Source organism: Muntiacus reevesi, chromosome 13, assembly GCF_963930625.1.
Source record: "Muntiacus reevesi chromosome 13, mMunRee1.1, whole genome shotgun sequence".
Classification (NCBI taxonomy): Eukaryota; Metazoa; Chordata; class Mammalia; order Artiodactyla; family Cervidae; genus Muntiacus; species Muntiacus reevesi.
The window spans coordinates 70,008,213-70,080,301 of record NC_089261.1 but is presented as its reverse complement, the minus strand read 5'-3'; the positions used below and the strand labels follow the sequence as shown (position 1 = coordinate 70,080,301).

The following is a 72,089-nucleotide window of genomic DNA, read 5'->3' as shown; positions in this document are numbered from 1 at the left end:
GGCTCCCAGGCGCGGGCTAGGGTGCTGCGGACCCCAGGTCCCCAGGCTCCCAGGCTCCCAGGCGCGGGCTCGGGAGCTGAGGGCCCCAGGCTCCCAGGCTCCCAGGCTCCTAGGCGCGGGGTAGGGTGGTGCGGACCCCAGGCTCCCAGGCTCCCAGGCGCCGGCTCAGGTGCTGCGGACCTCAGGCTCCCAGGCTCCCAGGCTCCCAGGCGCGGGCTCAGGTCCTGCGGACCCCAGGCTCCCAAGCTCCCAGGCTCCCAGGCTCCCAGGCGCTGCTAGGGTGCTGCGCACCCCAGGCTCCCAGGCTCCCAGGCGCGGGCTAGGGTGCTGCGGACCCCAGGCCCCCAGCCTCCCAGGCTCCCAGGCTCCCAGGCGCGGGATAGAGTGCTGCGGACCCCAGGCTCCCAGGCTCCCAGGCTCCCAGGTGCGGGCTCGTGTGCTGCGGACCACAGGCTCCCAAGCGCGGGCTCGGGAGCTGAGGGCCCCAGGCTCCCAGGCTCCCAGGCTCCCAGGCGCGGGCTCGTGTGCTGCGGACCCCAGGCTCCCAAGCGCGGGCTCGGGAGCTGAGGGGCCCAGGCCCCCAGCCTCCCAGGCTCCCAGGCTCCCAGGCGCGGGATAGGGTGCTGCGGACCCCAGGTCCCCAGGCTCCCAGGCTCCCAGGTGCGGGCTCGTGTGCTGCGGACCCCAGGCTTCCAAGCGCGGGCTCGGGAGATGAGGGCCCCAGGCCCCCAGCCTCCCAGGCTCCCAGGCTCCCAGGCGCGGTCTATGGTGCTGCAGACCCCAGACTCCCAGGCTCCCAGGATCCCAGGCGGGGGCTCGTGTGCTGCGGACCCCAGGCTCCCAAGCGCGGCCTCGGGAGCTGAGGGCCCCAGGCCCCCAGGCTCCCAGGCTCCCAAGCTCCCAAGCTCCCAGGCGCTGCTAGGGTGCTGCGGACCCCAGGCTCCCAGGCTCCCAGGCGCGGGCTAGGGTGCTGCGGACCCCAGGCCCCAAGCCTCCCAGGCTCCCAGGCTCCCAGGCGCGGTCTATGTTGCTGCGGACCCCAGGCCCCCAGCCTCCCAGGCTCCCAGGCGCGGGCTCGTGTGCTGCGGACCCCAGGGTCCCAAGCGCGGGCTCGGGAGCTGAGGGCCCCAGGCCCCCAGCCTCCCAGGCTCCCAGGCTCCCAGGCGCGGGATAGGGTGCTGCGGACCCCAGGTCCCCAGGCTCCCAGGCTCCCAGGTGCGGGCTCGTGTGCTGCGGACCCCAGGCTCCCAAGCGCGGGCTCGGGAGCTGAGGGTCTCAGGATCCCAGGCTCCCAGGCTCCCAGGCTCCCATGCCCTGCTAGGGTGCTGCGGACCCCAGGCTCCCAGGCTTCCAGGCGCGTGCTAGGGTGCTGCGGAACCCAGGCCCCCAGCCTCCCAGGCTCCGAGGCTCCCAGGCGCGGTCTATGGTGCTGCGGACCCCAGACTCCCAGGCTCCCAGGCTCCCAGGCGCTGCTAGGGTGCTGCGGACCCCAGGCTCCCAGGCTCCCAGGCTCCCAGGCTCCCAGGCGCGGGCTCGTGTGCTGCGGACCCCAGGCTCCCAAGCGCGGGCTCGGGAGCTGAGAGCCCCAGGCTCCCAGGCTCCTAGGCGCGGGCTCAGGTCCTGCGGACCCCAGGCTCCCAATCTCCCATGCTCCCAGGCTCCCAGGCGCTGCTAGGGTGCTGCGGACCCCAGGCTCCCAGGCTCCCAGGCGCGGGCTAGGGTGCTGCGGACCCCAGGCCCCCAGCCTCCCAGGCTCCCAGGCTCCCAGGCGCGGTCTATTGTGCTGCGGACCCCAGACTCCCAGGCTCCCAGGCTCCCAGGCGCGGGATAGGGTGCTGCGGACCCCAGGCCCCCAGGCTCCCAGGCTCCCAGGCTCCCAGGCGCGGGCTCGGGAGCTGAGGGGCCCAGGCTCCCAGGCTCCCAGGCGCGGGCTCGGGTGCTGCGGACCCCAGGCCCCCAGCCTCCCAGGCCCCCAGCCTCCCAGGCTCCTAGGCTCCCAGGCTCCCAGGCGCGGGCTCGTGTGCTGCGGACCCCAGGCTCCCAGGCGCGGGCTAGGGTGCTGCGGACCCCAGGTCCCCAGGCTCCCAGGCTCCCAGGCGCGGGCTCGGGAGCTGAGGGCCCCAGGCTCCCAGGCTCCCAGGCTCCTAGGCGCGGGGTAGGGTGGTGCGGACCCCAGGCTCCCAGGCTCCCAGGCGCCGGCTCAGGTACTGCGGACCTCAGGCTCCCAGGCTCCCAGGCGCGGGCTCGGGAGCTGAGGGCCCAAGGCTCCCAGGCTCCCAGGCTCCCAGGCGCGGGCTCAGGTCCTGCGGACCCCAGGCTCCCAAGCTCCCAGGCTCCCAGGCTCCCAGGCGCTGCTAGGGTGCTGCGCACCCCAGGCTCCCAGGCTCCCAGGCGCGGGCTAGGGTGCTGCGGACCCCAGGCCCCCAGCCTCCCAGGCTCCCAGGCTCCCAGGCGCGGGATAGAGTGCTGCGGACCCCAGGCTCCCAGGCTCCCAGGCTCCCAGGTGCGGGCTCGTGTGCTGCGGACCACAGGCTCCCAAGCGCGGGCTCGGGAGCTGAGGGCCCCAGGCTCCCAGGCTCCCAGGCTCCCAGGCGCGGGCTCGTGTGCTGCGGACCCCCGGCTCCCAAGCGCGGGCTCGGGAGCTGAGGGCCCCAGGCTCCCAGGCTCCCAGGCTCCAGGCGCGGGCTCAGGTCCTGCGGACCCCAGGCTCCCAAGCTCCCAGGCTCCCAGGCGCTGCTAGGGTGCTGCGGACCCCAGGCTCCCAGGCTCCCAGGCGCGGGCTAGGGTGCTGCGGACCCCAGAACCCAGGCACCCAGGCTCCCAGGCTCCTAGGCGGGGGCTTGAGTGCTGCGGACCCGAGGCTCCCAGGCGCTGGCTCGTGAGCTGCATCTCCCTGCTCCCTGGCTTCGAGTGCAGGCCCGGGAGCTGCCTCCCCCAGGTTCAAAGGCAACCAGGCGCGGGCTCAGGTCCTGCGGACCCCAGGCTCCCAGGCTCCCAGGCGCGGGCTCGGGTGCTGCGGACCCCAGGCTCCCAGGCTCCCAGGCTCCCAGGCGCTGCTAGGGTGCTGCGGACCCCAGGCTCCCAGGCTCCCAGGCGCGGGCTAGGGTGCTGCGGACCCCAGGCCCCCAGCCTCCCAGGCTCCCAGGCTCCCAGGCGCGGGCTCGTGTGCTGCGGACCCCCGGCTCCCAAGCGCGGGCTCGGGAGCTGAGGGCCCCAGGCTCCCAGGCTCCCAGGCTCCAGGCGCGGGCTCAGGTCCTGCGGACCCCAGGCTCCCAAGCTCCCAGGCTCCCAGGCGCTGCTAGGGTGCTGCGGACCCCAGGCTCCCAGGCTCCCAGGCGCGGGCTAGGGTGCTGCGGACCCCAGAACCCAGGCACCCAGGCTCCCAGGCTCCTAGGCGGGGGCTTGAGTGCTGCGGACCCGAGGCTCCCAGGCGCTGGCTCGTGAGCTGCATCTCCCTGCTCCCTGGCTTCGAGTGCAGGCCCGGGAGCTGCCTCCCCCAGGTTCAAAGGCAACCAGGCGCGGGCTCAGGTCCTGCGGACCCCAGGCTCCCAGGCTCCCAGGCGCGGGCTCGGGTGCTGCGGACCCCAGGCTCCCAGGCTCCCAGGCTCCCAGGCGCTGCTAGGGTGCTGCGGACCCCAGGCTCCCAGGCTCCCAGGCGCGGGCTAGGGTGCTGCGGACCCCAGGCCCCCAGCCTCCCAGGCTCCCAGGCTCCCAGGCGCGGGCTCGTGTGCAGCGGACCCCAGGCTCCCGAGCGCGGGCTCGGGAGCTGATGGCCCCAGGCCCCCAGCCTCCCAGGCTCCCAGGCTCCCAGGCGCTGCTAGGGTGCTGCGGACCCCAGGCTCCCAGGCTCCCAGGCGCGGGCTCGGGAGCTGAGGGCCCCAGGCTCCCAGGCTCCCAGGCTCCTAGGCGCGGGGTAGGGTGGTGCGGACCCCAGGCTCCCAGGCTCCGGCTCAGGTGCTGCGGACCCCAGGCCCCCAGGCTCCCAGGCTCCCAGGCGCGGGCTAATGTGCTGCGGACCCCAGGCCCCCAGCCTCCCAGGCTCCCAGGCTCCCAGGCGCGGGCTCGTGTGCTGCGGACCCCAGGCTCCCAAGCGCGGGCTCGGGACCTGAGGGCCCCAGGCCCCCAGCCTCCCAGGCTCCCACGCTCCCAAGCTCCCAGGCGCTGCTAGGGTGCCCCCGGGCTCCCAGGCTCCCAGGCTCCCAGGCGCGGGCTCGGAAGCTGAGGGCCCCAGGCCCCCAGCCTCCCAGGCTCTCCCAGGCTCCCAGGCGCGGAATAGGGTGCTGCGGACCCCAGGCCCCAAGGCTCCCAGGCTCCCAGGTTCCCAGGCGCGGGCTCGGGAGCTGAGGGCCCCAGGCCCCCAGCCTCCCAGGCTCCCAGGCGCGGGATAGGGTGCTGCGGACCCCAGGCCACCAGCCTCCCAGGCTCCCAGGCTCCCAGGCGCGGGTTCGTGTGCTGCGGACCCCAGGCTCCCGAGCACGGGCTCGGGAGCTGAGGGCCCCAGGCCCCCAGCCTCTAGGGCTCCCAGGCTCCCAGGCGCGGGATAGGGTGCTGCGGACCCCAGGCCACCAGGCTCCCAGGCTCCCAGGCGCGTGCTCGGGAGCTGAGGGCCCCAGGCTCCCAGGCTCCCAGGCGCGTGCTCGTGTGCTGCGCACCCCAGGCTCCCAGGCGCGTGCACGTGAGCTGGGACCCCAAGGCTCACAGGCTACCAGGCGCGGGATCGGGAGCTGGGCTTCACAGGCTCCCAGGCGCGGGCTCGTGGCGCGTGCACGTGAGCTGGGACCCCAAGGCTCACAGGCTACCAGGCGTGGGATCGGGAGCTGGGCTTCACAGGCTCCCAGGCGCGGGCTCGTGTGCTGAGGCCCCAGGCTACCATGCTCCCAGGCTCTCAGGCTCCCAGGTGCGTGCTAGGGTGCTGCGGACCCCAGGCCCCCAGCCTCCCATGCTCCCAGGCTCCCAGGCGCGGGATAGGGTGCTGCGGACCCCAGACTCCCAGGCCCCCAGCCTCCCAGGCTCCCAGGCTCCCAGGCGCGGGATAGGGTGCTGCGGACCCCAGGTCCCCAGGCTCCCAGGCTCCCAGGCGCGGGCTCGTGTGCTGCGGACCCCAGGCCCCCAAGCGCGGGCTCGGGAGCTGAGGGCCCCAGGCTCCCAGGCTCCCAGGCTCCCAGGCACGGGCTAGGGTGCTGCGGACCCCAGGCCCCCAGCCTCCCAGGCTCCCAGGATCCCAGCCGCGGTCTATGGTGCTGCGGACCCCAGACTCCCAGGCTCCCAGGCTCCTAGGCGCGGGCTCGTGTGCTGCGGACCCCAGGCTCCCAAGCGCGATCTCGGGAGCTGAGGGCCCCAGGCCCCCAGCCTCCCAGGCTCCCAGGCTCCCAGGCGCGGGATAGGGTGCTGCGGACCCCAGGTCCCCAGGCTCCTTGGCTCCAAGGCGCGGGCTCGTGTGCTGCGGACCCCAGGCTCCCAAGCGAGGGCTCGGGAGCTGAGGGCCCCAGGCTCCCAGACTCCCAGGCTCCCAGGCGCTGCTAGGGTGCTGCGTACCCCAGGCTCCCAGGCTCCCAGGCGCGGGCTAGCGTGCTGCGGACCCCAGGCCCCCAGCGTCCCAGGCTCCCAGGCTCCCAGGCGCGGGCTCGTGTGCTGCGGACCCCAGACTCCCAGGCTCCCAGGCTCCCAGCTCCCAGGCGCTGCTAGGGTGCTGCGTACCCCAGGCTCCCAGGCTCCCAGGCGCGGGCTAGGGTGCTGCGGACCCCATGCCCCCATCCTCCCAGGCTCCCATGCTCCCAGGCGCGGTCTCTGGTGCTGCGGACTCCAGGCTCCCAGGCTCCCAGGCGCGGGCTCGGGTGCTGCGGACCTCAGGCTCCCAGGCTCCCAGGCGCGGGCTCGGGAGCTGAGGGCCCCAGGCTCCCAGGCTCCCAGGCGCGGGCTAGGGTGCTGCGGACCCCAGGCCCCCAGCCTCCCAGGCTCCCAGGCTCCCAGGCTCCCAGGCGCGGGCTCGTGTGCTGCGGACCCCAGGCTCCCGAGCGCGGTCTCGGGAGCTGAGGGCCCCAGGCTCCCAGGCTCCCAGGCTCCCAGGCGCGGGCTCAGGTCCTGCGGACCCCAGGCTCCCAAGCTCCCAGGCTCCCAGGCTCCCAGGCGCTGCTAGGGTGCTGCGGACCCCAGGCTCCCAGGCTCCCAGGCGCGGGCTAGGGTGCTGCGGACCCCAGGCCCCCAGCCTCCCAGGCTCCCAGGCGCGGTCTATTGTGCTGCGGACCCCAGACTCCCAGGCTCCCAGGCTCCCAGGCGCGGGCTCGTGTGCTGAGGATCCCAGGCTACCAGGCTCCCAGGCTCCCAGGCGAAGATCGAAACCTGCTGAAAACCAGTATCCGGCCTCCCGTGCGTTTGCTCGGGAGATGCGTGCCCCAGGCTCCCAAGCGCGTGCTCGTGAGCTGGGACCCCAAGGCTCATAGGCTAACAGGTGCGTTCTCGGGAGATTGTGCCCGCAGGCTCACAGGCTCCCAGGCGCGTGCTCGTGTGCTGCGCACCCCAGGCTCCCAGGCGCGTGCACGTGAGCTGGGACCCCAAGGCTCACAGGCTACCAGGCGCGGGATCGGGGGCTGGGCTTCACAGGCTCCCAGGCGCGGGCTCGTGTGCTGCGCACCCCAGGCTCCCAGGCGCTGGCTCGTGAGCTGCATCTCCCTGGCTTCGAGTGCAGGCCCGGGAGCTGCCTCTCCCAGGTTCAAAGGCAACCAGGCGCGGGTTCCGGAGCTGTGGCCCCAGGATCCCAGGCTCCCAGGCTCCCAGGCGCGGGCTAGGGTGCTGCGGACCCCAGGCCCCCAGACTCCCAGGCTCCCAGGCGCGGGCTCGTGTGCTGCGGACCCCAGGCTCCCAAGCGCGGGCTCGGGAGCTGAGGGCCCCAGGCCCCCAGCCTCCCAGGCTCCCAGGCTCGGGAGCTGAGGGTCCCAGGCCCCCAGCCTCCCATGCTCCCAGGCTCCCAGGCGCGGAATAGTGTGCTGCGGACCCCAGGCCCCCAGCCTCCCAGGCTCCCAGGCGCGGGATAAGGTGCTGCCGACCCCAGGCCCCCAGGCCCCCAGGCTCCCAGGCGCGGGCTCGGGAGCTGAGGGCCCCAGGCTCCCAGGCTCCCAGGCGCGGGCTAGGGTGGTGCGGACCCCAGGCTCCCAGACTCCCAGGCTCCCAGGCACGGGCTAGGGTGCTGCGGACCCCAGGCCCCCAGCCTCCCAAGCTCCCAGGCTCCCAGGTGTCGTCTAGGGTGCTGCGGACCCCAGACCCCAGGCTCCCAGGCTCCTAGGCGCGGGCTTGGGTGCTGCGGACCCCAGGCTCCCAGGCGCGGGGTCGTGAGCTGCATCTCCCTGGCTTCCAGTGCAGGCCCGGGAGCTGCCTCCCCCAGGTTCAAAGGCAACCAGGCGCGGGCTCGGGTGCTGCTGAAAACCAGTCTACGGGCTCACGTGCGTTTGCTCGGGAGCTGAACGCCCCAGTCTCGCAGGTTCCCAGGCTCCTAGGCGCGGGCTCGGGTGCTGCCGACACCTGGGTCCCAGGCGCGGGCCGTGAGCTGCATCTCCCAGGCTCCGAGCGGCAGGCTCGTGAGCTGCCTCCCCCAGGTTCAAAGACAAACAGGCGCGGGTTCGTGAGCTGGGGCCCCCAGGCTCACAGGCTCCCAGGCGCGGGCTCGGGAGCTGGGACCCCCAAGGCTCACAGGCTACCAGGTACGGCCTCGGGACCTGGGGCCCCCAGGCTCACAGGCTTCTGGCGCGTGCTCGGGAGCTGGGGCCCCGGACTCCCTGGCTCCAAGGCGAAGACACGAGAGCTGCTGTAAACCAGTCTCCAGGCTCCCGCGCCTGGTAGCCTGTGATCTCCAGCACCCGAGCCCGCGCCTGGTTGCCTTTGAAACTTGGGGAGGCAGCTCCCGAGCCTGCCCCTCGGAGCCTGGGAATTGCAGCCCAGGAGCCCGCGCCTGGGAACCTAGGGTCCACAGCACCTGGGAGCCTGGGGCCCTCAGCTCCCGAGCAAACGCCCGGGAGCCCGGAGACTGGTTTACAGCAGCTCTCGTGTCTTCGCCTGGTAGCCTGGGAGCCTGGGGCCCGCAGATCCCGAGCCCACGCCTGGGAGCCTGTGAGCCTGGGGGCCCCAGCTCCCGAACCCGCGCCTGGGAGCCTGTTAGCCTGGGGGCCCCAGCTCCCGAACCCGCGCCTGATTGTCTTGGACCTGGGGGAGGCAGCTCACGAGCCCGCGCCTGGGAGCCTGGGAGCCTGGGGGCCCTAACTCCTGAACCCGCACCAGGTTGCCTTTGAACCTGGGGGAGGCAGCTCCCGAGCCTGCCCCTCGGAGCCTGGGAGATGCAGCCCACGAGCCCGCGCCAGGGAGCCTGGGAGTCTGGGGCCCCAGCTCCCGAGCCCGCGTCTGGGAGCCTGTGAGCCTGGGAGCCCCAGCTCACGAGCCCGCGCCTGGGAGCCTGTGAGGCCCAGCTCCCGAGCCCGCGCCTGGGAGCCTGGGGTGCCCAGCACACGAGCACGCGCCTGGGAGCCTGTGAACCTGGGGGCACAATCTCCCGAGAACGCACTTGTTAGCCTATGAGCCTTGGGGTCCCAGCTCACGAGCACGCGCTTGGGAGCCTGGTGCACGCATCTGCCGAGCAAACGCCCGGGAGGCCGGATACTTGTTTTCAGCTGCTTTCGATCTTCGCCTGGGAGCCTGGGAGCCTGGGGCCCCCATCTCCCGAGCAAACGCTCGGGAGCCCGGAGACTGGTTTACAGCAGCTCTCGTGTCTTCGCCTGGGAGCCTGGGAGTCTGGGGCCCAAGCTTCCGAGCCCGCGCCTGGAAGCCTGGAAGCCTGGGAGTCTGGGGCCCACAGCACCCGAGCCCGCGCCTGGGAGCCTGGGAGTCTGGGGCCCACAGCACCCGAGCCCGCGCCAGGGAGCCTGGGAGCCTGGGTGCCTTGGAGCCTGGGGCCCACAGCACCCGAGCCCGCGCCTGGGAGCCTGGGAGTCTGGGGCCCCAGCTTCCGAGCCCGCGCCTGGTAGCCTGTGACCACCAGTTCCCGAGCCCGCGTCTTGTAGCGTGTGAGCCTGGGGGCCCAGCTCCGGAGCCCGCACCTGGGAGCCTGGGAGCCTGGGAGCCTGGGAACCTGGGGCCCTCAGCTCCCGAGCAAACGCCCGGGAGCCCGGAGACTGGTTTACAGCAGCTCTCGTGTCTTCGCCTGGGAGCCTGGGAGTCTGGGGCCCCAGCTCCCGAGCCCGCGCCCGGGAGCCTGGGAACCGCCACTCCCGAGCCTGCGCCCGGGAGCCCGGGGGTCGCAGCTCACGAGCCCGCGCCTGGGATCCTGGGGGCCGCAGCTCCCGAGCTCGCGCCGGGGAGCACGGAATGAGAAGTTTGGATGATAAGGCAATTCATCAAGGCTTTTGTGTTTTTACGTGACTATCTGATCTCATAGCAGTAACGCCCAGAATTTTCACGGCTTACTTTACTTTCGATATGTTTAAAGCATAGTCAATACATACTCTGCTATCTAATGTGCACAAGTGAAATGAACTGCGCTGATTGATCATTTGGATTTGTCAATGTTTTAAAAATTAGTAACATAATTCTAAATTAAAAAAGACATAACGTTGGCAGTCTGATTAAAATGAAGGACAAGACAAACCAACCTAGTGAATAGATTACTGGTGTTATGAGTAAGAAACAGGACCCAGTTCATATCTAGTTTTCAGGTTCAGTGAATGAGGTTCTTTCCCAGGTCATTTAGCAGAATTTGTTGAAGATGTCTAAGATATTAACCTTATTAACATTTCTCAGAAGGCTGGTTGAGGCTTGAAGCCTTCTTCTCTGCTTTGCCTCACAGGATTTGGAAAGGCTGATGAAACAACATTAGCAAGTTTCTAAGGACTTTGTGGGTAATGGCTTCGCAGACAAAGGCCTGGAGAGACTTCCTCTGTCCTGGGAAGATGCAGGTGCGCCTGCCCGGTGGGTGACTGGGTCAGGGTGAGGAACGGACCCCAGTGAGGTGTTGTCATCTTTCGGCCCAAGGATGTTGCTCCATTTCATCCACTCACCCTGGAGAGCAGAGTCTGATTGCTCAACCGTTGCTCAGAAATGCGTCGTTGATCCATTTCTTCTTAAAATTGAATGCTTATTAGCACCGTGCTAAACATTTTACAAACACCATCTGATTTAATCCTTACAATGAACCTATGAGAGAAGCACTACTCTTTCCCTTTTACAAATTAGGATCCTGAGGCCCAGAACTAACTTACCTGCACAAGATCAGACAGCCCGAGAGAGGCAGGGTGTGAGGCCTGTGCTAACTTCAGAGTCTGAACTCTCAGCTCAGGTTACACTGTTAACTGATCTTCACGGGTGCTGCCCAGTGGGTGGGTGGCAGCAACTCAATGATGCATGTCTCAATTCCTTGACTTTATCAGACTACAGATACATCTAACTCCTCTGAGCTATTACAACACTGTCTGTATCATTCATTTGGCAAATACCATTTATTGCCTTATACAGTTTATTTGATTCTGTGTATAAACATATTTTAGTTTGCATTAATTGGGGATCTTCGGTTGCAAGCTACAGAAACTAACTTCAACTAACTTAAGGGCTCCCTACTACTCCCCGACTGCAATATGGGAAGAATATCGGGTGATTCACAAAATCAGAAGAAAAAAGAACCACTTCATCTTGGGAAGATCACAAACAAGGGCAACTTTGGAGATCTTTATAGAAGACATTTATGGGTGTTCTCTTTTGGTGTGAAACGGGGAGGATTTAACTCTAAGTACCTTCATTCAAGCAGTGTCGCCTGCCCAAGATTCACACTCCCGGCAGAGATGGAGAGTCTGATTGGCCCAGTTAGACCAATCATCTGCCTAATCTTTGCAGAGCATGGGGACTGTGATGGATAATCTTTCAGGATCCAAATGATCCTACTGTGATATGGGAAGAGACACAATCCATGTCTAGATTATTGTGATTAATTTTATATCCCCTGATGCAATACTATAATTTTTCAGGCAGAAAAGACAATCTATGGTACAAAGACAAGGCTAAGAGGCAGGAAATTATTAAGACAAAGGACCCAGAGAATAAGCAGAGAAATCACAATTCTTAGAATGATGATGCCCTAGGAAGAGGCACATAATTTCAGCCTCCATCAGTAAAAGTTAAAGTATTCATCTATTATACTCTTAGCTGTTCCTCTGCTCTCTTCTACTTTCAGAACTGTTCCCTGTGATAAATTTTATGGTTTGAGCAATCTTACAGGAGATTATTCCTCCTGAATAAACAAATATGGAAATGAATTTTTATGAACACAAGTTAGATGTAGTTCATTTCATTTATAGCTGTAGCTAAATAAACTTGGCTTTAAAAAAGCTAAGTAAAATTATAATGAGTGAATTTTAATACAAACCACTTCAAGATTTTTTTTTTTTTCAAATTTAAATTTAGGTTGGGCCTACAAACTGCCTTAGGAAAGCAGGTGGTGTTTTGGATTAAATTTTGTATTATTCCACTACGTAGAAATCCTTTTAGAAAGTTCTATTTCCCTAAGTGCTACAGTATTGACTGGTCAACCTGACCTCAAAGTAGTTGCAGAGGATCAATGTTGGCTTAGCTACAGCTTGGCAAAGACTGGGAGGTAAGATAAGAGCTGTTGGTCCAGAAAAACAACCCATGATAAAGCGTTCTTTTAAACTATAGCAAATGCATATATTCTAACAAAACAATACAAAATTTCTTCCAAACAACTCTCAGATCTCTCTGCACGTATTTTAAAATCATCTGCAAAACCATAAGGATCATGGTTGTGTGATGAAAATTCAATAGAAACCTCTAAAGATTAATAGTAACATATGGATAATCATTAAAGAAATTACATTCAATACCCTAAATTTTCAAACAATTGCACCTACTCTGTTTATATACATATTTTTTTGACATGCTTGCATGTTTTAATACACATATATCATTGCATGCTTTACCTTTTTCTTTGATGGCTCTGGTAATCCTACTTCATGATCACAGCAGCCATGGCTCTCATCTCCTATCACAACATACCAAGAAGGAAGAAGATATAGAGGCTAAAGACCCTGTATGTCTTATGAACTTTCTTTTTTTTTCAGGATGGACAATCTCTCTCGAGATCTCTTAGCAGACTTCCTCCTAGATCTCACTGATTAGAGCTGGGTTTACACAAATATGTACTCCTCAATCAAACATAGGCAAAGGAGAGCTGGATTGTCATGGCCTGCTGAGACCAGGCCAAGCATGCTGCCCATTATGGTTTGGGAGGCTTGTAAGAACCTGGGCCCCATCTTCAGAGATTCATATTTATTTGGCTAGAGTAGGGTGCAGATATCAGGAGTTTTAAACATTTCCACAACTCTAATATGCAGCAGGTCGGGATCCAAGAGTCTATGCCAGCTTTGGTGTTTCACTTTTGTCTGGCCTGTTCCTACTCTGTAAAAAGCAGAGCTCTGTTAGCAGGAGGAGCAGGCAGACCCCACAGCTCACAGTGTCTACCAGAGGAGCTGACAGTAGATCAGGTACACGGCCTCCCCAAGAGAGCATATCTGAAATCTACAGAAGACATTGTTCATTTAGGCCCTTCATGAATTTAATTCGTCAATCTTTATAGAATGTATACCACTGTGGAGACCCTGTATATGTATAAGGTAAAAACTGGGAGCAGAGTATACTTTATCTTGTAAGTCCAATTTCCTTGTAACAACCTTCACTCAGCACCTAGAATGAGATCCACATTCTAGTTACATTAGGTGCTAGGTTCAAGCAGAGAACAGAGATTCTGCCCTAATGCAACTTACTTTCAAGAATACAGTTGTGCTCTAAACATTGAAGAGAATTGTAAAGAAATTCATGCAATGGTTTCCTCCTTCCATGAGTTAACAATTCAAGGCTGCCTGTTCACTTTCTACTGTTTAAACTCAATATTTAAGTACGTACATGTTCTAGACAGATACTGTTACACAAAATAATCCTAGTCATAAAGACTGCAGGCTTAGATATAGGGGAGATATACTAAAGACGTAGTATATTATAGTTAAGTGCCATGAAGGAAAAGAATAGGCTCTTATGAGAGAGTTACAGGGCAACATAATTGAAATGAAAGGAGATCCAGAAAGGCTAACTGTTTAAAGTGAGATGGAGACAAATTTAAATTCAGATTAAAGCACATTCCTTCCATTTCTTAATTTCTGTTTTACTACCTTCTCTTCTAGCTGACTACCTGGAACTTCTTGAAAGACTCACCATCTTGCCAGTGAAATTGATCGAGATGTTATCTCAGAGAAGCTGCTTTCTCAAGATTTTTTGGGCAAGACATGTGCTCATAGACTCATGTTTGTCTTGCTTGCTATATTCTCCATTGTTTCTTATCACCTGATTTCCCTTTTTTTCATATATTCCTCTCCCCCCTTTCATCCGTCCCACTGTCTTTTTTCTTCCTCTTTTCAAAATATGAATTGCTCCTAAATGCACTTAGTACTCAGAGAAGGCAATGGCACCCCACTCCAGTACTCTTGCCTGGAAAATCCCATGGACAGAGGAGCCTGGTAGGCTGCAGTCCATGGGGTCGCTGAGCCGGACACGACTGAGCAACTTCACTTTCACTTTTCACTTTCACGCACCGGAGAAGGAAATGGCAACCCACTCCAGTATTCTTGCCTGGAAAATCCCTTGGACAGAGAAGCCTGGTAGGCTACAGCCCATGGGGTTGCAAAGAGATGGACACAACTCAGGACCTATGCATACCAGCATACCATATCATGGTGCTGCCAAATATTAAAAGCTGAGAACTCTTAAAGCCACAAGCACACATGTGAGCTGTCTTCCAAAAGACAAAACAACAACAACAAGAAACCCCAAATTATGTTAATTTGTTCAGAGGTATGAATGATGTAGCATACACCATTGTAATTGACTAAGCCAAAGCCTTTGACTGTGTGGATAACAATAAACTGTGGAAAATTCTGAAAGAGATGGGAATACCAGACCACCTGACCTGCCTCTTGAAAAATCTGTATGCAGATCAGGAAGCGACAGTTAGAACTGCACATGGAACAACAGACTGGTTCCAAATAGGGAAAGGACTACGTCAAGGCTGTATTTTGTCACTGTGCTTATTAACTTATATGCAGAGTACATCATGAGAATTGCTGAGGTGGATGAAGCACAAGCTGGAATCAAGATTGCTGGGAGAAATATCAATAACCTCAGATATGCAGATGACACCACCCTTATGGCAGAAAGCAGGGAGGAACTAAAAGGCCTCTTGATATAGAAACGAATGAAAATGAAAACACAACAACCCAAAACTTATGGGACACTGTAAAAGCAGTGTTATGGGGAAGGTTCATAGCATTACAAGCTTACCTCAAGAAACAAGAAAAAAGTCAAATAACTAACCTAACTCTACACCTAAAGCAACTAGAGAAGGAAGAAATGAAGAACCCCAGGGTTAGTAGAAGGAAAGAAATCTTAAAACTTAGGGCAGAAATAAATGCAAAAGAAACAAAAGAGACCATAGAAAAAATCAACAAAGCTAAAAGCTGGTTTTTTGAAAAGGTAAACAAAATTGACAAACCGTTAGCCAGACTCATCAAGAAACAAAGGGAGAAGAATCAAATCAACAAAATTAGAAATGAAAATGGAGAGATAAAAAAAAAAAGAAAGAAAATGGAGAGATCACAACAGACAACACTGAAATACAAAGGATCATAAGAGACTAGTACCAGCAGCTCTATGCCAATAAAATGGACAACTTGGAAGAAATGGACAAATTCTTAGAAAAGTATAACTTTCCAAAACTGAACCAGGAAGAAAGAGAAGATCTTAACAGACCAATCACAAGCACGGAAATCGAAACTGTAATCAGAAATCTTCCAGCAAAGAAAAGCCCAGGACCAGATGGCTTCACAGCTGAATTCTACCAAAAATTTAGAGAAGAGCTAACACCCATCTTACTCAAACTCTTCCAGAAAATTGCAGAAGAAGGTAAACTTCCAAACTCATTCTATGAGGCCACCATCACCCTAATTCCAAAACCAGACAAAGATGCCACAAAAAAAGAAAACTACAGGCCAATATCACTGATGACGATAGATGCAAAAATCCTTAACAAAATTCTAGCAAACAGAATCCAACAACATATTTAAAAAGTCATACATCATGACCAAGTGGGTTTTATCCCAAGAATGCAAGGATTCTTTAATATCCGCAAATCAATCAATGTAATACACCACATTAACAACTTGAAAGATAAAAACCATATGATTATCTCAATAGATGCAGAGAAAGCCTTTGACAAAATTCAACACTCATTTATGATTAAAACTCTCCAGAAAGCAGGAATAGAAGGAACATACCTCAACATAAGAAAAGCTATATATGACAAACCCATAGCAAGCATCACCCTCAATGGTGAAAAATTGAAAGCATTTCCCCTAAAATCAGGAACAAGACAAGGGTGCCCACTCTCACCACTACTATTCAACATAGTGTTGGAAGTTTTGGCCACAGCAATCAGAGCAGAAAAGGAAGTAAAAGGAATCCAGATTGGAAAAGAAGAAGTGAAACTCTCACTGTTTGCAGATGACATGATCCTCTACACAGAAAACCCTGAAGACTCTTCCAGAAAAGTACTAGAGCTAATCAATGAATATAGTAAAGTTGCAGGATATACAATTAACAACAGAAATCTCTTGCATTCCTATATACTAACAACGAAAAAATACAAAGAGAAATTAAGGAAACAATACCATTCACCATTGCAACAAAAAGAATAAAATACTTAGGAGTATATCTACCTAAAGAAACAAAAGAGATGGACAGGGAGGCCTGGTGTGCTGCAGTCCATGGGGTCGCAGAGTCAGACATGACTGAGCGACTGAATTGAACTGATACCACTGTAAAACTTTGCAGTTTCAGCTGTGGGTTATAGGCCTGTAGCACTGATATTACCTGGGATCTTGCTAGAAATGCAGAGTCTTAGATCATACAAAACCTGCATTTCAACAAGATTCCTGGTTGTTTCATACGTACATTAAAACTGGGGACTTGCAGATGCAGAGGATCCTAGAACATAGAGTTATGAGAATTAATAATCTTACTTCCTAGACACCATTGTATATTTAACCTTCCTGGCATAGCCATTTTTGCTTTCTCAGCACTTTTTCATTTCTTTATATTCTCTAAGTTATCATATGTTGCTCTTCTCATTCCATCTGTAGCACAAAATATTACATATCTCTAAGATCTAGAAAATTGTAGCTCATCAGTCATCCACTGCCTTTTCTGTCTTCATTCAAAATATCTTATTTAATTTTGAAAAGCTGTATTAAACTTAGTTTCTAATTCCTTAGAATAAACAGATACTAACACAAATATAAACTGAGACATATTAATTAACCAATGTTTATCTTTAATAGGAATCATGTACATCTTACTTTCTCAAAATTTCTATCCAGTTATTTAGATAATTTTGTTATGTGACGTGCTTACTTTTCTAGATTCTTTTCTAAGAAGTATTTTGCTATCTGCCTTTTCTTTAAATAAGAGCCATACCACCTCAGGTAAAATTAACCTTGGTCTGTTAACACAAACATTAGACAGTGTTTGGTCTTTAGATGTTTAAATATTTTTATATCTGTAACATTCTGGAGAGGGAGGTCACTGTTGTGTGGAATATCAGCTCTGAAAATACTTGGCTTGAACCTCGAGCAATCCAACCAACCTTGGATCTTCTTTGTCTCCAGATCATCTACAAATGTTAAGGTTTTTTCCTATGTCAATAAAGAATATACACACACATATGAGTTTGATTTTGTTTTTAAATTAAACGTGGAGCTAATATAAAATAATATTTATAAGGTATGTGTAAGGTATCAAGTATCATAGTACAATGAAATCCATGTAGCCACTGCCCAGTTTAAGTAACATAACATACCTTTAAAATCCTGCCCCTGCTAGATACCATAATCTTCCCTTCCTGCTCCCTAATCACTCTAGAATTTTATGATCATTTCCTTGCTTTTTCTCAGTTATACAACACTTGTAACTCTAAATACTGTTTATTTTGAACTTTTATATTAATAGAATCATATGATATATATTCTGTGACTTTTTTTTTTTAAACCTGACATTATTTTCCTGGTATTCATCTGCAGTAATTTTTGTAGATAAAATTCACTTATTCTCACTACTCTATTGGCAAATATTGAATACACCTTAATTTATCCATCTACTACTAATGGAAAGTTGGATTATTTGCAATTTTTTGCTATTACAACTGTACTGAGGGACTTTCCCAGCAGCCTAGTGGCTAAGAATCCGCCTTCCAAGGCAGGGAATGTGGGCTGATCCCTAGCCCAGGAACTGGGATCCCATAGGCCATGGGACCTGAGCCTGAGCGCCACAACTAGAGAGAAGCCCACAGGCTGCAGTGAGGATCCTGACGTAACCAAAAGTAAAATAAATGTCAGAAAAGTGAACCCGCTGCACTGACAGGGTCTTTGTGTTTATGCATTAAGGACACGAGTCTCTTTATGGCAGTGATTCAGTCCTCACTGAGTACCACTGACTGACTATGTTTTACGATAAATGACATGTAATAATTCTTCTGTATTGATTCTATAAGGACTTGCTTTCATACAAATGACAGCACATGATAAATTTAAGAATAATATTACCACATTTCAACTTTTTGGAAAATGTATTTCAGACTGTTACACAGAATCACATGATCCGCAAAATTCAAGTTTACAACTGATCTTCACAAGACCCTTATCCATATACACAATAGTTATTCAGAAGGAAAAATTCGATACAGTATTTTAGTAGTTACGTGATTTGTAACCAATACTGAATTACTGAAAGCCGAAGAACTCTCAATGAATTACATATAGGATAACCATTCTCAAATACAAGAAGCGAGACAATAAAGGAAAATTTTCTGTTCAGTCGTAAGAAAATGATAAAGGCATTTATGATGAGATAAATGCTTTAAGTTAGTACACAACCTACTGGGTGAAAAAAACTGCCACACTGGTTGGTAGTTTTCCTCTTGAATATATGTGGTATGGCATCATCCATTTTGGAGAAGAAAACGGCAACCCACTCCAGTATTCTTGCGTGGAAAATTCCATGGACAGAGGAACCTGGTGGGCTACAGTCCATGGGGTTGCAAAGAGTCAGACACAACTGAGCATGCACACATTACCCAATTATCTGACATTAAGTAATACGTAAAATTTCAAGTCGGAGTTCTCAAAACAGTTGCTTGGTATTTTTGAATAGTGTCTGGTGTACTCAGAGTGTTTCTTTTCATTTATCTTTTCTTCTTTTATAAGGTTTAGTGGGACTGTGCAATGCTGGAGCAATAGTCCAGAATGTCCTGAATAGTGAATTCCATTGTAACACCAGATCCAGGATAACAGCGAGCTATCAAACCTTCAAAATGCTTGTACTGGCGAATGAATTCATCCTGCATGGAGTGCCACACCACCTACAAAATGAAAATGAGAGTCGCTAAACTGCAAGAGGAAACAATACATAACAAGAATGTAGAAATACTGTCAAGACATATTCTAAGCATTTAGGATAGCATAATTCACTTTCACACATTGGAGAAGGCAATGGCAACCCACTCCAGTGTTCTTGCCTTGAGATCCCAGGGACGGGGGAGCCTGGTGGGCCGCCGTCTATGGGGTCGCACAGGGTCGGACAGGACTGAAGTGACTTAGCAGCAGGATAGCATAATAGTTAATCACTGTGGATGGTGACTGCAGCCATGAAATTAAAAGATGCTTGCTCCTTGGAAGAAAAGCTATGACAAACCTAGACAACATATTAAACAGCAAAAACTTCACTTTGCTGACAAAGGTCTGTAGAGTCAAAACTATGGTTTTTCCAGTAGTCATGTAGAGATGTGAGACTTGGACCATAAAGAGGGCTGAGTGCCAAAAAACTGATGCTTTCGAACTGTGCTGGGGAAGATTCTTGAGTCCCTTGGACTACAAGGAGATCCAACCAGTCAGTCCTAAAGGAAATCAACCCTGAATATTCATTGGAAGGATTGATGCTGAAGTTAAAGCTCCAATATTTTGGACACCTGATGTGAAGAGCCGACTCACTGGAAAAGACCCTGATGCTGGGAAAGATTGAAGGTGGGAAGAGGAGAAGGTGGCAGAGGATGAGATGGTTAGGTAACATCATCGACTCAATGGACATGAATGTGAGCAAACTCTGGGCAGTCCATGGGGTCGCAAAGAGTCGGACACGACTGAGCGACGGAGCTGAACTGGGAGAGAGTGAAGGACAGGGAAGCCTGGCGTGCTGCAGTCCACAGGGTCACAGAGTCACGTCTGAACGACTGAACAACAACAGTTAAGAATGTACATCCTGAAGGAAGATTCGTAACTCCTCGAGTGACCTTGAGTATGTTACACCACTCTTCTGTGCCTCAAGGCCCTCCTTATCTGTAAACTGGGTCGTGATAATAATACCTTCCCCACAGGTTCAAATGAGATTAAATGAGTGAATGTATGTAAAGTGCTCAGAACAGTGTTTGACAACACAGTAATGTTTATTACATTTCAGCTGTTATTGTATCTGTTCCAATAGCCAACACAGATGTGGCTATGCACTACTATGTATGAAATAAGACTAAGGATTAAATGAAACTTCACAGCAGATGAAAGTTTAATTTATCTAAAATTAAGGATGCAAAACACTTCTTGATGACATGGAGAACACCAAGATGAGTCAGACTAATCATGAGCAGTCAAAGGGATCTATAGTCTAGAAGTGGAAACTAAATTGCTGACAGATATAAGCAGAAATCAATACGACACTGTAAATCAACTGTACTTCAGTCAAGAAAAAGTAAACAAATGAACAGTCCCATCAGAAAATAAACCTTAGACAACTATCAAGGCAGAACCTGACACACACACACTGACACGGCAGCGCTGTCAATAGGCTACACTTACTCGACTTGTTTCACATCAGCACAGTGCAAAGGGCTTTATGCACGTATTATTCTATTTAAGTCTCATGACAACCTGGTGAGGGTGGGTACTATGAACGAACACCACTTCTATCTGCCAGTTCAAAGAGTGCCTTCTTCGAGGATTTTTCCTTGTAAATCCTAAATGTCACAAACCTTAAATTCCTAACAGTCAGCTTAAGACTATTTTACTAAACAGCTTTACTTACACTTTTTGCTTCTCATCTTTTAGCTCACAGTATTTCTTCCACTGGGAATGCCACTTCTATTTTATCTGTTAAGTTAGTATCTGACTTCCAGAGACTAACATAAATGCTTTCCTTCATGAAGCCTTCCATGATGCTAAAATCAAGAGTGATTCTTACTCATCTCTAACTGAGGTTTAAACCTGACTCTATCATACATTAGCTATGGGATCGTGGTCACATTACTCTACCTCTCCAAGCTCTGATTTTCACATGTATAAAATGGCAATGGCAATAATATTAGTGCCCACCTAGAGAGTACAGGTATTATTTCTGCTTTTCAAATAAGGAAACTGAGGCTCAGAGAGGTGAACTAACTTGCTCCAAACCAGGCAGTTTTACCTGGAGGCAGATTATGAACCCATATCCAGGCTCCCATGCTCACAATCACTCCACATTCCATTCCCTTACTACCTTCCAAACTAAAACAAAACACAGAAAGTCATGAAAAACCCGTCCCCAACCAAAAGCAAAACAACTTAATGTCTCAAAATGATACCACAGAAATATAAAATACACAGAGATAGCCATATAAACTTGTATAAATATTCCTTTTTTCCTCACAATTTACTAATCTTGTCTGCATTTTATATGGCGCTTTCCTCCTGCACTAAAATTAGAAAATGTATAGCATTTCTAGAGGAATATTTAGGGGAAAATAGATATATAAAAGGATGTGCAATCTAGGTAGGTTAAGAGAACTAAAGCATACCTGGAGTAAGTTCTCCTCTTCACATAAATGTTTATCAACCTTCTCGTAGAGGTTATCGAGGCCTTTTTTCACTTCTTTTCCAGGATACTCTTTAATAACTTTTCGGAGTTCTTGCTTGTTAAACGCAAGTTGATAGCTCACTTCCTCCTCTCTTATACCCTGTGCCACCCGAGCTTCCACACCTTCAAACAAATGCTTCAAGGAAATGAAAAGAAACAACGGCTAAGAACGGCTCTCACTACCACTTAAATTAAAAAAAAAAAAAAAAAATCTGATTATAAACTAGTATATATCCACTGTGTAAAAATCAGACGGTGTGTGAAAATATAAAGGATAAAATAATAATCAGCTATTATCACACTACTCAGAGATAAGCACTGTCAAAAGACTAGAATTCCCTCTAGTCTTTTGATGTGTGAGTATGAAAATGAGATTAATTTTGTATGCTATATTTTCCATTTAATATTTGATATGTTTTTCCCAAAGTATAAATTTTAATGGCTGCATCATGTTCCGTCCAATGACTATACTATGTTTATTCATTCCTTCAGTATTAAGTATTTAATATTTTTTACTTTTTCTCTTGAAGTTGGCAAAATCTACTCATCAAAAACAAAATCTATTATAAATACAGCTATAAATAACTTTCATACATAGGTATTTACCCACATTTTTGATGACTGTCCAGCATAAATTTCTAGGACTATAATTCTTCAGTTGAGGAGTGTAATTGTTAAGCATTCTGAAGACTCTTCATATACACAAATTGCTTCCCAGAAAAGTTCAGTTACTTTATATTTCTGTCAGCAGTATATGACACTATTTTATCTTATCATACTATCATAAGCATTATCATAATTAAAGAAAAATCTTTGTCATTTTTCTACACAGATTTTTAATTGGTTATTATAACATATAGGAAACAAACTGTTTTTTGAGATATATATATACCTTGACTAGGTTAAAAAACCTACTTTACTTTACAAGATGAAATAACTCCCACATGTCACACACAGGTGATTGTAAGCCCGAGGGCCTCCCAGGTGGCGCAGTCACAGACTCCGCCTGCCAGCAGGAGACACAAGAGGCCCGGATCTGACCCCTGGGTGGTAGGATTCCCTGGAGAAGGAAATGGCAGTCCATTCCAGTATGATTCTCTTTCCATATATCTTTATGTTTCGGTCTTACTGCATTGGCTAGAGCTTCTCTAACAATGTTACATAATAAAGGATTTATCAATGTGTCTGCTCTAAATTTGATTTCAAAGGAAGTTCCTTTATGTTGCAGTTACGCATCATGCAGGCTTTAGGTCTGAGACAGACCCTTTACCCTAAAGGAATATCTGCCTGTTCTTCAGTTTACAAGGCACTGGTTCTGCATTTGAATTGCTGACAACAGATAGACAATTTTTATTTGACTCTAACTTCAAAACAAAGATGACGAATCACACTGTGGACCTAATTTGTTAGAAGGGTCCATTTAAGCTTCTACTATGTTGCAAAGTTCTCTAAAACTACCATTTCTCATGTTTAAAGATCAGATTTGCTCTGGGGAATGACAAGTCAAGAAAGGAAGGATAAAGAAAAGGCAATGAATAAAACAATTTTTTATTTTCTTTTTATCTTGATAGAATTTTCAAAATCTTCATCTGAGCTAGGGATAAAGGTTAGCCATTTACGAGGTAAGAAATGGAAGACTGGTATAATGGAAAAGGCTAAATCTATGGTTAATCCCCCTGCTTTGCTACCTGTCAATTACTATAACTTTTTATTTACTTCCAGTTTCTTCATTTGTAAAACAAGGATAATGCTATCTTACCCCACATCATCGTTTACAAGAATTAAAAGAAATAATGTATATAAAACATCTAGCAGTGTCTGAGCAGCTTCAATATCTCAGTCCATCCTTCCTTATCCTCCTGCACCCACCAATGAATGAGCAAATTTAAATGTCTGTTGTGTTACTCACATCTAAACACAGGTTCAAAACCAAGAAAAATATACTGAATGAAAATATGCTTACATTTAGCTTTTCAAGAGGTTGTCCTAAAGAGTATATGACATAAGACTGAAGGTGATCTGTGTTTTTTTGTTTGGCTTCTTTTTTTTTCAGCTTCTAGACATGAGATTTTCAAACGAGAAAGTGTTGCAAAAATATGGTGGAAGTTTTCCATCATGAGGACATCCCTGGGGGTCTTCTGGCTTTCGTTCGCTACTTTCTCCACTAAAACAAAAATGGAAAAAATGTAACGATGACCTGGTATGACTATGACCACATTTAGCTATGGAAAAATTACATGATTTTTTTCATTTATAACTTTAAGAAGTAAGCACATTTCTGGACTTAATCAAATAAAACATACTGTATTGAAGGATCGACCTAAACCTAAATAAAAAATCATTCTAAAACAGTTATATATATATATATATATATATGGCTAAATTTGGATTCCTATTTCACATCTTTTAGCCAACCAAATCCTAAATTGTTCAAGTGCTTAAAATGTCAAAGGCAAATAAATGAATGCAATTGTAAGTACTAAGAAAAATAAACCTAATTATAGAAATAATTCTGTGGTAGTACGAACTTTCTAAAAATGGCCCAAAACTGAGAAGTCATAAAGAGAAAGATGAATAAACTTAACATATAATTTGGAAGCTCTTACACAGTAAAACATACCATAAGCAAAACTGATTTATATCCTTCTAGGTTAACAAAGGATAACAAGACTGATAATACCGAGAAATACTGGGTCTCGAGGCAGATGTGACAGAAACTTTCACCAAACACTCAAAGGACCAAACAGGTATAATCTTTCTGTGTGGTTATTTGGCAGAAACTCAACAGACCCAAAACTTCTGACCCAGGAATTATTTCTAATAACTGACCCTAGGGAAATTATTGGACAATATACAGAAATATACAGAAAACTGGAAACAAACCAAATGCCTGTTAACAGAAGATCTGCTAAGTAAACAATGACAGATGGAACTCTATGTAATCATCAGAAGTGACTACGGTTATCTGTATCAGGAGACAAGGACAGACACTAGAATCACAGAGTCTAGCAGGTTCCAAACAGGGTGTAAGGTGTGAGAAACATTTCAAATTACAGAACACACAATATGTGCATGTCTGTCAGGGAGAGAGATATACTGAAAAGTTCACACAGGTAAAAATTAAATGTTAACCTTTGTATGATGAGATTACAAATTACCTTTAGTTTCTTCTTGATTTTTAAAGTCAGTGTGCTGATTTTGGGGGGTATGTAATGAGCATATACTACTTTACAATCAGACAAAGCAAAGCTACTTTGAATTTTAAAAGAAATATCAACCATATAAACATTCAATCATGTAATTTATCATCTTTCCCCTAAACCTGTTTCCACCAAAAATGTATTATCTCTAACTGTTGAGATAATTCTACTTTGGTCATTTTTTTTAGTTTTAAAAATTCCTGAATTGATGCAGTCAGATCATTTATTTCAAATTAAACACATCCACACTGTTTCTGTAACTTAACTGTGTGATCTGACATAGCTAGATGATGAATTACACTATTTTAGCATTAATTTGGGCTTCCCTGGTAGCTCAGCTGGTAAAGAATCGGCCTGCAATGCAGGAGACCCAGATTCAGTAACTGGCTCGGGAAGATCCCCTGGAGAAGGGATAGGCTACCCACTGCAGTATTCTTGACCTTCCCCGGTGGCTCAGATGGTAAAGAAACCACCTGCAATGTGGGAGGCCTGGGTTTGATCCCGGGGTTGGGAAGATCCCCTGGCTGATTGCACGGCAACCCGTGCCAGTATTCTTGCCTGGAGAATCCCATGGACAGAGGAGCCTGGTGGGCTACAGTCCATGGTGTTGCAAAGAGTCGGACATGACTGACTGACTAAGCACACACACATACAGACATCACTGTTGATCAGCTCAAGAAGACTCCTGCTAAAATGCGAATGTAATCCACAAGGTCATTTTTGTGTTTAAAAAATGAATTTCAACTTTGCATACTGATAGCCCATATGAACCCTAAAATATAAGTAGTTCCTGGTAAATACAAAAGGGTTTTACACACTGTTTTTCAAATTTAAGAAATCTTTATTATTATTATTAATATATATATATATATTTTTATTTACTTGTGCCAGGACTTCATCGCTGCATGTGGGATCTGGTTCCCTGACCAGGGATTGAACCCAGGTTCTCCACATTGGGAGTGTGGAGTCTTAGCCACTGGACCACCAGAGAAGTCCCAAATTTAAGAAATCTTTAATTTCAGAAAACTTAAAAAAGACTAGAGACTATGGAAAATAATGAACACATCTGTCTCCCAACTTCTAACTTAATCAGAAATAATGAAAACAACTGACCAAAAACACCAGAAATAAGGAAAACCACCACCAAAAACTTCTTCATAATGTAACAAAAGTTTACCATTAACAAATACTCCTCTGATAAGTTTAGTATATGCTTTATCTAGATCTCCACGACACTCAGCATTTTTAAAGATTGATTCTGCGAGTCCAGCAAATTCTTCAAATTCAGCAACAAACGGGAGAATTCCTACTTTACTCTTCTTTGAGATCTTTACTTCTTCCATTTGCCTTATTTGGTTACTCTAAAGTTAGGCAGAAAGCAAGGGAGAAAAATAGCTAAGCAACTTAGAAACAACGTACAATTAAAAGTAAATATATATACCACAAAGGCATGATGTAATTTAATACCTAGAACATTTCGGACATTTACTAATCAAAGATTAACACAATATGGATAACTATGAAAAACTATTTCTAGAGATTAAAAAGTACATAGATATCATTGAAGAAACTAAAATCAAGGGAAAAAATCCAAATTATTCAAAACAAAATGCACTCAAAGCTTGTGAACCTCAGGTCTTTGTTTCAAGTAAAAACAACCAATGAACACTTCTATCATTTATAAAAGGTAAGTATATAATGATTGCCCACTTTGGGGCAGAGCAGATACCAGAGCACACACAGGATCTCTCAAGATTATTTCTGGTTGGTGTCTATATAGTCAAGTTGAGAACCACAACCATTTCCAAATCTCATCAGCCTAAAATTTGTTTGGATAGAGAAGTTCTATGTTTTGGGGGTATGAGCACAGAGGAGAACAGGTACTTCTACTGTGGATTTGCATTATATAGTTTTCCATGTACCTATTAGTCATTCACTCTAAATCAGTATAGCAAAGTACTTGTGTAAGATGGATACAAAGTAACAAATAGACATATAGACAGAACATAGACACTTTGGTTCAAAATAATCAATTATGATTCTGTGTACTTCCAGGGGATCTAGTTCTATTCCCAGTAAGAAGTACACTGCCCAAGTGTTGAGTCATTTTCAACTCCTACCTAAAATTTCATTGTGCTGAGATTCTGGGGGTATAACCTGAAAACCATATGACATGTAGAGATTAGAAAAGTAACCGTTCTTTTGTTCAATATGGTATTGGAAGTCCTAGACATAGCAATCAGACAGGAAAAATAAATAAAAGGAATCCAAATTGGACAAATCATTCTAAAACCTGTATGGAAACACAAAAGATCGTAATGCCAAAGCAAGCTCAAGAAAGAAGAACAAAATCAGAGGTATTATGCTCCCTGATTTCAAACTATACTACAAAGTTACAGTCATCAAACAATATGGTACTGGTACAAAAACAGACATGTACATTAACAGAACAGAGCGCCCAGGAATAAACCCATCCTTATACGGTTAATTAATCTATGACAAAGAAGGCAAGAATATACAATGAGGCAGAGACACCCAGATCATACCATTTTCAAAGGTTAAAGGGTACAAAACCACATCACTGTAGTGTGAGGAATCCTGAAAAGCAAAGTAAATGCAGGTAAGAAATGTACTGGAGTGCAGTGTCCAGCTTGGAAGTACTTGATATGTTTCTAATTTTATCCCTAGTTCTTGGCAGGCTAATCTTTTTAGCCCCGTTCCTTGAAGAACACTTTGGGCTTGGCCACCAGATGAAAGTACTAAACTCAGATACCATCTATTCCACTTTCTGCAGTTGTCTGACATTCATTCTTTGGCTCAATACACAGAGAACCATTCACTACTCTTTCAAGGTATGCTTTAGGTCCAGATCTTGTCCCAAGTACCAAAAACATGTAACACTTACTGAGCACACACAACTGACGACACTGTGAAAAGACTTGATTTAAATTAAGAAACAGATTGATGATAACCAACAGAAGGAACCATCCTCTTCCCTTTAGTGACAAGGTCCATCTTTTAGAAATACATGCAATTTAGGGAAAAAACACGACTTTATACCTTTGTCTAGGTTAATTTAACTAAATTTCTTCACTTCCCAGTTTTGAGAGGAACACGAACATTCTTCAGCAAACTATTACTAATTACCACTATTGTTCCCTGGTGACTCAGATGGTAAAGCATCTGCCTACAATGTGGGAAACCTGGGTTCGATCCCTGGGTCGGGATGATCCCCTGGAGAAGGAAATGGCAACCCAGTCCAGTACTCTGGCCTGGAAAATCCCATGGACGGAGGAGCATGGTAGGCTACAGTCCATGGGGTCGCAGAGAGTCGGTCACGACTAAGCGACTTTACTTTCACTTTCATTACTGTCATCATCATCATCATCATCATCACCATTACAAGCAATTAGTTACAAGCTCTTATTCTGTACCAGGCAATGTGCTAAGCACTTCATTTGAACCCATGTCTACATCTCCCTGACACTATTATATCTTACACTTCTAACAATTACATTCAACTGGATTGAGAGGTATTATATTAAAGTTTTATATACTAGCTTTATTCACTGATAAGAGCAAGAAAATCTTCATATTCTAAAAATGTACAGTGTTCTCATGGTTAATGTTCTAGCTATTCTTATTCTATGTCACATGGGACTCATTATTTTAGACTTTAGTAATTCTTTATTTTCTTTTTGGCAATCAGCTTACAATCAGACCTTACAGGTTTATCATCACTTCTGAAGAAAGCTGGGCAGGGAAGAGGATAAGTGGCCAAATTTCATAATATTTCAAATGCCAGTGCAATCATTTGGTGGGGAAGGAGGGTTAACAAGTCTGTTGAGGTGACATTTACGTTTCTACGGATGGCTTTTAAACTTTCAGAAATCAGTAAGCATTATTTTTAAAAAGTATAAAAGATGAAGTGGATTTTAATCACCCTTAATATTTTTATTATTCTCTCATTATTCTATGGGCTTCCCTGGTGGCTCAGCCGGTAAAGAATCTGCCTGCAAAGCGAGAGACCTGGGTTCGATCCCTGGGTTGGGAAGATCCCCTGGAGGGAATGGCTACCCACTCCAGTATTCTTGCCTGGATAATTCCATGGACAGAGGAGTCTGGCAAACTACAGACCATGGGGTCACAAAGACTCAAACATGACTGAGTGACTTTCACTCACTCATTATTCAATGGCTATTCAAGCACTGGATTTAACTTAGAGGTTACATAGTAGAATAATTCAGATGATAAATACCTATTTTTACATATTAATACTAAATATATTCATAAAATGAAACTCTTTTTAGAACCTGGCCCAATCCTCTTCATATCTATGAGCTTACCAAAACCTAACAGAAAAAATAAAGTTAATGATTTTTTTCCCTATTAGGAGAAAAATGATAACTACCAAAAGTTGTCATAAGAACAATTTATTCTTAAAGCAATATGATTAAAGCTATTGAACTGAAAAAAATACTTTAATCAATTAAAATAACCCAAATATTAATTACCCTATTGTGATATATTAAAAGAAGAAAAACAATAAATTCAAGTTTCAGTTGCTTCATTAAATCTATGGTCACTAATTGGTCACCTGGGATTTCAGTTACTTAGTGGATCTCGGGTGTAATCGCTGCTGCCTCTGTGTCAGCCACTCCAGGACTGGCCATGGTTCACAGTGTAGACGGGACACAACTTGGCACTAGCCTGCTCCTGGACACTGCAGCCAATACCCTGCTGCAAGGCGTGGGGACAGGAACAGTAGGTCCCCTGGTGGGAAGCCAGAAGTCTTTGAAACACACACACACACACACACACACACACACACACACACAGACACACACACACACACACAGATACTCTGCAATGGTTAAGAGTTCTAAGTTACTGAAAAAAAAAATACCCAACTTACAATACATTTGTCAAAGTTCCTTTTGACAGTCACCAAAACATTTCCCAGTGTAGTGCTCAGAAAAGAAGCGGGGTCCACGTTCTGTGCAGTCCACACATGGCGACTCATTTTGACTAGCATGTCAAGGGAGTTAAAGCTATCGATTTTGTCTCCTAATGCAATCAAGTTGTTCAGTTCTGGCTCAATGCAGCGAAATATTTTAATCATCATCTGGCGGATCATATCTTTCCTGTTCAGAAATACAAAACAGAATAGTTAGTACAAGCTTCAGGTGCATTTACCTTTAACTTTAATCCACTCGGTATACACAAATGACTAAAATTTGATATATCAACTAACACTGTCCAAATAGTTAATTATTCTCGAGTGGTTTCCAACATAAACATATTTTTTTGAGGTTGCATTTTTATCACTCAAAATAACGTCCTTTGTAGAACTGGGTCCTGAAATGTGCTTTGTGATTTCTGAGAAATACACTACAATTCAAATGCAACTTCCTACCAGCAAACATCAAAATTGACTGCATTTGTGTGATTACAAGAGCAAAGAAAAGCCAAAGAGCCATAAAGGGGACCAAGTTTACTTCATTGAGAAGCTCTGTAACACACTGGGCACACAGATCGGTGCTCTGAGTGTTGTCAGCTATGGACAGTAATCTGGACTCCTCACTGGGCAGCATTCCTTCCTGCTCAATTGAAAGTTTACTTTTTTTTCACAATAAACAACAGATAGTAACAAACACATACTCAGATGAAACAGGCAGCGGTGTGCCAGCATTATGTTGCTGTGACAAAGTTCCTCCATCTGTGTCCTCTGCTTCAGTCTGCAAAAATTATTCAGATACTTTACATAATAAAAGGCTAACAAATTGAAGAGTTTAGTTTATATAGCAATAGCCTGCTCAGTCTCCAAATTCTTAGGAGAGAATGTATGATGAGAAATAATGATTTTTAAAGGTAGTATTATCAATGAAATTATATAATTTAACATGTTGCTTCAGAATGTTCAGGAGAAGCTTTGTTTTCAGATTTTATCTGAGAATGAGAAGCTGTGTTTGCTTGTGAGCACATTTGGGGGGGGGTGGGGCGGGAGAGAAAGGTAGAGGAGACTCAGAGGGAGTGCAGGAACGAGGGGACAATTTAATAAAAAGCTGAAAATATCTAGGGACATGTTCAAGGGAGAATTTTGAAAATTAAAATCATTCTAATAAAACTAATCATCCTAATAAAACTTGAGCATAAAAAATGCTGTCAGAAGTTCTTACAGAAACTAACAAATTTACTAGCAATTACCATCTACAAGAACAAACCCCCTAACCATCTGAAAGACTTAATTTTGAGCACTGTTTTTATATGTTAGTTCTTTTAAAGATCATCTTAATTTTAAAAAAATCACTCGATTTGCATTGTGTTTTTAAGTTCTTTAAAATACTCTAGCAAATGGCTCATTTTATTTTCTTACATTTATGCCACCAGAGAGCCATGTTCAATAGGCATTATTATACCCATTACATAGATGAGGAAAAGTAGGGATTAAATAATTAGTTTATGGTCTTGAAAGGTTGTTGCTGAACGATAAGACGCGGGATTCTTGGCCTCCGGAGGAGACGAATTCAATCCGGGGCCAGAGACGAGGCTGGATCGCTCAGAGCTTTTGTGTAATAAAGTTTTATTAAAGTATAAAGGAGATAGAGAAAGCTTCTGACATAGGCATCAGAAGGGGGCAAAAGAGTACCCCCCTCCTAGTCTTTAGCTGTATGGTATATAGTCACTCACAGTCTGTTAATGAAAAGAAAGGAATGTCATAAAATCTAGAATGGCACCAGATAATTCATCCCAGGCCATAAAACTATTGACTTGCACCTTGTACCAACAAATAGTTTCGTTTACATAGATTAGGGGAACAATACCTGAACAAGTAAGTTAGGCCCTTTGGCGGAACCAACTTGAAGATGGAGTCTGGGGTTCATTAACATAGCTTAAGACAACATTTCCATACGAAAAAGAAATGTATTGGTTAACTCAAGGTTTGGGAGTAGTTAGCTTTAGGTGAGACCAGGTGTCATGGCCACACAGAATGTTAGGAGAAACCTCCTTTTAATTTTGTATAGAGAAGGAAAAACAGATCGCTGGTTTGTTCTTTTCTGCCGGTTAAGAGAGATAAAAATGTCTGGCACTTACAGTCTCATACCTCCATTTGGAGACCCCTGGCCTTCCTGCCTGTTACTCTTTCATTCCCCCCTTTTCTTTTAGGAGAATTATGTTGCCTAGGGAAAAGGGGCGTCGTTTTCATTCCATAACTCCTTCTGAGCTGACAAGGGGCGTTGTCCCTAAATTGGTGAGGCAACATATTCTCCTAATCCTCATAGTGAGGATGTCTGATCCAGGGGCCCCAAATAGTAATCGGAAGAAGCTGCAGTGATAGCAGGAGTTTGAGCAACCATTTGTAACTTAAAAGCTTTCATGCGACTAGAAACAAATCCAGTTACACAGTTACAGATGCAAAGAGCAAAGAGCAAAAACAAAACAATCAGAATTATTGTAATTAAGATAGTTTTCCACCATGGGGAACTAGTTAATGTCTCCCAAAGTGAGGCAATTGAGGCTTCAGGAGTATCCATGGCCCCAATCATCTTGTTCATGTGTTTAGTAAAATGAGTAACATTAGTGCTCATATCAGGTATATATGTGCAGCATTGAGTATGAATGATGGCACAAGTTCCTCCTTGTGCAGCAAAATAGTGATTAAACTGAGACAGTGTATAATCAAAATTAAAAGTCACATTATGTCCATAGTTAAGGTACAGAGTATTACACCAGTCCATTCTAGGGTTGTTAGATGTCATCAGACGAAGAAGAGGCATCACATGTGATTGTTGTCGAAGGTATTCGCAGACTTGGAGAAAGTCTTTTCCTTGAAGTGGAGATGTCCACCATGGGAAGCCTTCCACTGATGAAGAGGGGAGTGCTCCGCAGACCCAACAGTTAGACCGATTGTGGAATGCAGCATAGGAGTGAGCCCAGGACAGGAAGGCACTGTCTTGAGGATCAAAGGGCAGACTCAGGATTTCTGGAGTCAGCAGAAGTAGGCTCACATAGATTATCAGGCCCATCTGAAACATACAAAGTCAGAGCATAGAAAGTAAAAACATAAAATGACATCACTTAGTTCTGGTCAGGGTGCCACCTCTTGACTCGAGTGTGATGTACCCAAGAATCAATTCCTGGCACTTTGACAGCTGTGGGAGAAGAAAGAATAACCTGGTAAGGGCCTTCCCAGAGGGGCTCGAGGGATGAGCCCCCAGATCCCAATGTTTTTGTGAGGACCTCGGTTCCTGGCTCAAATAGAGGCTTGCTGGATTCAGAGGCTGGGTCAGGAGTCGTCTCCCGGAGTTCTGTTAATGCCTGTTGAAAAGCTGAGAGCTGAGTTACATAATTAGTTAGCTCTAAGGCTTCAGGATCTATAACAATGTCTGTGCGTAAGAAAGGCCTTCCATAAATACATTCAAAGGGGGACAGTCCCTCCTTTTTGGGGGCAGTTCCAGCCCTCATTAAAGCTATGGGTTTCTTGAGTTAATTTGCGCATATGTCTTTTGATAATGTCATTAGCTTTTTCAACCTTTCCTGAGGATTGGGGTCTCCAGGAACAGTGTGAGTGATACTCTATTCCTAGAGCTTTAGACACCCCCTGAGTTACAGCAGCTTTAAAGGCGGAGCCATTGTCACTCTGAAGGCTCCGTGGCAGCCCAAACCTGGGGATGATTTCATGGATTAAAATCTTTATAACTTCCTTAGCTTGTTCACTACGACAGGGGAACGCCTCAATCCATCCAGTAAAAGTATCCACCCAAACTTGTAAGCAAGAATATCCATTAGGTTTTGGCATATGAGTAAAATCAATTTCCCAGTCCTCTCCAGGATACTTTCCCTTTCGTTGTAATCCAGATTTTGCTAGCCTTTCCGTCTTTGGGTTATTTTTCTGACAAACCTCACACCGTTTGATAATGTTTTTTAAAGTTTTCATTATATTTTTACCTTCAAACAAACGAGAAGTCATCTGGCAAGTACTTTCTACACCCAAATGAAAACTCTGATGTAAACCCTTAAGAATTTTCCACTGAGCATTTTCAGGAATTATTAATCGTCCATCCTCGGACTGCAACCATCCTTTATCAGTAATCTTTGCTCCTCTTTTCTCATATCTTTTTAATTCTTCCTCAGTATATTGTGGTTTTTCTTGTTCTACAGGACCTGTCCATATCAAAGGCGTCTGTAGGGAGGGGGTTTCATAAAGTGCCGCTTTTTTGGCTTGAGAGTCTGCTAACAGGTTACCGGCGGCTACTTTACTCCCATCCCTGCTGTGCCCTTTGCAATGCATAACCGCTACTTCTTTAGGACAATAGATAGCAGTTAAAAGTCTCTGGATCTCTCTGAAATGCTTAATAGGTTCCCCTGTTGCTGTTTGAAACTATCTTTCTTTCCATACTGCAGCATGAGCATGCAAAGTCAAATAAGCATACTTAGAATCAGTGTAGACATTTACTCGCTGCCCTTTGCTTAACTCTAGAGCTCGGGTCAGAGCCACAAGCTCCGCTAACTGGGCGCTGGTTTCCTGGGGGAGAGATTTTGCTTCTAAAACCTGTTCAGCCGTCACCACAGCATAACCTGCTTTACGCTTTCCATCCCGAACAAGAACTGCCATCTGTAAATATTTCCATGTCAGGATTGTCTAATGGGGTATCCATTAGATCTTCCCGAGCTGCATAGTTTAAAGTTAGAAATTGGGAACAATCGTGATCAGGTGTTTCATCTTCCTTCTCAGGAAGGAAAGTAGCAGGCTTTAAATTTCTACAAACTTAAAGCTTAGTTACTGGTCCTTCTAACAACAGTGACTGATATTTAAGAAGCCTACTGTCTGTCATCCAAATGTTAACCTTAGAATTTAAGATTCCACTCACATCATGAGAAGTCAGTACAGTAAGGTTTCGTCCAGTAATTATTTTTAAAGCTTCAGGTGCTAATAAAGCAGCTGCCCCAATTACTCTTAGGCAGTGGGGCCACCCACGTGCAATTACATCTAATTCTTTGCTTAGATAAGCAATAGGTTGCTGGTGAGGCCCCCGGGGTTGTGTCAAAACTCCCAAGGCCATACCTTTCCTTTCAGTGACAAACAAGTTAAATTCTGACCCTGTGGGCAAACTCAAAGCTGGAGCTTGCAGGAGAGCAGTCTGAAGAACCTTCAAAGCCTTTTGAGTATCTGGAGACCAAACCAGTTTGTCAGTTTGGGCCTGCTGAGTTTCAGCTATAAGTTTATATAAAGGCCGGGCAAGTTCTCCATAACCCGGAATCCAAATACGACAGTAGCCTGTGATTCCCAAAAATCCTCTCAATTGCCTTAAAGTCATAGGTAGGGGATGGTTTAGTATAGGTTTAATTCTCTCGGGGCCTATGGCCCTAGTCCCTTCTGATATGATTAGGCCCAGATATCTAACAGATTGTTGACAAAGCTGAGCCTTTTCTCTTGATGCCTTGTAACCGCAGCCTGCCAGAAAGTTTAAGAAATCTTCTGAGGCTCGTGAACAAGCTTCCTCTGTCTCAGCACAGAGCAAAATATCATCTACATATTGTAACACTACTGCTTTAGAGCTATTAAAGTTTTGTAGATCCCGTGACAAACTTTGTCCAAATAAGTGGGGACTGTCACGAAATCCCTGGGGCAAAACTGTCCAGGTTAACTGAGAAGCTGGCTGAGTAGGGTCTTCAAAGGCAAATAGAAATTGACTTTCCTCTGCCAAAGGCACTGAAGAGAAGGCATCTTTTAAATCAATTACTGAAAAATATTTGGCTCGTTCAGGAATTTCAGACAGTAGCGTATAAGGATTAGGCACCACGGGGTGTAAAGGAACCACAGCCTCATTTATTATTCGTAAATCTTGAACTAATCTCCACTTATCATTTGATTTTTTTACACCCAAAATAGGAGTGTTGCATGGACTGTTACAGGGAACTAATAGTCCCTGCTCCTTTAAATTTTCAATGATGGGTTTTAACCCTTCCTTAACTTCAGGTTTCAGTGGATACTGCTTCTTATGTGGGAATAAGTGTGGGTCTTTGGAGCTTGACAACTACAGGAATAGCATTTTGTGCTCGACCCACAGATTTTCCATCAGCCCATACTCTAGGATTCACATTTTCTTCAACTAAAGGGAGAGAAAGGGAGGGCTCCATATTCATGAAAACAGAGGCATGGACCTTGCTCAGTATATCTCTCCCCAAAAGGGGTGAGGGTGATTCTGGCACGATAAGAAACTCGTGTGAAAATAGCACAGAATCCCAGTTGCACGATAGAGAATAACTGAAGTTATACCTTTTGGCTCGTCCAGACAGTCCCATTACGGAAGCGGATCGGGAAGAAAGTGGGCCAGGGGCTTCAGTAAGCACGGAGTAAGTTGCCCCAGTATCTAAAAGGAAATTGACGGATTGGCCTCCCACCGTTATCAATACCCGGGGTTCCTCAGGTGTAATTAGGACGGGAGCTTGTGTGGGGACCCCCGGGCACCTTCAGTCCTGATTGTCTTGAGAGTCAGACCCCTGAGACCTACACCTCTGGGGGCAGTCTCTCCTCCAGTGTGGTCCCTTGCAGACCGGACATGGAGCCGGGGGCGGCTCAGACGCCTGAGGGCAATCCCGCTTGAGATGCCCCTCCTTTCCACAGCCATAGCAAGCCCATCCCTTTTCACCTGGGTCCCTCTGGGCATTTTTCTCAGGCTGTTTAAGAACGGTTTTCATAGCCATTGCGAGGGCTTCCGCCTTTTCCTTCGTCTTTCTCTGCCTTTCTTTCTTTTCCTCATATTCCCTACCATAATAGACTGTCTGAGCCAGTTGTAACAGATTATTAGACTGATTTGGTCCATACGCCCGTTTTGATAACTTACGGCGAATATCTGGAGCCGACTGAGTGAGAAATCTATCCTTTAAGATCACTTTCCCCTCTTCACTTTCGGGATCAATCTCAGTGAATCTGCGAAGGGCTTCTCTCAGTCTGTCTAGGAATTTACCAGGAGCTTCCTTCTCTTCTTGTTCTATGTCTGCCAGTTTGCCATAGTTTAAAGGCTTAGAACGCGCCTGCCTGAGTCCTTCAAGAATACATCTGACAAAATGACTCTGATCCCATCTTCCTTTAGCAGTGTTAGAGTCCCAGTCTGGTTCTGTAGCTGGGACCGCCTGACTCCCAGTGGGGAGGGCAGTCATCTCGTCCTCCCTCTTTCCCACTGATTCATTACCAAGCCATTCATCTCCATAAGCAACCGCTTTACCCAAAACTCGAGGCTTTGAGTCGGCAGTCAACGTTTGTCCCAAGATATACATCACATCCTTCCAAGTAAGGTCATAATGCAGAGTAACACCTTTAAAAGCTCTAATACACTCTAATATACACTACTTCTACCCAATTCCCTTGCTTTTTACAGAACTGTTTTAATTGTAAAACAGTATTATACTTAAGAGACCCTCCAACTGGCCACCGTTCGCCATCCTCCAGTGGGTACCGCGGCCATGCAGTATCACATAGGAAGACCAGGTGTGTCTTCTTTAAGCCCTGGGGATCAAATCTATCCCAGTTTTGCAGGATACAGTTCAAAGGAGTGAGGCTGGAATTGTTAGCTCCCATCTGTAAGAGAGAAAAAAAGCGACCAGCGCCATTTTTCTACCGGAGGCGTCCCTCCCTGCTCTAGATGGGGGTGTAGACAGACATTACACCAAAAGCTTTTCCTTCCTGGTCGGACTTAGTCTGTCCCTTACCGACGCAGGCGTCACACTCGTCCCTCCCGGTTCTACCACCGAGACGGGGTGGGGATGCACCCAGGGTAGACCTGATGGCATCCCTGACTGACGTCCAGCTCTTCACCTCACTTGCCTCTGATGCCACCCAGGGTGCAATCAGAGTAACCTTCCGGAATGCCTCCCAAGCCAAGACCTCTGGGGGACACATTTGTCACCTGAGTGCCTGTGCACGACCCGGAGTATATTCCTGACCACAATAAGACTGATACAAACATGAAACTGAGATGTTCCTTCCAAGAGTCACCACACCGGTATAAGAGCCTCCTCTGCTCCAGTAAGAGCCAGTGTTACCAAAAGAAAAAAACCATTGCAGTTCCAATCCAAGTAACCTTTAACATCAGAGATGCTCTGGGAGTTAGAGCTCCATCTAGCTTCCAAACTTTCCATGCCTAGCGAGGCTAGGCGCTTCCTAACTACCAATCCAAGTTTGAGACCTAGACCACAGTAGAATAGCAACATAGGTTACAAGTCTCTTGAAAGCCTAAGATCCGAGAGATAAGGTTAGTACTTTTAATTCCCAAGGAGTTATGAAATGGTCAGAGACCGAAAAGTTTGACCGAGAAAAAAGAGTTCGGTCCACATGCTTTGCCCGTTTCTGGTCGGCTCCCAAAGGGGACACTGGTTGCCTCTTGGCATTGGCAGGTCGGTATAAACCCCCGACAAGTTTCTGCCATAAGCCTTATGAGGTCGCCGAGGAAGCGCAGAGCAGGGCCTTTCATTCATTCACACAAGCACACCGTAGAGTTAGTAAAGAACAGCGGAAAACGTGTTCGCTAGGAGAACAAAGAAGTAGAGCTCCAAGCATCCTTACCTTGTCCTGAAGGATCCCGGACGAGCCCTCAAGATGAAAGGTTGTTGCTGAACGATAAGACGCGGGATTCTTGGCCTCCGGAGGAGACGAATTCAATCCGGGGCCAGAGACGAGGCTGGATCGCTCAGAGCTTTTGTGTAATAAAGTTTTATTAAAGTATAAAGGAGATAGAGAAAGCTTCTGACATAGGCATCAGAAGGGGGCAAAAGAGTACCCCCCTCCTAGTCTTTAGCTGTATGGTATATAGTCACTCACAGTCTGTTAATGAAAAGAAAGGAATGTCATAAAATCTAGAATGGCACCAGATAATTCATCCCAGGCCATAAAACTATTGACTTGCATCTTGTACCAACAAATAGTTTCGTTTACATAGATTAGGGGAACAATACCTGAACAAGTAAGTTAGGCCCTTTGGCGGAACCAACTTGAAGATGGAGTCTGGGGTTCATTAACATAGCTTAAGACAACATTTCCATACGAAAAAGAAATGTATTGGTTAACTCAAGGTTTGGGAGTAGTTAGCTTTAGGTGAGACCAGGTGTCATGGCCACACAGAATGTTAGGAGAAACCTCCTTTTAATTTTGTATAGAGAAGGAAAAACAGATCGCTGGTTTGTTCTTTTCTGCCGGTTAGGAGAGATAAAAATGTCTGGCACTTACAGCCTCATTCCTCCATTTGGAGACCCCTGGCCTTCCCGCCTGTTACTCTCTCAGTCTCATAGTAAGAAAGCCATAAGAAAGATTCTGATTTGAGGCTCTCCATTTTTCTCTGGCTTGCTTTCATTTATTTTTTAAGACCATGGGGGCTTCCCTGGTGGCTCAGCAGGAAAGAAATCTGCCTGCCAATGCAGGAGCCACGGGTTCAATCCCTGGGTTGGGAAGATCCCCTGGTGAAGGAACTGGCAATCCACTCCAGTATTCTTGCCTGGGAAATCCCATGGAGAGAGAAACCTGGTGGGCTACAGTCCACGGGGTTGCAAAGAGTCAGACACGACTTAGTGACTAAATAACAACAAATATACATTAAAACATCATTTTAATTTTTTAATTCTATTTACTTTTTCTTGATCACTAAAACAATAAATTTGCTTTTTAAAAATATTTTTTGCCAAGTAAACTCAGACATTTCCCCCACTCATCAATTTGGAGAATGTTTAGGCCTAAGATAGTCTAGAATATTAGATTAGATGCCCAAACACTATCCTTTTTTTATTATCTTATATAATAAAAATTACTTAAAAAATCCTTACAATGTAAATTCTTTCTGTTCTGATATTGAAATTATGACAACATAATGATTAGGCTAATTATGATATAGATCACAAATATGAGCTAGTAAATAAATGTCACCCATACCACAGTTCCAGGCATACTCTGATGTCGCTGTAGTTTGAAAAATTTACTTATGAAGTCTTGTTCTGCCAGACACAGGGGCTCCAGTTCACTCAGTACCTGTTCAAAGATCTGAAGAAAACCAAAATGATTCTACAAAGAACTGAACAAAACGCTTAAAATAACATTCCACATTTAATCACTTTTCTGCAGCAACCAGGGAAGCTTTATCTATAATCTTAATAGAATCCCCCAAACAAATACTTCCAAGATTGACAAGACAATGCAGTATTGATGAGGCATAACAGGGTCAGAACATACCTAAAACAAAACTGACAACAATTACTCACTTGGAATCTGGAAAGAGGAACAGAGTGATAAAACTTTATTTAAACAATTTAGCTTCATAAAAGTTGTTTCCTCTTTGTAGTCACTCAAATAACTGGATTGACAATGCAAGCTCTTTATGATTTATAACAAATTTTAATAAAGCTGTTATGTCATTTAATTGATGAATCACATTTCAGTTGCCATTTGACCAGTTATTTTTTTTTTTTTTTTAGATTCAGAAATGGAAAGTAAGACACGGTTAATTAAAAGAGTCAATAGAGCCCAAATCTTTGAACACAATTAAAGCAGTAACAAACTGGTGCTAGAAAACTGACAGTAATGTTTAAGAAACATGCGTCATTTTATCTTACCTTATCAAACCTGGCTCTGTCGGCGACATCGAGATCAGAGGCCGACATGTTTCCCATGTCCAGCAAGGAAGATGACTGAGACCGGTGGTTCCCGGAGCTCTGAACACTGAGCTTATTTAGACTGGAAGTAGACCCGGTTAATTTCCCGGAACTCCCGTGAAGACCTGGGAAATGATAAACCTTTAAAAGCTGTGACCTTCACGAATGAAAGGTTCATGGCATCCATCAGGGCTCCCTTCTGCTGTCCTGCTCTTCTGGGGCTCATATGGGTTAGGGCACAGCTCTGCCACATGAAGAGGATGTAGAGTGTCTTCCTCTTTCATTAAGATTTGTGTTCTACTTCTGAGCCTATGTAAAGATAGGTGAAATCATACAGAATCACAGAATAAGACTGAAAGGGATCTTAGAGATCACACTGTGCCCTGCCCAGTCTCATCACAGTTGTCTGATGATTTTTCAAAAGTAGATGAGGAGTTCTTTTCCACTCAGAAGACATGACTATGGATGAAAGTCACTGACCCCCTAGAATACTAGCTAACATAATGATTGTATTTCTAGAAAAAAACTGCCATATTCCAATATTATTTGCCTCTACATTGAATCAACATATTAGGCTGAACCACATGAAACTACCAACACTCAATTAATCTTGTCCTACTAAAAACGTCAATTACACATGACTCAACTTAATACATTCCTGAACTCAGACACTCCTGTTTTTTCAGCAAGTGAATTGATTAAAGTTCTTTTAAAAACTAAACAAAACGAAAAGAGAAAAAATAACAACAAAAACAAAACCCTGAATATTTGTTGTATTTAAAATACAACTAACATAACACATACATAGTTAACTATATTAATATGGGACATCTGAGTTTAGGTATAAACATAGGTATCTATCATAGCTATGAGGAAAAATGAGAACAATATGTCTGCACAATATCCTACATACACCAAACTATTAAAGGATTCTATTTTTACAAGAAAATGTGATGTTTCTATTCAGAATTAAATTTAAACAGTAAAACATTTTTATTCTTCTTGACTATTTCTCAGCTAAACCTGTATTATTCACTGATGGTCAGAAGGGACAAATAATAAAATAAGTGATAAAAAATATGATATACAAATCATATTTGTATATGTAAAGTAAAAAATAACAACAACAAATATGATATACAGTTAGTTAGAGACAAACTTTGGTTTCATGCAAAATCTGACCATACGTACAAGAAATTTTATAGTTTCTAAACACAGCCTGAAAACAAAAGTATAACGGGTAAGACTTTTTATAAGTTTCTGACTACCCACCATACATGTTTAACCATGCCACACATTTCTTGGATGCAGCCATCCCACTTCCTTTCTGTTGGTTTTCTTTCTGGCCAAGCCCTGGCAACCCAGAGCAAGCAGTGTTTCTGGCGCAGCTTCTCCAGGATGAACGACTGGCTCCTAGACACACACACGCACTGAGAGCACCTGCTGACACGCCGAGCACGCCCACTCTCGGCTTCCCGTCTGACAGCACTGCCTTTCCAGGCAGTGTGGCTGCCACGGGTTAGGCTGCAAGCGTCACAGACAAAGACAAGTTAGCAAGCTGCAATCTGCACAAACCGCGCACAAGAGGAAGTTAAAGCTCTAGTTGAAAAGACACATGCAAAGAACCAGGAGCACCAAGCAACGAGAGAGGCAACATATGTTTAGTTGGTCAGCTACTGCTTGAGAAATTACATGACAGAAAAACCTTTACTAGTCTTTTAATGTACTATTTAATGCAAATATTCAGGTAAAAATATCTACATTTGTAAACCTCCCCCACACTTTTAAGTCTCCTAAGCTGATGTACTTAAATTTAAAGACTACACTTCCAAGTTCTGATTTCTGAAGAAAACAGAGTTCAAGTAAATAATTTAATACAGTGAAAATTTAATAGAATGAACTTGCACATTTATACATTAAATGCATTAACAATCCTGTATTCACTGAAAGCTCTTGGAAGGAATCTCCACTGTAGTAAATAATTTTATACTCCCTCTGATAAAAAAAATTATGAGTGGAGTTTTAAAACCATTTTAGAAATAATAAGCTAAACTGTTTAGTAACTTAGCTGGCTCTGTGAACACTGAGAATAAAACACATGTATCAAAACACTAATTATTGGGAGATGGGTAGGTAGAAGGGTAAAGCTGAGAGACAGGTCTAATGTGGGAATTGGAGTTCTTTCAGGGTCATTTGGCATTTCCTTTATCTAAAACCTCTCTTTAGTATTTGTTAGATCAATTGTAGAGATCGTTTTGTGAAACATTCTAAACCCAAATGAGAATCTAACTTGAATGGCAAAGAAAGAAATTATAGAATAAAACAGAAAATTAATGAATATAACTCTAGAAATATTTAAGAAACGGAAAACAAGGTGTCAACTCCTGCCAAACAGGGATAGTGATAGTTGCTATTGCTAGGCAAAAGCTCGAGTATAAACTACTAATTTGCCACACCAAAAACATGTCAATCTTCCTAGCCTTGTCTGCCTGAAGTTTAAAGGAATATGAAATGATAAGGCTGGACACACAGCAACCAGGAGCGGGGGATGCACTGGAGCCACTAGCTTGTCAATCTGAACAGTACCTGCTGGCGGTCTTAAGGTGTCGCTCTACTAAGTTCACCAGTTTCAGAGCAAAGCCTAATTCTGCATATAGTTTTCTTTTTTTAAAGTAGTTAATAAATACTACTAGTGCCCTATTTGGGCTCATAAAAAAGTCTATATTATTTATCAGCAAGAAGTAACAATATTCTGGTAAATTTTAAATATCCTTAAACAATTTCTGCTAGAGTACAAGCACCAAGAGGGTAGGGTCTTTGCTCATTGCTGCATTCTCAGTATCGAGCAGCGATTATCATGTAATAGGTAATTAATAAACATTTACTGAATGAATCATCCACTCAGGACTGAATGTAGTCTTGTGTTCAAGACTCCCTTTGGAGTCAACAAGATTTCCTAATTTCAGTGGAGAAACACTGGAAAAAATGTGCTTGGCATATCATTTTTTAAGTTTTGGATTACTAAAGATAAGGAAGTTATTATGTAAATGGACTCAACTAATACTTGTGTGTCTTATCTTAGTAGTAAAAAGAAAAAAAATGGGCAATTTAAAAAATTATTACTAGATATCCTTTGCCTGTCTTTTCATTCAGTACATCTGAGGAATACAGAAGAAAAACAAAACACCAAAGTATCAATCTCGGGAGGACAATCCCACACCTCTGAGAGTATCAGGGTAACCTTCTGACCTTAGAAAGGCAAAGGTTTTATAAAAACCTTACCACAAAGAAAAAGTGCTTTACTGGCATTTTAACGTTGTTTTAAATTATCTAAACTAAGTAGATGTTAAAGACTTGAGTAAAGAATGGTTCAAAAAGAGAGAATTCCCCTGAATCTCTATGACTATACACAATTTCCTTTTGTAAAATACATTCAATCTGACTTTCTATTCTTTTTTTTTTTTAACCGCCCGCCGCTGACTTTCTATTTTTATTAGTATCTCGGATGCAGCATTTTCAGAGCAAGGAAAAAACAAAACAAATTTAAAATTTTATTCATAATTCCTTAATTTTGAGCCATTGAAAATTTACCTTCCCCAAATTTTAGGTTTCTCTTTTAACTGTAATTACTATTAAGAACTGATTTAAACATAATTCGAATCCTTGAAAAGGTATCTTTAAAAAGTTTACATTCTATCTATTTAGAACTTCTGAAGTCATTTGTATTTAACTTGAAATTTATTTTTAAATGTTGACCAACAAGCTACATTTTCAAAGATGAACAAAATAGTTTTTATCCTCTGAATTCTGTTTATTATTTAGTTTTTCCTTTCTTGTAACTGATAACATCAAAGTAATAGAAACTATAATTTTTTGGTTACTCTCCTATTTCTTACTACTTAATGGATACATACGAGAGATGTAATCTTAACCCTGTTTTAAAAGTATCTTCTAAACTTGTCTTAGGTTAATTAAAAATTTTTTAACAAGGTAATTTAAGAACTTCAAAAAATAAGAAAAAAAAATTAAGGTTTTAGGTTAATGCAATGATACCATTAAGATAGTATTGTATTTGATTTAAATTATATTCCAATTATGTCATTTATCTCAATGAGAATCTTAAGCTTGATAAATTAATATTATGACAGGGGCATTAATAACCTCCCAAGGAGGTAGTTTTAGAAAGATTTCCCTTTTACTGCAGTAGCAAGTGATGACAAATATACTAAATGAAAACATTAAACATGTAACTGTATTAATATGTTGTTTACTAAAAAGAAAAACTGATTTTGTTATAGCCACGCTTTCCGGGAAACAGACTCACTCAGAAGGACAATGCAGATAGTGGAGTGCAGTTTATTACACCGGCGGGCCCAAGGCAGAGTCTCCTCTTAGCCAAGGACCCCGTCCAGCATTTGTGAAAATCTTTTATACCCCATGTGTACGTGTCCAAATCCACCACCTACCCCATGTGTACGTGTCCAAACCCCACCACCTACCCCATGTGTACGTGTCCAAACCCACCACCTCAATTCCGTTGAGACTTACATAAACAAAGGTAGGGTAAATACAACTACAATAACCCCATCATTCAAGTGCTGTGTGTTCAAACAGTCAATAGTCAATAAGCCCGGAGTTACATTCCAACCAGTTAATAATCGATAAGCCTGTGATTACATCCTGATAGATACAGGAAAAGTTTATGACCTGTCCGGAGACAGGGGTGATTACGGTATGCTTCCTCTTAGGCAATGAGCAACCTGGATGTGATCTTCAAGATTCCCCTGTCTGGAGGGGGTCTTATCCTTCCATTGTCGTTCCCACAGGCACTAAGCAGAGAGTTCAGAGTCCACTGGAGAGGCAGCCGAGCACGATCAGCACGGACAGGCCTGAGATGGAGTCCAGGCCCTATGAATTCCTTCTTCAATTTAACATATCCATGGTGAAACATTAACAAGGATATAAACACACCGTTTAAGAACAAGTAACCTTTAGGACGAGTTAGCATTTCTGTTTCCAAAAGCCTATTGTCCCAATATTTTTATCAGTATCTTTACCAAAGTGTAATACACAGATTCAAACCATTTAAAAAATCGGAACTAGTATCACCAATATATTAGTGTTGTATTAAAAACAAAAACAAACCACAAACCAGTGAATCACAAAATAATTACCCACTACTAAAGATAGTCTTCTTTGTCCTAAAGAAAAGAATGGAAAGACGAGCTATCAATTTCAATCAGGGCACAGGCTCCTTTCAACAAGCAAATGCTACACTCATGGTTCTAAAGGGGAGCTATGCAGACACAGAGGACACACTGTAGCCATTTAAGGCCAGGTTCTGACTCCGACAGGCACAGAACTCCATCCAAAAAGCCCAGAGATGGGTACATGCAAGAGCAGAACGTGGCCTCGGCAAATCATTTCCTTGCAACTTGATACTTTCACTGGTTATCCTTTTAAATCAAGTTTTTTGTTTATTTAACATATTTAGAAGCAACAAAAACCCCTCTTGTTTCAAAAATAACTCTTTGGAAAAATAAAGTATAATTACAGGAGAAATTTTGGTGACATTTTTACAGCCCCTTCACAGGGGAGAAAACACTTAGCAACTTTCTTTTTGATTCAAAATAGCCAGTGACAAGTAAGAAGCCAGGCATCACTTCACTTCCCTGTGGAGTGCAATGACTTAAGAGATCACAGACTTGCCTCCAACTGGTACAAAAGGTCTTTTAGGAAATCAGAAACTGAACTTCCAACATCTGTCTCTTAATCTAGTACTTTCTCTCCAGACTGCACTTCATTCTCTGGCCAACTGCTGCTGCTGTGACTATACACAGCTGTCCCTGGTGTCTGTGCAGGGTTGGTTCCAGCACCAGTGGTGGACACCAAAATCCATGGATGCTCAAGTCCCATGGTTGGTCCTCCGTATTCACGGGTTCCGCGTCTGCGCTGTACTTTTATTAGACACGGCATGTATATACAATTGCTGTCAAGTTCACATACTGCAGAATTTTAATTAGTAAAAATAAGGCTTTAGAGACATACTTGTTCCATGAAAAACCTATAAATCAAACCAATGCATTAGATTTATTCTTTTACTAATTCTATTGTATCTCCTTCCACCTTGCCTAAAAAGTCTTAAAATTATGTGTCACAGATAAATAATTTTTAGTAGAAGAGAAAACAAGGGGACTGAGGTGCCTAAGCTTACCAAGCTTCTTGCTTTCTTTAGTTGTGCCAGTCATCTTGATCTTTGCAACTTCAAAGACATCTTTAATTTCTCTCTCACAGAGTCATGACAAACAATCCATGCAATTCTTAAAAGTGAAAACAACACATACTCATTAATAAAACAAGTATAACAATTTCCATTTCTCAATCCCCTCATATCCTTTGTGCTTGTTTTCAATTTTGTGGTCTGAAAATATTTGATGCATTTCATAGGACACAAGAAGGCTATTTTCCATCTTTTAAAAAAACTGAACTGGCATCATAATATTAACAGTTTGTAAAAATATGAAGTTGAATAATCACACTCACATTTTCACTTTTATACTTTCAGTTCAGTTCAGTTGCTCAGTCAAGTACGACTCTTTGCAACCCCATGGACTGCAGCATGCCAGGCCTCCCTGTCCATCACCAACTCCCGAAGCCTGCTCAAACTCATGTCCATTGAGTCGGTGATGCCATCCAGCCGTCTCATCTTCTGTTGTCCCCTTCTCCTCCAGTCTTCAATCTTTCCCAGCATCAGGGTCTTTTCAAATGAGTCACTTCTACGCATCAGGTGGCCAAAGTATTGGAGTTTCAGCTTCAATATCAGTTGTTTCAATGAATATTCAGGACTGATTTCCTTTAGGATTGACTGGTTGTATCTCCTTGCTGTACGAGGGACTCTCAAGAGTCTTCTCCAACACCACAGTTCAAAAGCATCAATTCTTCGGTGCTCAGCTTTCTTTACAGTCCAACTCTCACACCCATACATAACTACTGGAAAAGTCATAGCCTTGACTAAATGGACCTTTGTTGGCAAAGTAATGTCTCAGTTTTTTAATATGCTGTCTAGGTTGGTCATAGCTTTTCTCCCAAGGAGCAAGCCTCTTTTAATTTCATGGCTGTAATCACCACCTGCAGTGATTTTGGAGCCCCCCAAAATAAAGTCTCTCACTGCTTCCATTGTCTCCCCATTTATTTGCCATGAAGTGATGGGACCAGATGCCATGATCTTAGTTTTCTGAATGTTGAGTTTTAAGCCAACTTTTTCACTCTCCTCTTTCACTTTCATCAAGAGGCTCTTTAGTTCTTCACTTTCTGCCATAAGGCTGGTGTCATCTGCTTATCTGAGGATTTTGATATTTCTCCTGGCAATCCTGATTCCAGTTTGTGCTTCACGAAGCCCAGCATTTCAAACGATGTACTCTGCATATAAGTTAAATAAGCAGGGTGACAGTATACAACCTTGATATACTCCTTTCCTGATTTGGAACCAGTCTGTTGTTCCATGTTCAGTTCTAACCGTTGCTATCTGACCTGCATACGGATTTCTTGAGAGGCAAATAACGTGGTCTGCTACTCCTATCTTTTGAAGAATTTTTCACAGTTTGGTAATCCACACAGTCAAAGGCTTTGGCGTAGTCAGTAAAGCAGCAGTAGATGTTTTTCTGGAACTCTCTTGCTTTTTCAATGATCCGATGGTAATTTACACATTACCTTTCATGTATTTTAAACATAGCTGCATTCATACGATACTGGGTGTTTGGGGCAGCACAATCACGCTTTTCCAGGTCATATGCTAATGACTGCACAGTATTATGCTCTGCTGATGTTCAGTTTAGTAAACCAACCTCCTAACACAGACTACATAATTGGTTTTGATGTTTTGCTGTGATAGACAATGTTACAACAAGCTTTTCATCTCTAATGAACTGCTTTCTTGGAATAATTTCCTAAGGGTAAAATTACAGTGCTAAAGAATAAGGGAATCTTTTAACTCTTCTTCCATAATGCCATGCTGTTTCAAAAATTATTATACCAACAGACAGGATCAATGACACTGAAGCAGGACACTGAGTTTTACCATACCTTGCCAGCATGGGGTAGTAAATTAGCCCCAAATAGGTTACTCTCATAAGAATTTAATTACCACATCTTACAGTTTTCATAATCAAATGATTTCTTTTTAAAAAACAAAATTTATTCTAGTTCAAATGAAAACATCTATTATTTAACATGCAAACTCATTCCCTCATCATCTATGCTTATTATCATACAAAAATATTTTATACCCTGATGAAAGAGTCAACAGCGGGAGGCCATGTATTTTTCCAAATCCTATGTTAAATGCCTTATGTAGAGTTTCACTAAATTTAAATAAATCCACAGCAGAAAAACTCCTATGCCTAGTTATTCTTTTAAATTTATCATGAAATCTACACTTCAATTTCAAACACATCCAGTTTTAGAACAGTTTACTTTGCTTTAAACATCAGATGTAACTTTCAAAGGTATATCACTTAAATTATTTGTATACTGACTCATAGTTCATTATTGATTTTTTAAAGTTATTTTATAAGTATATAAAAATATATTAGATATATTTATATATATTTAGATATTTTATTGATAGACATGTCCTTATAAAAAATTTTTGGATGAAACATAATATAGAGCCTTCTTTTTTCCAATTTGCATGCCACATACATTTCCCACAGATTCTCCGTAAGGAAAGTTAAATAGGAAATTTTTTCCTGTGATCTTTGTGTGTAACTTTAAAAGCAAATCTAAAGCTAAAAAGACACTAAAATTATTCCTATTTCATTCAGCTATTTCACTTTTCAGCATCTCATTCGTTGAATTTTAAATTATCACAAAAACACTGATCACTGGAAATCAATGTAAATGGCTGACCAACTTATAATTCATAAAATCTTCATTAGATTTCTACTCAACTCACTCAATATAACAGACTGCATTCCAATACCCAAACTAAGTGCACACTACTACCCAAGCAATTTAAACAGTCGCTATTTTTAAAACAGTGATTTGAGCAGATGCCGGGAGCCAACACACGGGACCCCGCCCTTGGAAAGGCCATAGGGGAGAAAAACCTTACGGGCAAGGCGAAAACCTTAACGGCAAGGCGAATCAGGTTGTCAGGGGTTTTTCGAAAAGGCCAGCTCACGAGATCCCACCCATGACAAGGTCATGAGGAGAAAGCCTGATAGGCAAGGCAGATCAGGTTTTCAGGGATTTCGGAAAGCTGCCCCCGGCTCTCACCTTAAAGATGATATATGTCTTTCTGATGCCTGCCTCAATGGACTACTCCCTAATTTCTCTGACACAGGCAGGAAGGCCTTCCCCGATCTCTTCCCAAATAAGAATCAATTTAGAATTTTAATCAATAAGTTTCCCAGGTGGTGGTATTTTATGAAATTATTTAGGGTGAAAGGAGTGTTTTAATTCAAACTCCTTTGCTGGTAGTTTTGTTAGCCAAATGCATTTATGCGCTTGGTACTAATATACATGATTGCTTATAATATCCTAATCATAAAACAGCATAAAGAACCTGATCACCTAAAGTCTTTAGTAGGCACAGAGCCCTTCGGGGGTGAGGAAGCCCTATGAGAGAACATAAAAATATTATTCTAAAAGTGGTTATAGTTAAAGATTTAGAAAAATAAGAGTTTAAATTTGTTAATTTTAACCAGGAATGCTAAACAGGGGCTGCCTCACTGGAGCTGCAGAGTCTTTGTGTGGTAAACCTTTTAGATAAATTTAACTGATAACTTCTCCAAAAGGACTGACCTTTGTGTTCATTAAAGAATAGATTACAGAAAACAGCTTTGCATTCACCTAGGTCATAAAATGTCAATAGGCCCCAAGGCCAGAAGATAATGTACAAGACCCTCATAAACAAAGAAGTATGCAGAAAACACCCTGGTTTCCTGAAGGACAAGCTGACGTAATGTTAAACTATCTTCCCCTTAGAGATGTACTAACTTAGGATATAAAAGCTATGGTAAAAAATAAAGCATTGCCAGACTCTTCCAGACCCTCTGCACCCCCGTCTGGTCATTCTCTCTCTCTCTCTCTCTCTTTCTCTCTCTCCCTCGCAGACTTGGCCCTATCAAGGCTAGTCTCACGTCTCTCTCTCTCGCCGACGCCGTTCATCCTGAGGGTACCCCCTGGATCCTGCCGAGGCTGGACCCCGGCAAGCAGACTACTGAAAATCACCTTCTTTTTCAATACAATTGAAATGACTGAACACCTTCCCCCAGGTTCTCAACAGAACCCACAGGTGGGGAAGCCCACAGACAGGCGTGACTCCCAGCTCATTCACTTACTGAATTCAGAGAGAAGCTTCTCACTGGGAGTATTTATTTCTCTTAGCATCCTGTATACAGCACCTAACTTAAAATCCAACTATCTTGAGCTTAAATACTGTTATCTCAGGCAGTATTTCCAACTTTTTCTTGTGCTCACTTTAGAGTCTTACAGATAACACCATGTTTTATTTTCTATATTTACAAATATAGGACTGAGGCTGAGACAATGTGTGAGCAGTCTTAAAGACTGTCGGCCTCAAGGGGCTATTGGGAGAGGAAAGATTGTTCCTACCTAAACAAGGATAAACCATCTCCCTGCTCAACTGCTCTACATGCTCTACTGCCCCAGCTAGGCAGAAGGGATTCTGGGCAGCCGAGCTTATTACATGCCCAACGCACCTCTATTTTCCTTAGGCTCTAAATTACATACACCCCAAATCAGGGGTTTGCTTAGATTCAGCCGTAAGTAGAGTTGGGGCAGGGCCTAGTTATTCTTTTCCCTAAAGAAATGAAGACAAGCTTTTCCTGGTCCTGCCAAAAAGTGTGAGCTGGGTACAAATAACCAAGTACAAAGGTGAGTGCTACGTCACTTCAATCAGGTTCAACTCTTTGCAGCCCTATGGACTAGAGCTCACCAGGCTCCTCTGTCCATGGAATTCTCCAGGCAAGAATACTGGAGTGGGTTGCCATTTCCTTCTCCAGGGGACCTTCCTGAGCCAGACACTGAAGCTGAATCTCCTATGTCTCCTGCATTGGCAGGCGGGTTCTTTACCACTAGCACACACTACATGGAAAGGATCAAGTACAAATAGCATCTGGATTTAATTATTATTTCTTACCAAAGAAACACTGATTTGTCAGGTTCCTTTTTTCATTCCTTTCCTTCCATTTCCTTTCATTCCTTTCTTTGTCATATTAATAAGATTCCTATTTTTGAAAACACTTGAGCAACCAAATTAGATTATCAGGCATAAAACTGCATGGTCTGTCACAAGTTCAAACACAAGACAAAGCAAGATTCTTTGGAAATAAGATAATTTCATTTAAAAAAGCACATCAATACTGTCAATTGAAAATATACCATGAGCAGAGAATGATTCCATACTTCAGCACTAGACTGGCTACTGGCTTGCTTCTTCACTTTAAATTACATTCATGAAGCTACATATATATAAAGATACGGCAATAATACTCACTGAGAACACAATCAGGCAAAAAGCTTATTGATTATTTTACTCATTTGAATATTCACTAGGGGACAAAGCACTTGTTGGCACAAAACTCTTAAGATGTAACAATATTTAATCATTCAAAATACAGTATTAATCCTCTTAAAACTTCAGAAGGCAAAGATTCCAGTCATGCAAATATTCTTCTGTAAACTATCTCCAAATCAGAATTCTGCTGACTCAAAACTAATCAGAATACAACACAACAGTAGAGTCCTGAGCCCAAGGGTTCCTGCTACAATGGCCGTTTACTAAATGAGAGCATGTCATTCTGCTACTCAAAGCCCATCAACACCCCTCCCTCATCTCTCTGCAAGTAAAAACCAAATTCCAACACCGGTGCCCAGTCCCTTCCAGATCTGCCCTGCCCCGCCCCCCGCCCCCCACCGCACCTCTCACGCCCGCCCTCCCATCCTGAACCTGACTCGCCGTGCTCCCACCACCACGGCCTGCTTGCTCCTCCAGTGCTCCAGGTTGCTCTTGCCTTGGGGCACTTGTGCTGTGCTGGGAAAGCTTTCCTCGGAAATTCCCACTGCGCACCCCTGCTTATCTTTAAAATTTGTGCTCAAATGTTGCCTTCTCGGACCACCCTTTTTGAAACCGCAACCTTTCTGATGTCCTAGCATTCCCTGCTTTATTTTCTCTAGAGCTCTCAGCAGTACCTTCCAGCAGACTATGAAGTTGACTTTTATGTTGGTCCTTCTCCACTGGAATATGTACTCTGAACAGGCAAGTGTTCGCCTGTCTCCTTCAGCGCCGTTCTCTTTCGTGCATACAACAGTGTCAGCACACAGCAGATGCTCAGCGCGTTTGCTAAGGGAACGTGTGAATGGCTCTTTCTTGTCCAGCTGTGGCCATCCGTGTGTGTGTGTGCTCAGCCACTCAGTCGTGTCCCACTCTGCGACCCCACGGACTGTGGCCACCAGGCTCCTCTCTCCACGGGATTCTCCAGGCAATGGTACTGCAGTCGGTTGCCATTTCCTTCTCCAGGGGATCTTTCCAACCCAGGGATCAAGCCTGCATTTTCTACATTGACAGGTGGATTTTTTTTTTATCATTGCGCCACCTGGGAAGCCCAAGTGGTATTTATCACTGTTTTAATCTCTGCGTCTCACAAGTCTGGCACCATCCTGTCCCTTGTTTTGGGATTCTCTCTTGTGACTTATAATCTCTATTCCTACTATCATCCTCTTCGTCCAAGATTTCATTTCAGCTCATTATTGTATTAGGTTCTTAGTTTCCCCTATCAAGTCTCTTCCTATGTCTGAAGAATGCTGCTAGGACTCACGACTCAGATTTTTCAACCTAACTTCTCACTCTTCTAGAATATGGAATTTCAGCTTCAGTCAGGCTGGTCTTCTTAAAGTCCCGGGAAAAGAGTCAAGTCCAATGTTTTCTATGAAGTTTTCTCCTGTGGCTACAGGTCATGAATTTCCTTTCTCTAACATGCTATACATTTAAACTCATATCCAGTTCAGCACTTAACTCTGGCCGGCTGCTAAGGATAGTTGCTCTTCCCGGGCAGACCTGACGCTCTCTGGAAGTAGGAGCATGTGTGGGAGCCACTTCTTATTCTTACATATGGATTAGTGAGTACAAAAGAGGCACACAGTGAAAATCTGGTGAGTGACAAAGAAATGTACCATAATATGATAATCCAATTTTTCCAGCTAGTGTGTCCCACAATCAGGAACAGAAATACCCATGTTCCTCTGTGCCTGGAACAATGGAATGTCTGCTTAATAAAGAGGCACACTGCATGTGCTTAAAAGAACAGATTACAGGTTCTTATAAAGCAAATGCCTCATTGAAAATATAACTTCATACTCTCTAGTTTTTATATTGCACATAAAGCAACTCAGGAAATAATTATTTAACTAACTAAACTAAATGATGCTTCAAGCTACAGTATGGCCTAATACTATATTGAAGTTCAAAATTTAGCTATTCTCCATCTAAGTACATAAAATAAATGTTCTCCAGAATTTTAGACTCTGTGGGAGAAGGCGAGGGTGGGATGTTCAGAGAGAAGAGCATTGAAACAAGTATACTATCAAGGGTGAAAGAGATCACCAGCCCAGGCTGGATGCATGAGACGGGTGCTCAGGGCTGGTGCACTGGGAAGACCCAGAGGGATGGGATGGAGAGGGAGGCGGGAGGGGGGATCAGGATGGGGAACACATGTAAATCCATGGCTGATTCATGTCAGTGTACGGCAAAAACCACTACAATATTGTAAAGTAATTAGCCTCCAACGAATAAAAATAAATGAAAAAGAAAAAAAATGTTCTCCATAGCTAATGAGCACTAAGAAATTCAACTACTTGCTGCTTTTTTAAGAACATACAACAGTGCTTCAAATGTCACTTGCGGAACTGAACACACGACCTCTCGATTCTAAAAGATAATGCTCTATACTCAGTGAGTAACTGACGTCAAATCCATACCTTTGTTAGTCCCTCATATTTTCGATAATCCGTACTCTCTAGCCACTCCATCAGCTTGGCATATCGGAGTAAGTCTCTATGAAATGCATGATGATTAGGTAAAGTCAGTTCAATAGAGCGCTGAGCAAGAGTTGAACTCTGATCATGACCCTAGAGTGAATAAATAAGGACATAACTATCACTGACAGTATAAAGAAACATTGTTGTAACTAAATATCCTTAATAATGATCAAGCATGGCCAAGCAAAAACAACAGAACATAGAAATATAAGAACTGAGTACTTACTTGTCTTTTTTTAATCATCCTGTGTATACAAACTGAACACCACCACCATAAAATAGTCATAAACACACAAGAATGACTCTCTGATAAATCGACTCATTTTATCTTTTAGAGTAGTTGAGAATGAATAGTTTAATCAACTTTACCTCTCCCATAACATTTTACAATTGACTAAGCAAATAAATATCATGATATAAACTGTTACTAAGAAACACACACCGAACAGGGGAAGTCATTCAAAACAAATTGTCTCCATCTATGATATCTCCATTAGAGTCTACGATATTTAAACAGCAGGTGAAAATGCACAGGACACAGAATGTCAGAACTAGGAAGGACTGCAGATGACTGCTTCCTGGGCTTTCCAGGACAGCGCTCAGTGCTCAGTTGCTGGATCATATCCTATTCTTGGCCAACCCAATAGATTGTCTGTAGCCTGCCGGGCTCCTCTGTCCATGGGAGTTCCCAGCAAGAGTACTGGTGTAGGTTGCCATTTCCTCCTCCAGGGGATCTTCCCCACCCAGGGACTGAACCTATGTCTTCTGCACTGCAGGCGGATTCTTTACCACTGAGCCACCTGGGAAGCCCTTTCCAGGATAACCCCTAATAATAATGTAATTTTAATTTTTCCATTAATTTTCTACAGAAGCAACTATATAATTTTGTTTTTAATCCTTGACATGACTTATATAAATGAGCACGTTTTCAATCAGCCTGAGGCAGACGATGCATCCTGACTTTTGTTCTAGAGTATATGGATCCAGTAGATCAGCTGACCCAACGGAACAAACTGAAATTCAAAGGGCTAAGTGATCCACACAGGCCACACAGGCGGAAGGCTAGAATCTGAACCTCAGCCATGTGAGTCTCACTTCTGTTTTCTTTTAAAAACATGCCAAACAAAACCATTCTAACCAGACTCAAAAACTGCTGAAGGTCATTACAAACATTACATTTCAGAAATGTTTACCACATCAGAAGGATGACTGAGATTCCACTGACTCACAGATATTAGATACTGTACACAGAGAGAGATTAGTTTTAAGTCTGCTAATGTCTCCAAATTGTGCCTTAATTAAGTTACACTAACTAAAAGGAAGGAGTATTTGACAAACTTGTTATTGCTGATAAATGTTTTCCAAATATTTTACCCTTATTAATAATAACATTAGATATATTTCCATTATCCTTCCTCATTAATTTTTTCAATAATTCAAGACTCAAAATCATGGTTTATGTTCTTCTATAGCTGTTTACTCAGGTCACTGCATGTTAAGTTGTACTATTTAATTTAATGTCAGGAAAACTCTTCAATTAAAAACCTTCATCTCTCCTGCAAAATGGAAGAACCAACATTTATAGAGAATTTTACGGTTTACAAAGCTCTTCTACATATATTACTATTCAAAACTTTCTACTGTAAGTAGCATTTCCAGATCATCATCATGTGAAAATTCACTGATATAAAAACATTATTACCTTCAGACTATTAGGATATATTAAATATTGTTAGTGTTAACAGAAAGATTTTAAGAGAAACTGGTTTCAAAATATATAGGAAGGAGAAAAAATACTTAAATTGCTTAATTCAATCAATAATATAGATAACTATCATATCTAGAATTCAATCGTGCTAAGAATTTTACTCTTTATATACTTTAAAAATTAAGACATTGTTTAAAGTTTCTTATTAGAGATAAATAAATTAGTAATGATGACTGAAAACCTTTTGAAAAGGACTGGCCATTCTAGATGCCTTTAAGAACACCATGATTCATGAGAAGAGGTCAAAATATCAACATTAACAGGAGTTTTGGAAGAAGCTGATTCCAACCCTCATGAATGACTTTGAGGGGTATGACTTCAGTACAGGAAGTAACTATAGATGTGGTAGAAAGCAGAACTAGAATTAGAAGTGGAGTCTAAAGATGTGACTGAACTGTTATAATCTCATTTAACAGATATTTAATGGATGAGAAGTTGCTTCTTACGGATGAACAAAGAAACTGGTCTCTTGAAAGAGAATCTACTCCTGATGAAGATGCTGTGAAGGCTACTGAAATGACAACAAAGGATTTAGACTATAATTAATACATAAACTAAGTTGATAAAACAAGTGGCAGGATTTGAGAAGACTGACTCCAATTTTGGAAGAAGTTCTACTGTGGGTAAAATGCTATCAAACAGCATTGCATGCCACAGAGAAATTGTCTGAGAAAGGAAAAGTTGATCATTACAGCAAACTTCACTCTTGTCTTATTTTTAAAAATTGACATAGCTACCCCAATCTTCAGCAATCACTGCCTTGGTCCTCCAGCACCTTCAACATTGAGGAAAGACCCTCCACCAGCAAAAAGATGATGACTCAGATGGTAGGCTCAGAGGGTGCTTAGCAATTTTTAGCAATGAAGTATTTTTAAAATAAATGTGTACATTCTTCTGTTAGACATAATGCTATTGCACACAATAGGCTACAATACTGTGTAAACATAGCTTTTTTACGCACTGGGAAACCAAAAAATTTGTGTGACTTGCTTTACTGACACATTCACTTCATTGTGGTGTCCCTAAGGTAGCCCCTATACACTGCTGTAGAGTTTTAAGTACATTACCTTTACCACATCCTCACAAGCATCTTGAGGGTAGCAGCCATTTCTTACTCTTACATATGGAGGACAGTGAGTCCTGTCACACAATGTAACACACAAATCAGACACACAATCAAAATTTGATGGTGAACAAAGACATGTAACCCAGTGCGGTAATCGAATCTTCCCCGTGTGTCCCACAACCAGGAACAGAAATCCCCTTGTTTCCCAACTCTTTGCTAGGTGACACGAAGTATTCAATTTAACACACAGAAAATCTCTTTTCTGCACTTGGGACACTGTCTTTCATCTTCTTCAGCACATTCCAGGTTGTTGCAACATTCTGGTTTTTAACATGCATTACTCACATGTAACAATGCATATTAGATTTTCAGAACTGGGATGCATTCATTTTAAACAAAGCCATTAGTTTATAAGGCAAGGAAGCAAAAATCACAAATAATAGCATGTTATAACAAACAATTAAGGGTGGAGAAAGGATTATCATTTAATGACTGGTATTTTCCATACCATTTACAAATGTGGACTATAGCCTGTCAACAGGATAATTTAAAAAAACTAGGGAATTGTGTAAAAATAGATATTATTGAAATAATAGTGTAAGAAAAATGTGCATTAGTATTTCCTATGTGATTCCTAGGTTTACTTTTTTCCTGAAGCTTTTCAAGTCAAGTGGAATGTTAAGAGAGTCTTCCCCTGGTTCCCCCTTGCGCGGTTAGTTAGCTGGTCTTCCTTTACTCCCATGGTACCACCATAACATACACCCTCCCTCAGTCTGTTTGTCGCCCTTCTCTAGATCGTGAGCAATTAGAGCAAAGAATCAGCCTCTCATCTATTCCAATGAAACGTCTGGAATGCATCTTTAATCACTTGGCAAATGACTTCCAAATAAAGGAGTGAGTGAGTGAATGAAAGAATGACAGAAAGAAAGGCAAGCAGAATGAGATTAAATGCCTTTGGATCTAAATAAACTTTCTGTTATGGGACATTAAAAAAACTGCCACAAATATGGTTAACAGGTAGCTCAAATCAGTAAATTATAACTATAAAGATTCTGCTGCTATTAAGCTTAGTAAACCTTACAGGGGAAAAAAAAGAATCGGAGAAGCTGGAGCCAAAGTTGATGTACTCACAGGCACGGAAAGAAAGTAGGACCTGTTATAGAGTTGAAGGAGGGCCTGAGTAAACTAATCAGAAATAAAATAGAGTAAATACAATTGTTTCAGAATACTACAAAGTGAAAACAAAATAAGAACCTGGAATATCAGTCAGCATTTCTTGATGAACAAAATTTCACTCAACTTTTTTTTGGCCCCAAATCCCTATTAAAGAGATCATAAATACACAAAATCTAATTTATGACACCTAATTTATTCAAGAAATATTAAGTCTAATTTATTATTTATTAAAAAAAAAGCACCTTCTAGTCAAATCCCTCTAAGGTATACTTAACAGTAACATTTATATCATTGCCACAACCTTAATTATAACACCCTTTCCACATAGAAATAGAGATAAAGGTTTTCTATAAGATTAAATCAACTAGAATTTACAATTGAGTTAGTCATTTTTCTCATATTTATAAGTATATGGAGCCAATGAAATACTGAAAACATGGAATCAAGTCCCTGTTCTCACTTGAAAATACTGAAAAATAAAACAGGCCAAACATTAAAAACGTAACAAGTTTGGACTTATTTTTAGAAACAAGATTGTCTAAATGGGGTATATGTAACATGCAAGCACAATTATTTAAAACTTAGGGAATTTTGGCTAAAAGGAACTGTCTTCATAGGAGACCACTGAGGCCCCCAAAACATCTATGAGCAAATACATACATATCTAAAAATATTAAAATCAAATAAATATAGAAAGGAACATATTGTGCTCCCAATTAAATACATTAAAATTTTTTTTCTGTGACCATTTCATTTCAAGCTACAGGAACATGCCAGTACTATAATAAGATAAAATTACCTGTCGAACAAAAACATTGTTGAGGTGACTGGCCAGTCTCCGGGCAAAATTCTCTCGCAAATCACTGAAACGCTGCTGCTGCTGCTGCTGAACTGCCAGAAGCACGTCATGGCCTGAAATCGTGACAGCTTATTCAACGGGTTAGAGAGCTCCCGGATGTCTAAGGAGTGCATTTATAACAGAAGCCGTATTTCAGTTCTGAAGAACTCAACCTTTTGCTGGTTTATGCGTGTGTTTATAAAAGAAAGGTAAGGGGGAAAAACAGTGTAACTCAGCGATCCTCACGCTGCGGTCTTGCCTCAGCCTCACCTGGGAACGGTCAGAAACATGGATTCTAAGGCCTCAGAGCGGACCTACTGCTTCTGCGCTGGCCCCTAGCCGTGATCCCGATGCAAGCTCAAGTTTAGGAACCGCTGGTCTAGCAAAGCCTTACGGCATCTACTTTGTGCTAGGTCCTGTGAACAGCGCTGAAGAAAAATGCTGGTGTTAACGTAGAGTCACTGATGGTCAATCAGAAGGTACTGAAATGAACAAGTTCTTCGTGCCAATATAAATTATGTTTGAGAGTAAGTGAAACTTGTTTCAATAGCTAATAATCTAACCCTAAACCACCTGCCTCATGGACTTCTTGTCAAAAGCTTTACACTAAGTCAGAAGCATAGTCCCAGGTTCTTGGGCAGATTTTATGGTCATACCTGGTCGAAGAGCTACATTCACGCACTGCAGCAGGGCATCTGCAGCATTGGTGCAGGCCTCAATGCCCCTGGAAGAAGAAAGATCTCCTTCCTGAAGTGCCTTTATATGACCTTTGGCCAGGTCCATGTGGCTCTGGAAAGTAAATAAACACACCATTTGTCTGTGTACTCTTAGGAAGTTTACAGGTAAGATGCTACGCAATCCTATTACTGGGTGTTTGAAACTTCAGTATTTTTAAATCTTGCTCTCCTAAGGAAACTAGAAAATACTTGCAAATGGGCTTTAGAGATCATTAGTTTTGTTTTTTTTTTTAATTGTTGTTAGTAGTTTATAACCATGCTTACCACAAGAAACTCTATCTCAGACAGGAGTTTTACGTTATTAGTGTTACTGAGATGAATGAGGTGGTTGCTTTCGGAGATCTGATCCATCTGTTCTTTTACACTTTGGAGCATTTCCTCATAACTGCTCAGTTTCAATTCAATCTGATCCACCTCCTTGAGAGCCTCATCCAGTAACTTCATTAGGATGTTGACTTGCTTTTCAGAGGCCATGATAGACTGGATGTTGGCCTACACAGTTAAAAAGAGAAGTAATACTTCATATTCTTCAAATGAAATATCCATAAATCTTTGACAGCAGCGTGACTCAGCAGCAGCGGCAACAAAGGCTGACACACACATCTACACGTCTACTTTAATTGGCTGCTTTGTGTTTACACTCCACTTTTTCACACAGTATTTCAGGGAAGCACACGTCCCCTTATGTGGAGGTTAGGGACCAGATCTCAATACCGCATATTTAGGGCATGCGCCATGATGTATCATCAGCAATGGTGGACTCTCATTAGTGCCGTTAGGTTATACCATCTCTGACGCTGCTTCCAGCTCTATCAACTATAGACATTTTCTATAATCTGCAACATTTATGTAAAATCCTAAACAAAAGCATAATAATCACCTATGCTAATACCTTAGTTAAGAGGGTAGCAGTAGCATGCCAGTCTTTAACAGATACATGGAACTAATTTATAACTGTAGCATGATTTGTACTAATAGGATGTGGAAGAGTCTATTGCCATAAGATAGCTCCTTCTACAATATTCTTTCTTTTCTCTTTCATTTGCAACTACTTTTTTTTCCCAGACAAAGTAGCAACAAACCACCGACCCCTTATTAATATTTTCTAAAGACTCTATTGATTCTCAATTCCCTGAAATATGGAAGCTTTCAAACCCAAAATTAAACTGCAAAGTAATATGATGACTTGAAACACAGAGGCAACATTAACTAGAAAATACAAACCACAAAGCCACATTAAGAAGGCAGATAACATGATATGAGGAAAAAATTTGGATAAAGAGTTAAAATAATATCATTGTATGGGTGATGCTAAAATTTCACATGTTATTTTATATACTATTCATAATAACTCCCATGGAGGTGCAGCCCAACTGTAAAGCAGCAGAGCTCTGACCCACTGAATCTTAAGCAGCAGAGCTGTGACTTGAACTGATCCAGGACAATTTTCACTTCAACATCTTGAAGTCTCTTCTAGGCTTTACTTCCAGAGAGTTCTACAAATTTGTAAGCTTGGGCTATTGGTGTAATCTCTGGACCTCAGTTCAACCTTACAACTTCTGTACCTTTCATGTATAAAATGCCAACACTCTTTTAAGTCTTAAAAACATTCCTTATTCTCAGAGTTTTTCTTAAATTCATACTTTGCCTAACAAAAGGACACCCCCCTCACAAAACACTCTCATTTTAGATTTTTCTCATAAGACAGGTGCTACTTGTAGCTTTTTACTTCCTAAAGATGTACATGTAGGTACAAGCTCAGATATGTGCATACAAATAAACAGCATCTATTCCACAGCAGTTCAGAGGAGTCGTCAAACATCCTTTTGCCCTGGCTCTCCTGTTTTCACTACACTATTTTGCTCTCTTTGGGTAAAGGATTCGCTTCTTTCAGCTCACTCTCTCTCCTTCTAACTTGTACCTATTTTTTTCCCCCCAAACCACAAAAATGTTATTCTCTTGCCTTGAACTATTCTGAAGTGTTCCAGAGGCTGGGGGAATCAACCCCCAGGGTGGTTTCAGGTTGGCTACTTTCTACTTCCATCACTTCATATCAAGAACCTCCCCAAATCCAGAACCTCAGCCAACTGCCTTCACTGGCCTAATAGGAATGGTTCTGTCTCTGGACCAAGAACAGTGAAAGACAGAGGGAGGCAGCTGGTGATGCGCTTCTAGGGAAAGACAGCAACGATCCCACCGTCTAGGCTCAAAGGCAGCGGCAGCAGAATATGAACATCACCAGTCTCCTCAGCTTACCACACATCACTAGCCACACGTTACAAGAAAGGCTGACCCCATCTAACACCTGCAGCTCTCTGGACAACCTTTCTGCAAAGGCCTCGGCGCTAGAAATTGCATATTCACAGCCTTCCATCATTATCTCAATATCCCGCTCTTCTCTTGCATTTAACTCTTGGCATTCATCCACTGCCTCTTCCTCACCTCCTGTCACACTCTGATTTTCTCCACTTGGAACAGATTCTTAAAAGAGGGTAAAAATTAAAAATAAAGTAGTAAAAAACTAGGAAGGACAACAGCATTGTACTTACAGGTAAGGTCAGTTATAAGCACAGGTCACATTTAGAGGCTGAAAAATAGGAAAAAAATGATTCAAAATATATGAAAAAAAACTTATTTTATGAAGAACCGCATATGTTAACATGTCTATTATAACAAAAGCATGCAGTCTAATTTATTGACTTGTGTTAAAACAGGCCTTAGTCACACTTTCCCAAAACATAATTAAACTATAAAACAAATATACAACCGGAAACGAAACACGTGTACAAGCCTAACCTTTTTTTTTCTCTACCTGAGATAACTGTTGCTCTAATACAATAATGCTTATAATTCAGGACACATGAGGAACAATTTGCTTTCCTTTTTTTTCCAGGTAACACCTTCTTCTGTTATTTTTGTTCTTTCTATCTTTGTTATGTTTTGTGTTTTCCTCCAAATAACTTTCAATTGAAATTTTAAAAATGCATCTACAATTCATAATTTATTTTGGGCAATGAAAATATTAACTGAACTTTCCATTGCTCTCTGTAAAAATTTTTCACATGTGTTTATAAAATTTCTAAGGATCAGCTAATAGAAACTTTCTCTCAATATCTGTATAGTAAGAACAACATCATGGCTGTGTAAAACTACAAAAATTTCAGCTGTCTTCCTGCTTCAAAACAAAAGACCAGGAGGTCAGAACTGAGATGCTTTCTAGATAAATGTTTCAGTTCACTTTCTGGAAAGAACAGACTCAGCATATGGGATTTTACATAAATCTTGAGATCGAGAGATAAAATGAAAAAAATAATTTTACCCTTAAATAAACCTCGAAACAAAGTTACTGATTTTCAACAATTCACAGGACACGCTTTAAAACACAAATTCCAAGTGTTTTAGATATTCATTATTTTGTATGAAAATGAGAATCTACATTCAGCATGACTTGACATATGTTAACTTGTCCTTGAACAAAACACACCTAATTCAAAGTAACAAATGATTTACTCTTAAGAATGCTAATTAGCCAGCTTTAGATAACATGCCAGAAAAAAAAAGAGGGGCTAAAACTTTCGGCACAGGCAATTACAGACTGCAGTACACAAATGCAAGTCCCTTAGGGCGGCGTCTCCCAGCTCTCAGCCCTTTCCAAGTCACTCTGGAAATGTTAAAAGTGTTTTGTGTGCAGCTTTTTAGCCACTAGGGGGCAGGGGATGCCCAGTTCATTCTGCACAGCTCCTTACACAAGTAAACATTTAAAATAAACAAATATTTTAAATGATCATAATTGTTTCAGAAGGCATCTTCTCACATAAGCAAGGTCATGAATCACTGTCAAGTAAAACTGAAGTAGCACCAAATCAATAACAAGAAACATTTTTATGGACTTTGAAACTTTAGAAAGCATTTGTATGTTCATTATCTAATGTAATCCTCAAATAAATTCCATGAAATAGTTATTATTTTCCCATTAGAAATTACCACATACTATGTCCTTAGTGACTGCCCAAGAAAAGCTGAAATCTTGAGTGTTACACCTATTAATGCCAAGGTCCCCGCCCCACCCCATGGGAATGCTGGATGCTAAAACTGACAGGGATTTTCAGCTCAAGATGGCAGACTAGGACACATTTACTTTCTGTTCCTTCTGAAACCATACTTAAATAAAAGTGTAGAAATACCAAAATTAATAAGCCAGTAAAAGCCAAGAGGTTGTGGAAGTCACCAACTACAGAAAGATTTGAACATATTTCGAGAAGGCAAAAAATGAAACCGAGTGATGAATAAAATAACTAAGGAAAGACTGTCCTAAGGAGGGTCTGCACAAAGCCAGTTAGCTTTCAGTGAGTTCTGGTTATAGCAAAGGGCAAGGAAAGAAGAGGAGCTGAAAAACAAGGAAATTAAAGTTATTTTAGGGAAAAAAGTTACTTGTATGAGCTCCAGAGACCACTCAGCCTGCTGCCATATCAATCCATGGATTACAATGGATTGTTGGTAAGCAAGACAAGAAAATAAGGAAGAAACAAAAATGAAGAGATTGTTCCTTACTGAACTCTTCTCAAATGAGATCAAGGAATTATGGTTAAATGCCACAGCTGTAAATCATTTCTGCTCCTAGAGAGGTCAGATAGGGCTTATGATATTTCTCGCTTTTTTCAGACATAATTTAGGTCTGAGAAAAACCTTTTGTGTCCTCCAATCTCAAATCTTCTTGGGGATGGAAGTCCAAATTTACTCTGACATACTATAAAAAGAATCTCAAGAGCAGAGGGCAAACTAATTTATAATATATGAATTATGTCCAGTGTTATTTTAAATAGATTTTAAACTAAAATATATAAATAAAGTTTCACTGATCAATACAATTCTGGGTTCTGAAACCTCTACATGTCACATGCCTGCTGTGTAACACACAATGTCAGCCCAGGAGAAAGAAAACACTCCAATGAAGTAAGCCAAAGAAACAAGATTCAAACTCGATAAAGCCATGTTAGACTAGGAGTTTTCAGTCCTATCCTATTCTTTTGAAGCTTCTACCTTGTGAATAATAACATGTCTCCCTTGTCCTAGACACCCAAGAGTGTGACTTCTCTCCTGGGCATAAGAATCTTTAGAATTATATATGGTAGTAAAGAGTGGACCCAGCTGACATGCTCACAGTGACCAAACTGTACTGACTGACTGAAGCTGACACAGGGCTCCACTATGAAGCTGCAATAAGTGATGTGTTTGCTTTCTCAACATGAATGAGCTGCCTTACTGAACACACTCCAGGAAGGCCACAGAAACAGGCTTCTAATCCATACAGAATAATGCACTGGTAAATTTCTTTCAGGAAAGCCCATGATTTATCTAGACTATCATCTTTACATATCTGGATCCTTCAAACTATACCAAAGGGAAAACCTCCGCTGGTGCTATGCTGACAACTGGTGGTCCTTAACCTGCCTCTTCTGAGATCAGAACCCAACGCAGCAGGTGATCAATTCATGAATTGAGCAAAAGAAAACCTACAGGGTAGGATATAGACTCATTATAGGTATGACACTTAGGGCTAAGTGCCATAAGGAGGACAAGAAAAGAACAGTAACACGTGAAGCATGTATGGCGGGGAGGCACCACAGCCCAGAGCAGGTTTGGGTCACATCCTGGCTAAGCCATTACCATCTGCACACCCTGAAGAACAGTCTAAGATTTAACTGTTGTACCAAATTTCTAAAAAGAAGTGAAGAAAGAGGCTTACCCGCCAGAAAAGGACGTGGTGGGGTGCAGCACCTGGCCAGGTGAGGGCTCTGCATTCCGGCTGGTGATGATGGCAGAGGAGCCGCGGCGGAGAAGCTGCTCCTGGCTCCTGGCCTCGCAGAGAAGCTGGAGAGGTCCCCACAGGTGCTGGACCACCCCCGGGAGGGTGGGTGGCTCCTGCAGTCAGCTTTGCACAGGTCTCTGAGACCCAGGCAGGGAAGGGCCGGCAGATACACACGCAGGCACCAAGGGGGCTGCATGATGAGGAGCTAGATGGGATGAGCTCTGGAGAAGGAGGCCCCCACGGTCCTGAAGAGTCTCTGCACGGTGGCCCATCTGGTGCCAAACACCTGCCACCCACAGTGGGAGGTCTCAGCGGCTAGAGAGCCCGGGAGGGGTCGTGCACTGGGGCCCGCCCTTTGCCCCGGAATTTGCAGTTTCTCTGTGACACGTATACCATGGACGCGTCACAATTGCCAGGCTGAGTCCTCCTCTCTCCAGGGCGTGTTTGACCGCGAGAGGAGTAAGAAGCTAGGGAGACGCTCTCGCAGTTTCACATTCTATTCTCGGGTTATTTGGCGCACAATACGGGCAATTTACTGTGTAAACTTCTTTCTGTGCTCCGCCGCCGGCGCCCGCTGGGCCGGCGCTCGCTGGTTTTGCGCCCTCGGGGTGCCACCACATCTGGCCGGGGTCACCCCGCCGCCCCAGCTCCTGCTTTACAACCTGGTCGCAGGCTGCTCAACCAGGATCCAGTGCCCTCATCGTCCGGGTTTTACAGCATGCCGAAAAGGTGGTACCCAATCCAGCAGGCTGGGTACTCCCGTGTGGGCGGGCTACCCCTGGCGAACTTGAGGGAGCGGCCGAAGCAGCAGCCCGTCCTGTCCACTCGTAATTCCATGATGTTCGGACCTTCGAGAACCGTCAGAATTCCTCCACCGGGGCGCAAAATTACTCTCCTGCGTTCACTCCCTGAGCTACCTGTTCAGGTAGCCAAGGCTGGGAAGCCGGTACCAACCAGTCACCGCCCACTTCCTCGCGCAAAGGAGAGTAAGGCCATGGTCCAGGAAGATCAAAGGGAAGGCGTGACAGAGGAGGAAGGTCACACAGAGGCCGAAGGAGAGGACAACGGAAAGATGAGTCCGGACCGCAGCGGGGCTATGACAATGACACCTAGGCCCCAGGAGACCGGCGGGCTCCTCCCGCCCCTCCACTGCCCTCCCGAGCCTCCAAACCTCCTTCCGGGGCACCCAGGAGGCAACTTCAGTGAGAAAGCCCAGGTGTCTCGGACGAAGCCTTCCTCCCAAAGCCCCGCCATCTGCTCAGACGGCACTGCTGGAGACGGCCGGCCTCCCTCGCAGCCTGGCCCCCTGGCCACGGTGCTCTCTGCCCCAAGTCCGCGCTGCAGCCTGCTGCCCGAGAGGCCAGGAGAAGTGGTGCTGGGTGAAGACCACCAACCCGGCTGCCCAGAGTCACCGATGTCCGGGAAGGCGCTGCAGCGTGAGCCACCTTCAGACACCCCGCGGAGAAGCTCTTCTCCCCTGGGAGCCGCCGGCAGTGGGCGCCCCCGCAAGAGGACGATGCCCCCGCCGCTTTTTCTGCCACTGCCGCCCCCGCTGCCGCCACTGCCGCCCCCGCTGCCGCTGCTCTGGGGTCGCAGTGACCTTCCCCCGCCTCTGAAGCTTCCAGCCATGACTCGCGCCAAAACCCGGGGCACCCTGAAACAAAACAGGGACCGTCAGAGGAACAGAATCCTGAGGGATGCAAGGAAGGCCATGCGACGCCGCAGCGCCGCCCCGCCTGCCCCAGGGACCACAGGCTCCCTGCCTCCGGTCAGTCACACGTTGCAGGTCCCTCCTACCACCACCAACTTGGCCGACCTGTCCTCCAGATTCCCCAATCTGGCTGGCCTTCCACCTTGCCTGACACCTTAAATGGATCAGGTGGCAAGACACACAGCCCCCGTGGACTCTCATTCTGCTAGTCCTGCAGATGCTCTGCCTCCAGTTTCCAATCCCACTGTGGGAACTGCCCTCAAGGAGGATGCGGGCACTGCGTGTGCAGTCAGAGCAACACCACCTTCTATTTCTGACCTCTCCACACCCCTGAGCACCCCAACCCTCCCCTTCCAGCCACCCTCCGACAAAAATGAATCCCCAACACCCATGTGTGTAGATTCTCCCCCTCCCTCATACTTACTCACCCCTCTTCCAGACCGCCCCATCGCTCCCCCTGCTACAACTTCTACTGGAGTCCCTTTTACCACCACAGTCACAGCATCTCCAAGTGTAACCTTCCTGTCTCCTTCAGATCAGGACGTCACTGACATGGACACTACTCCCCCGGCTCATGCTGTAACCTTTCAGTCTCCCCCAGGTATTGGGGTGGAGCAGACACGCACTGCAGGGAGACCAGACACCACCAGCGCCATTTGTGCCGACGGTCTCCTGCCCTGCTTCAATCTTTAACTATGCCTTTCACTCCCAAACCAACCCTCACCCTACATTTGCAGCCACTGATGCGCAGCAGAGAGCCTCTGTTTTTCCCAAGCCCCCACCTGGGGGTCAGGCTGTCGTCTTCCGCGGGCCCCCACCCGGAGGTCAGGCTGCCGCCATTCCCGAGCCCTCATCTGGGGCTCCGGCTGCCGCCTTCCCTGGGCCCCCACATGGTTATCAGGCTGCCGCCTTTCCCAGGCCCTCATCTGGGGCTCCGGCTGGCGCCTTCCCCGGGCCACCACCTGGGTATCAGGCTGCCGCCATTCCCGGGCCCTCATCTGGGGCTCCGGCTGCCGCCTTCCCTGGGCCCCCACATGGTTATCAGGCTGCCGCCTTTCCCAGGCCCTCATCTGGGGCTCCGGCTGGCGCCTTCCCCGGGCCACCACCTGGGTATCAGGCTGCCGCCTTTCCCGGGCCCTCATCTGGGGCTCCGACTGCCATCTTCCCCGGGCCCCCACCTGGGGGTCAGGCTGTCGTCTTCCGCGGGCCCACACCCGGAGGTCAGGCTGCCGCCTTTCCCGGGACCCCACCTGGGAGTCAGGCTGTCGTCTTCCCCGGGCCCCCACCTGGGGGTCAGGCTGCCGCCTTTCCCGGGCCCCCACCTGGGGCTCCGGCTGCCGCCTTCCCCGGGCCCCCACCTGGGGGTCAGGCTGCTACCTTTCCCGGGCCCTCATCTGGGGCTCCGGCTGGCGCCTTCCCCGGGCCCCCACCTGGGACTCTGGTTAATGTCTCCCTTGGAACCCCATCTACGGCCTTGGGTCCTGTCTTCCCCGGCCCCACTGTGTAGGACTCCAGCCAGTGTCTTCCCCATCCCTCCATCTAGGGTTCTGCCCACTCTCTCCCCTAGCCCCCCATCTACAGCTTTTGGTCCTGTCTTCCCTGGCCCCCTCTCTAGGGCTTTGGCTCTTTCCCTCAGTCCCCAAATTATGGCTTTAGGTCCTGCCTCCCCCAGCCCCCCATCTATTGCTTCAGCTCCTGTTTTCCCCAAACCCCCATCTATGGCTTCGGCTCCTGCCTCCCCCAGCCCCCCACCTATGGCTTCGGCAGTTATCTATGCTTCAGCAGTCAGCATCTCTACAGATGTCAAACCAGTCTTTGACATCAAAGCTATGGATGCACCTCCTCCTCAGACTTTACTTTCTAGTCTACCTCTGACTCCAAGGACAACCACTACTCATACCACATGGCTCTTCCTGGTTCTGAGAACACAGCACCCAGTGGCAGCGATGCCTGGACCCGAGCCTCGACTTATTTACCTGTGGATGTGGTCAACAGAGGTACCCATGTTTCAAGTGAAGCTTGAAACCCAGAACTCACCATTGAACCCACATCTGGGGCCAACAACAGGAAGAAGCCTAACAAGTCTATTCCACTGGGAAACCCATTAGCCCTAGCACAAGATGAAAAGCTAACCTCTTCTGCAGTCCAGCCACCCAGAGGAAGGATAATGGATTCGGGTTTACCAGATCCCCTGTCTTCCACCACCACCATCAACATGCAGCCGCCCTCTGTCTACAGCTCAGGTATTTTCCCCAGGGATGTATCTGCTACTTCTGGTTTTGGAATGGATACCACAGTGCCCAGTCCTGGAGACAGTAGCTTGTTGTCTTGCTAGTACCACATGAGGCCCACTGTTGATGGGGCTGCAGCCTCTATGGCTGGTGGGAGTTTTGGGTTGGTGTGAATGCCCTAGGCCTCACTTATTCAGAAGCATCTGGCCCACCTTACTTTTGCACAGAACTGTGTGGGACACCCAGCACCACCTGTGTTCCTACTGTGGCCAGATCACCTTGGGCTCATCTCATTGCAGCTGGCTGCTGCAGTAGGAACAGCAAGCCCCCATCCCAGCATCCGGGCACGTATCTGGTTCCAACTTGAATCCAAACGCCTGGGGTCTCCTTCAGCCAAGTCCAGGTGGTAGAGTCACGGCAGGGGAAACCACCATCCTTATGGTTAGAGGTCGGGGTGTTACCACTTCCCATCACTGCACCCAGGACCCACATGAGTGTAGACAATCTACAGTTACAAATCCCATCACCATGAAGAAGAAATTTGTGTCAAGGGACAAGTCAATTTCAACTTTTCACTAGAACAACACTGCATCCATTGGATTTGCAACTGTGAGACCCACCCCTGGCTTGAAACCCACTAGAAGTTCCACCTGACTTCCAAACACAAGGGGTCCACCTGTCCAAGATCCAAGTGGTGGTGGTATAGGAGGGAACATCATCATTCCCAGGAATGGAGGACCTGGTAGCCACACTTCCCATCAGTACAACTGGGACCCACCTGGCCAATACACCATGGGTGAACACATGGAAGGAGCCACATCTCATCTCGGATGGGAGGCCCCAGTGTCAGCACCTGCCACTGGGCTCGGAACTCATATATGCAAAGCACAGAGCGGGTGACGGGGGCCAGCACCTCACCCGCTGTGACTGGGTACACTTCTGCTGTCCCATTCACACAAAGCACCCAGGCCTCCCCAGCCCAAACCCACGTAGTACGATGGGGGATAGCACCATATATATTTAGAGAGGAATGTCTGCACTCAGAACTCCTGGGACCCCAACTCAGGGCACCCCTCTGACTTTGGAGGAGCACGATGTTGCCTTTAGCAGCAATGAGCCAAAGGACCACACGCTCAGCGATATGCACGAGTAGGTGTGTGTTGTATGTGCATGGGTGAGGAAGGTGGGTGTGTGTGTCGTGCAGGCTGAGAAGTATCTGAGCCCAGTTCAGAACTACATACCAGAATTGAGAAGTTCCATGTGGAGGATGGAAAGTAATCTGCATGTATCATCCACTATGCCATCCCTGGTTTGACTGTAAACTTGGCCGACCCAAACTTCTGGATATTTTCCCTACACTTGGAACTGGCAAGTTCTACAGCTGTCTTTAGCTGCTTCCTCTCCCCCTACCCATTTGCCTCAATGGACACTTATCTTTCCCAGCTTTATGGACAAATATGTATATAGGTAATTTATATATAAGTAAAAACTTATTCCTGTTAATCTACTACTGTTTGTGTGTCTTTACCCATTGATATATATGAGTCATGATGTGTTGAGGCAGACTTAAGGTTGCAAAATTTTCTGGGTCCCAGTGACTGGGTTGTGGAGCTAGGCATACATTATGACCATGTGTGCTGACTTCTGAAATCTGCTTTGAGTGTAAGGAGTGACAGTCCAGGAAGAACTAAGGTCCAGAGGAGGCAGAGACAGGGCAGCTCATCCTTACTTCTCTATGTCTCTCTCTCTCCCCCTGCACCACTCGAACCACACCAGAGGCCAGACAATCCCTGATTTGTGAAGAGGAAACACACTTGATGGTTTTCGTTTTTGAAAACGTTTAAATGTCTCTTTTGTGCATCTTTTGATCCAATTGAAACTTAGGCCAGTCATCTCTGTATGTTCCCACTTCACCCAGAGAGGATGGACTTTGTATCCAGGTTCATGTGTCTGGAGAAACAAAGGAAGAGTCCATGCCTGCTCTGTAATTGTTGAAAATTTAAGTTTACTTCAAGTTGATCATACTGCTTAAAGTATCAGAAAAGATTCTCTTCAATAACTGGCTTGGCTCTGAGATAGGCTGCTAAAATACCAAACATAAGAGGTATAACTGTGTCCAGTTCTTGCAGACCCTAGAGTTTTGCTGGGCCTCCAGGAGGTTGAATAAAGGCAAAACTCCTGACTCTCTGTAGCCTATCCTGTAGTCAGACGGTAGAACAGAAATCAGTGTAAATTATCTGACAAGCTGGTGGTGTGGTTTAGTTGCTAAGTTGTGTCAGACTCTTTGCAACCCCAGGGACTGTAGCCCACCTGTAGGCTCCTCTGTCCACAGGATTTTCCAGGCAAGGATACTGGAGTGGGTTGCCATTTCCTTCTCCAGGGGGTCTTCCTGACCCAGAGATCGGGCCAGGTCTCCTGCATTACAGGTGGATTCTTTACTGACTGAGCCTCCAGGGAAGCCTAGTAACAAACGCAACAGAGATTGAGCAGTGTATGGGCAGAGAAACAAGGTGTTCCAGTTAAACAGTAGAACAGGATAAGTCTTACTGGGAAGGTGGAGTTTGAACAGTGTAGCGGGAGGGAACTGAGTCAGATACCTGAGGAAAAAGCATTCCAGATAATGGGAATAACCTCTGCAAGGCCCAGAAGAAGGACACCAATGTCCTAAGGGAAAAGCTAGTAAATAATGCGGCTGGAAGAAAGTCAGAAAGTGGGAAGGGAGAAGAGAAGAGGAAAGGAGGGTGGAGAAGATGTGGATTGAATTGTGGCATCATCATTTATTGATTGTGTGATCACAAAGTTAATTCAACCTTCAAACGTTTCAGTGAA

The 72,089-nt window shown here is 44.9% G+C and overlaps 1 protein-coding gene and 1 non-coding gene across 2 annotated transcripts; both read right to left on the bottom strand.

The window, feature by feature from the left end:
* Nucleotides 1-17,499: 17,499 nt before the first annotated feature.
* On the bottom strand, nucleotides 17,500-65,938 carry LOC136145504 (exocyst complex component 1-like). The gene is given in 18 exon segments (XM_065903813.1): nucleotides 17,500-18,505; nucleotides 20,966-21,160; nucleotides 22,988-23,071; nucleotides 23,073-23,188; nucleotides 25,402-25,585; nucleotides 29,140-29,368; nucleotides 29,886-29,962; nucleotides 39,148-39,255; nucleotides 39,825-39,988; nucleotides 46,078-46,183; nucleotides 53,865-54,014; nucleotides 58,734-58,846; nucleotides 59,429-59,561; nucleotides 59,774-60,001; nucleotides 61,803-61,990; nucleotides 62,237-62,256; nucleotides 65,256-65,380; nucleotides 65,855-65,938. Coding segments are annotated over 18 exon segments (2,457 nt in total). The 3' UTR covers nucleotides 17,500-18,352.
* On the bottom strand, nucleotides 25,143-25,215 carry TRNAG-CCC (transfer RNA glycine (anticodon CCC)). Its single transcript has one exon. It is a non-coding gene; the product is annotated as a tRNA-Gly (tRNA).
* Nucleotides 65,939-72,089: the final 6,151 nt, after the last annotated feature.